General features: G+C 37.8%; 1 non-coding gene across 1 annotated transcript; it reads left to right on the top strand.

Moving 5' to 3' along the window:
* The first annotated feature begins 35,728 nt into the window (after nucleotides 1–35,728).
* LOC121210325 (small nucleolar RNA R71) lies at nucleotides 35,729–35,835 on the top strand. Its single transcript, XR_005905439.1, has one exon. It is a non-coding gene; the product is annotated as a small nucleolar RNA R71 (small nucleolar RNA).
* The last annotated feature ends 36,254 nt before the right edge of the window (nucleotides 35,836–72,089 follow it).

Here is a 72,089-nt window from a genome sequence, read left to right as displayed (position 1 = left end):
CTTTGTATTTTTCAAGCCCTTGTAGCACGATCTACCAATTCTACCCTTATTTAGAAGTAGAGTTCATGTTTAAAAATTTACCCATGATGACATGTTAGTGTTTTGATGTTTAATGGAAGAATATGAAAGATTGATGTGTGTTTAACATCTTTTACTAGGTGATTTTGCATGAAAATGCTTAAAAAGGACCAAATTGTAAAAGTGTAAAATGGGAAGTAGATTTGTGAAATAAGAGAGAAATTTGGACTGCTATAAGTGTAAAAAATTGTTCGGCTAGGTTTAAAGTGCAAATGAAATGAAAACATTTCATTTTACAAGCCTAGGGGCCAAAGTGCAAATATGTGAAAGTTTAGGGGTAAAATTGTTAATTTTCCAAAGTATAATTTTTGGTTCGATTTGAGTAATGTGCGTAATAAATAAGTTATATTTGAAATGTTAGATCAAGAAAACGAGATTCGGGCTTAGATCAGGAACGAACGAGATTATGGACTAAATCGGAATAAATAGCCGTACTTGCATTCGAGGTAAGTTCTAGTGATAAAAATATTGCAATGTCATGCTTGAATTGTAATGCTATATTGTTATCTCATAAATTGAATGATTTTTTGTAGGGATGTACACGACGAGAACTCGACAAGTAAGTACCTACGATAATGTTATCGTTGTTGTGATTAAATCTAAATTGGTATGTTAATTTGATTATGTTAAATTAAATGTTTATGATGCTATGTACGTGAGAGTGACGTACTCCATGAAATATTTGATAGTCCTCATTTTGATAATGTGTCATGTGATGATTGAATATATATTGAAAATGAAATGGAAGTTTATATGTGATGTTATGTCATGTTCTATAGCTTAATATCATGAAAATTTTAAATGCCTTATTGTTATCATGAGTAAGTGATTAGTACTATGAAAATTGAGAATGATATTATGAGCAAGCTCGACAACGATAGCAAAGAAAATCCCTTTTGAACCTTAGGAATAGTTTAGGATACAAGTGACATGTTACTAGGAACTCTGTGATCTGAACTCATTAAGTTGTGGTCTGAGTTCATGATATATCTGGCATCTGAACTTATTGAGTTGTGGTCTGAGTTCATGATGTATGTGACACATGTTTTGGCATTTGGGTACTGGTGCTGTATATTCTTCCAGTGGATAGGTAGTCTGGCATTTGTTTTGGATACCTGACAGCCGTTGTGAGCAGGCTCGTGAGTAGCTCGAAAGTAAGCAACATGTTATATGTGATATGAGGTAGCATTGGCTACATTTGAGGCACTTCGGTGCGAGGTTCTGATGTATCCGATAGTATTCCGAGTGTTCAATAGGTAGTCCAAAGAAAAGTTCAATTAGTACTCCAAAGATTATGTCAAAGAAATGACTAGGTATGATCATGTTGAAAGGGTACAGGTATGTACTCGAAACTCCTAAGTAATGAGCTTAATATTTGACGGACATATGGTAATGTTGAGATGCAAATGAATGAATTATGATTATAGGACTTTATTGTACACTATGCTATTGATATGATTACATTATGTTTAAGATACCTGATGACCTTATCGTGAATTATGTTTGAATGAATAAAGAAGTTGAATTATGTTGCAAATTATGAGTTCACAATTTACGACGTGGGAAGGTAAATGTGTTATAAGAGTTTTGAATAGAAAGTATGTAACTATACCTATGATATGCTCATGATATATGCTACGTTGTGAGTACGTTATTGATTTAAGTAAAGAAATGACAATATATGCTTGTTATTTTCATACGAGCTTACAAAGCTTTGAAGCTTACCCCCTCCTTTCCATTTCTTTAGTGTTGTCAAGTTGGTTCGAGGATGGAGATTGTCGGAGGCAGCATCACACTATCAAGCTATCACCTTTAGGGTATTGATAAACCTTAACTATTTTCGAGTGAGTGGCATGTATAGAGGCTTAGTTATTATGATATAAGTTTTTATGATTTGGCCAAAGATGTTGGCTTATATTGATTCATTGTGTATAGCCATGAGACGTGGCTTATATTTGTTATGGCTTCAAACCCCATTTATCCATGCTATGTGTTAATGCCCTGTGATGTGGTTAAACGATTATGCTTGCTTGCTAGAATTGGATAGTGTTTTAGTATGTATGCTTGATAAATGCCTTATGACCAAATCGAAGTGGTCATAATTATGGAGTAAAAGTGTTATATGGAAAAAAACCAATAATGTTTTGAATATGAAATTGGTGTAGAATGTCTCAGAGAACTATGCCGTCAAATGAATGTGAAATTATGCATTTAGATTTGGTATAATATGAGTATGTGAAACACACATATGACGATATGAAAATTCTATATTTGAGTCTTAATGGCGGATGTTTAATCATTAAATTGATGCTATATTATGTGCCTATGATGTGTTTAAGTATGTGAGGGATTAAGGGTAACCAAAGGCTTGGGAAGTAACCTAAGCAGTGACCACACGGGTAGAGACACAGCTGTGTGTCTTAGCCGTGTGGAGTACACGACATGGAGACATGGGCATGTGTCTAGGGCGCGTGAAGTTTGTAGCATTTTTGCGAGAATATACGGCCTAGCACGCGGGCGTGTGGCTTGGCCGTGTGGTTCAATTTGTTTTGTTGACGTCATAAACAGAGAGTTACATGGCCTGAGTGCACGGGCGTGCCGTGGGCTCACGGGTGTGTAACCCTGTTTCATGGAAAAAAATTTTAAGTTTTTCTAAAAGCTTCTAAAGTTTTCGGTTTAGTCCCTAACTACTTTCAATGATGTTTGAGGCCTCGAAGGCCTGTGTAAGGGACATTATGCATGTGTATTAATAATTTTAAATTGAAAGAAATTTAGTGGCCGATTTTGCATGTGAGCATATGTTTAAGTACAATAACGCCTCGCACCCTGTCCCGGTCTTGGATACGGGTAAGGGGTGCTACATATGTGGCAATCCTATTTTGTCTGGGTTAAATTTGGGTTTTAGTTTTAAGAGTTTACTATTTTTATTTCTTTTATGCTAAATTTCATTTTTAGTATTTCTTCTATTTTATTTATTATTAGAAGTTCTATCATATGCGTATGCTTGTGGAAATTATGTATTTAGAATATAATTTTTTTAAAAATAACATCATTATTTTAACCAAAAACTAAAATTATGCCTAAATTAACTATTCGTTTCTCCTATTCCTAGATTCACAACGCGAGTCCTTTCCGCCAAGAATAAATTTTAGCCCAAATTATTAATTAAGTCAATAATAACCTTCCATTAACTATTTACTACCCTTAGTTAAGAATACCCTCTCGATTTCATCTTCACTAAGAATTACCGCCTAAGATGCCCTCTCAATCTCACCTAGGCATGGAGATACTCTCTCGGTCCCACCACTTGGTACGAGTTCTACTCAATAGGATACCCTCTCGGTCTCACCTATCTAGATCTTCTACTAGGGTGCCACTTCCTTGTATATTAAGTATTCTCGAATAAAAACTCAATATTAGGTTATTATTTACTTAATCGATTAATTAACGAAACAATAAAATCATTCAAAATAAGGATAAAGCACAAAACATACTCCAATATTTATACAAACATTCAATTAATAAAACTATTGAATGCAATATAAGTGGAAGAATAAAGGGACGACATTCAATTAATAAAATTATTGAATACAATATAAGTGGAAGAATAAAGGGATGACAATGCTCAAGAATTAATTGATGAAATAGCACGATTTCAGAATATCCTCCGCTCAAAATCGACTAACTTCGAGAGATAAGCATATATTGGTCAATTAGTTAATTAGTTAGAGGACGAGAAGTAATAGCTAGTTAATTAATAGCTAACTCAAAAAACTTGAGTTTTGAAGTTCATTTGGAACACTGAAATGAAATAATCTTGTTCCTGCTTAATTGAATTGAATTTCAATTATTAAAATTGATTGTCTTTAATTTTAGTTAATTTATTTTATTTTGATTAATTGCCTTTAATTTGGTTTTTCGTAATAAAATTTTCGATTACTACTATTTAGCCTGGCTAGTATAGAGTATTAGTCTTGGGTGAATTCAACCTCCCTTGGGTACAATCCTCATTCCCGAAGTGTTTGGTTGTAACATTATTCCATATTACAATTTAACTCGTATACTTATTGACACACTACTTTATTAATTAGCTCTTTAGTTGTAGTATTTTTAGTCCAGACATTTGCACTTCTAGAGGCGGTTATTGGGGCAATTGTCCCCAAGATGACTTGAAGGGTTTGAGATGAGCACATCCGTTGCTAGCTCCTTTGCTCAACGCATGAAACCAGAGGATAAAAACATCTCTATCTAACAAACTCATTGAAGCTCATAAGACTTCCCCTATTCGCATTTCTTTACTCAAGTACTTCTTCATTGTGCCAATAAAATTATTTCTATGTTACTTTTTTAAGAATATAAGACAACGTATATGAATTAGGAAAAATATTAATAAGACCTTTGCCTAGAATTCTTAAAAAAATGTTGAAGTATATATTTCTGGAATTCATGGGTTACAATAATAAGGAATGAATAAACATATGAAATGATTAATTGATCTTTTTTTTCCATATAATTTGATAGAAAAAATAGGGAGAAGTTAATGAAGTGCATTTTCTAGTTGTGGTCAAAGAAGGATGGGCATTGTATGATGACTTCGACATCTTTTTAGGGGTGAACATCCTTTGTCATAATCGTTGGATGGTGGTGGGAGGCAATTATCGCCTCCAATTTTGCATAGAACTTGATGGTTTTTTCCTAGTCCTGGGTAGCTAATTGGTGTCGCATTTGCACCCTCTTCCATCACCATTGAGCTTATCACCATTGCACAAATCCACAACACCATGATCCTCTTCTCCACTCCCATTTTCTTCCAAGAAATATACAATTCTTTATTTAATTAAAACTTTACACTATCTTCCAATCACAAGTTTGGGTTTTATATAGATTCATGATAGTTGTGTATTTAGTAAAATGTTTAACCATAAATATAATATTTCAGCATTTTTTAAGACATTTTTTGTAAATAAAATGATGAACTCATAACAGAATTCCCAGACTCTTCCTTTCCAAAATTATACATGAAGTACTAGATAAAAAAATGACATGTTAAATATCCCTTTTTTTTATCAACTACCAATTTGTGTAATATTTCTCAATGAGAAGATAAATGAAATCTCATCGCTTTCTTTTTCTGCCAACTGTTACTATCCCCTACAACTTTAAAATCATTTATTTGAGTAAAAATGGGTGTGCAATTTTATTTGAAATAATAAATTATTCACTTTTTTTTTGTTCTTATTTCCTAAAGTATGTGGTAATCTTATTTTGTCCAGGTTAAATTTGGGTTTTAGTTTTAAGACTTTACTATTATTATTTCCTTTATGCTAAATTTAATTATTATTTCTTCTATTTTATTTGTTATTAGAAATTCTATCATATGCGTTTGCTTGTGGAAATTATGTACTTAGAATTGTAAAAATATAACATCGGTAATGTCAATATATCGTAAAGAAAAGAGAAATAAAAATAAAATACACACAGATTTTTACATGGAAACCCTTTCGGGAAAGAACCACGGGTAGAGGGGAAGAAAATTCTTTATGTCAAATTCGAATGATTACAAGAGGAGTAGACTATGTCTATTTATAGGCTTGTAAAACCATATTCTGATAAGAGTGAAGTAAGATTGAAACACCTTATTCTAATCAGTATCAAATAGATGGAGTTTAATAAGGTTTAAAATCCTTATTCTAAAATAAAATAAAAGAAGTGTAGTTCTATATGGATTTTAGTTTTTTTTTATTTGACCACTATATTTTATTTAAATAAGGATTAGGTTCACTTAATTCTAACAATTTCCACCTTGACACGAATTCTGAATGAACAAGTTATTAATCACGAATTCTTAACGAACAAGTACTACACCTCTTCCAAAAAACCCCTTAAGGGTTTAACTTCAACAATGAACACCAACCAAGTCTAAGCAATGCTCAAACTTGAATATAGGAAATGACTTACATATCTGCAAGAATTTCACAAGTACTAATTTTGCTCACAACAATATCATCACGAGTAATAATATCAAGAACAAAATGATGCCGAACATTAATGTGTTTTGTTCTCTCATGAAATATTTGATCTTTTGTAAGGAAGTTGGCACTCTGGCTGTCACAGAATACTGTATTGAATTGAAGGTCTTCATTGAGTTCACTAAAGAGTCCTTTCAACCAAATAGCTTCTTTACAAGCCTTAGTAACTGCCATGTATCAGCTTCAATGGTAGACAAAGTGATTGTAGTTTGCAAAGTGGCTTTCCAACTGATTGCACAGCGTTCGATTGTAAAGACAAAACCTGTGAGAGATCTTCTTCTATCAAGATCTCTAGCAAAATCAGCATCAACATACCCAATGACTCCATCTCTAGTTCTTGCAAACTGTAAGCAAACATCAGTAGTACCTCGTAAGTATCTTAAAATCCACTGAACTGCTTTCCAATGATCTGTATTATAACGCCCCAATTTCTTAAATCTCGAAATCCGTATTAAAATTATTTATGTGTGTTTGTGACGTGGATTTATGTCTGCCATTGTGGTTTAGTACTCTGGGAGTGTTTGGGAAGTCTTGGGCTCAAGCCTTGGCTTGAGCAAAATTTTTCTCTTAATAGAGTAAACCCTTATCTACAGCTAGTAGGCTTTTAAATTAATGTGAGGGTTGCATGGCATAAAAAGCATGCTAGTCTAGTGGCAAGTGGCGTATTAGGATTGCAATATTCTGAATTAGGGCCTAATCGGAATAGTGGTTTCATGACCACAAATCTGAGATATAAATAATTATTTTATAATTATTTTGAGGTTTATGATATGATTGCATGATTTTATGAAAATTTCGTGATGAAATTCTATGCATAAAGTGCTTAAGCTGAGATTAGGGACTAAATCGAATAATTTGCAAAACTTGCATTCTAGAAGTTTTTAGTATGAAATTACTTTAGAATATTAATGAGGAGATCTTAAATATCAATTTCGCCAATTTCTAAGTTTATGGAAAAAAATTGGACATGGATGGAATTTTTGGAAAGTTTAGTAGTAAGGGCATTTTGGTCATTTGGATATTAAATGAAATTATGTAGTATAGGAAGTTGTAGATAAAACGGAATAAAAACGAGGTATCGAGACCTCAAATTCATAAACCGAGCCATAAATATTTTATAAATATTTATGGAGTGTAAATAAGTTAGTATTAAAGTTTCGTCAAGAAATTTTAAGGTTTCGATAGTTAATTAGGTGAAAAGGACTAAATTGAACTAAGTGCAAAATTGTGAGATGTGATTAAATAGCTTAAGTATTTAAAAATATGGATTTAAAGGGCAATTTGACCCAAAGGTTAATGGCTGGACGATTTGGGTATGAAATAAGCAAGAGAACAATGTGAACAAGGGGCAAAATTGGAAATAGCAGAATAGTTAGTAATTAAATAATGATGTAATTGAAAAATCTAGACATTTCTTTATCTTTCTCAGCCAGAAACGCCGTAGCAGGTCTCCTATGCTGGTTTTTCATATTTTTGCACCATGTAAGTTCAATTTTTACTATTTCTTAGTAATTTTTATGTTTTTGTGACTTTACAATTAGGTCCAATCATCTAATTCATTAGTTTTTGATTTGATGGGTGAAATTGGAAGTTACCCTGGCTGAGTAAGGGCAGTTTATGATGAATTATTATGAAATTGAAGTTCTAATTTCATATTAAGGTTGTTTTATTAAGTCATTTTGATAGAAAATGGTATTTAGGACCTAATTGTGAAAAAAATTGTGAATTAGATGTTGGTGTTGAAATTCAGAATATCAAAGGTTGTGAAATAGTTTATAATGATAAAATAAAAGTGTTAATTGAGAGAAAATTAGTTCAATTGATGGGTGAATTGAGCAGGGACTAAATTGTAAAAATTGTAAATTTTGGGGTAAAAGTACAATTTTGAAATTTGAACAGCATAAATTGTGAAGTGAAATAGAAATCGATTTATGGACGAGTATGTCCTTTTCACCTTTGTGGTATCGAGGTAAGTTCGTATGTAAACAATACCATGCTATACATGTATTTAAATGTTATCATTACATGAATTGTACAGATATTAATGTGTATGTGATTAATAGAAATATGATAAGACAAAGCCTTAATAGACGAGGAAAAATCCCGTTTGAACCTTAGGAATAGAATAGGATACGAGTAACATGTCACTAGGAATTATGAGTCTAGATGACTAGCTCGAGAGTGAGCATTGAAATGTCATGAGATATGAGGTAGCTTTAGCTACAATTGAGGCACTTATGTGCAAAGGCTTTTCCGAGTATCCAATTAGTATTCCAAGTGTTCAACGGGCAATCCAAGGAAAGAGTTGATGATGGTCTCAATGAGGTAAGTCATTGGTGAGTATGCACTCGAGTTATGTTACGAGTTGTGCAAGTATGTATACTAATCCTATGAGAATGCCTTGATATGTGATTATCTATGATGCATAATATGTGTTCTTACCATGACGGATAAAATGGTGTTGTATTAATATTATGAACAATGACTATGAATGAGTAACTTAGCCTTGACAGATTTGATTTACTGCAGTAGTGTAACTTTGAAAATACACTAAAAATAGTGGAAAATGAGTTAGAGGCAGAATAAAATATGGGATTAAAGCTTAATGAGTCTATTTTCACATGAAAAAAATAGAGGAAGAAAAAAATTCTATATTGTGTCATATTTAAATTCTTGTGAAACAGGGTCTAAATGAATTTGAGATCCCCTGTTCTGATTTTATAAATTCACCGTAAATTGTAAAAAAATTATTAAGAGTCATACCTTACCTGCATAGATTCCTTATTGAGCCTATTTTTAAGTAAAATAAATGGCATGGTCATTGGAATTTTGTACATGGAGAAATTCGATTCGTAGTGCATAGGGGTTAGAGTAGTCATACCCTGAAATAGGGGAAACTTTAACTAATAAAATGTACTAAATTTCTTGACCAACAGTTCTAGAAAAAAAATAGTAAGTATAAATATGAGTCTAGTTTCAAGAGAAATAGACGAGAACATTATTCGAATCCTGTACTATGAGATAATTGAACTTTGGTGTAGAAGGGTTGAAACTGTCAGATAGTTAATTAGGAGCAAACTTGAGGAATAAACTGTACTAATTGGCTAAGTCAAAAATTCTGGAAATTTTATGAAAGAAAGATAAATGAGTCTAGTTTCAGGTAAAATTAACGGAACTTAATTTTGAGTTTCGTAGCTCCAGATATAAATAATTTAGTGACTGTTGCCCAGGAAGATAGCTTGTAGTGAACTTGAGAATATGTTGTAAACATTGATAAAACAAGTTAATGAGTTGCTTATTGTTTTCATATGAACTTACTAAGCGAAAGCTTATCCCCCCTTCTTTCCCATGTTTTCTAGAGTTTCCAGGTTAGCTCGGATTGGAGGCCGTCAGAGATATTATCACCCTATCGAGTTAACATTATCGGAGTAAGTAAACTCAAGTGATTTGAGTTTATGGCATGTATAGGGTTTTAATGTGAGTATGTAATATTATGATTTAGCCAAAGGAATTGGCTTGTTATTAAGGTAGTATTAGTCATGTAAATTGGCCTATGTCGGCTAATGATGTTATGGGCCCATATGATTATTCTTATGCATGTATGTTATTATCTCTTGTGATGTAGCTTACAACATGTATGCCTAGATATTGAATTGAGATTCATTGATGAGCTAGTAACTAATGCAGGATTAAGTGATTGGTAAATAGTTAATAATGCTTCATGAATGGTTTGTGATGTAATGATAGTTATGTCTAGTATGTGGTAATGATATGGGCAAATTCTATAATATTTATTGCATAAGAAAATAACTTGAGCATAACATGTTTGTAGATGTTTAAGAGCTCATTTATGCCACGTTGTATGATATTGGATAAGTATGTATCTATGCATGTGGTGTGAGAGTGACAAAAGGCTTGATAATTAGCCTATTTCTGGCCACATGGCCTAAGCACATGGGCGTGTGAAGCCGTAACGCAAGAGATTTTTCTAAGTTTTTCATGAGTTCTCAATTGGGTCCCGAACCGCCCCGAATGCATGTATTGGGCCTCGTAAGCTCGCATAAGGGACAGATTGCATGTGAAAAGAAATGCTTTTAATTATTTGAGATTTCATGGCCCTGTTTAGTATGAAAGTGTTAGTAAAAGTCAGGTAGCACCTCGAACCCCGTCCCGGCGTCGGATGCGGGCAAGGGGTGTTACAAGGATGCTCAAGGGTCTTGAGTTCGAGCCTTGTTGCATGCAAGGGTGTTTTATTTTGCAAACTACTGGGTGGATGGTTGTATGGTAGTGGGACTCTATTGCTTGGATGGTTGGAGTGTTTGAGTGGTTGAGGGATCATGTAGCCGAAAGTTAGGAGGAAAAAGGGGGATTTGGATAGTGGTCTATTTGTGGATGTTGTGGAGAGGTTTTAAGAGGAAATCAATGAGATGGGTTGGTGTGAGAGTGGTGGTGCCATATGAGGACTCTAGGGATTCGTCTTGTGGTGGTTTCCATTAGGGAAAATTGGTCATAGCCTCTTAGTGTCGAAACTGTGTAGTTTTTGCTCTCCTTTCTACTTCTTTTCTTTCGTTGGGTAGAGGTTTTGTTTTGGTAGTCGAATTTTGAGAGTGCTCATTCGGGCATTTTCGTTTTTGTGCATTTTTGGTATTTTTCTTTGGCTTCTCTGTACCCTAGCCGAATACTTCTTCCCTCCTCATCTCTATTCCTTTGGTTTTCTTCAAGCGTCCCTTCTTGCATTACTAAAACCAAACAACTTCTACTTTCCTCTCATCTTTCTTTCGTATCCATAGTGGTTGGGCAGTTCTCTTTTCTCTTTTGGTTCGATTTTCCTATCACACCTTTCAATCTAGTGGCTTGGCCTAATACTCCACCCTCTGTTCTTGTACCTTCATTCTGTTGTCGGGTTTGTGAGGAATCACTGACAAGCGGTAAGTATTTGTAAGTTCTCTTTTGTTCTCATTACCGTTACGATCTTTTGTTAATATCTCCTCTTCTCTGCCATTTGCTGCTAGGAATACAATTGTACTACTTTATCCCTGTCACTCTCTACACTTTCAGCTTTTGTGGGTGTAGGCCGAATATTCCTTCTCCTAGTTTGGGCATTAAATTTCGGTAAGTAATGGTTCAACTAGTACAAACTGTTTTATTGTTGGTGGTTGATAAGTGTGGTTTGGATTGCAGATAAACCCTAAAGGCCTGTTGATTGGTCTTTTATAACAGATTCATTGAGTAAGCCATTAATAGCTGATTTGTGCTAGTAAGGGGTAAGTATTTGGGCAAGTTATTTTGGTGGGGGGTTTTGGATAGGATGATTAGTATGCGATTAATTGGATCTTGTGAATAAATGTAGGTAGCAGTTCTTGGGGACTTCTCACATGTTTTCGTGAACAGGTGTGTAATCGCACTACTAGTAACATAGATTGGCAAAAAGCTGAAAAGCCGAAAAGAGGGCTTTCAGCACCACATGGGCGTGCGGCTGCCCGTGTGGTTGATGAGATGGTTGTGGGAGCATTCATGGGCCATTCTGGGCTGAACTGGGTCATGTGGACCCAATGGGTTTGTGGGCACCACACGAGAAAACTGCAAAAAAATATGGTAAATATTGGGCCAGGCTGTGTAAACCACACAACTAAGGCCATTTCTGGGCTATATGGGCCATATGAGCGTGTGGGCCCACATGGGCACGGAATATGGATTGTAGGCCCATTATCACTGATTGGGTATTAAGGTTGCACGGGCCGTCCAAGATGACTGCGGACCTTCTGTTGGGCCGATAAGTATACCTAGGCCCTTATTTTGGTAAGATGACTGTTTTACCCCTATATGATGTATGACTGTTTGAGCATGCCATTTTTACTATATGTACATTTATATTACGTTCCATTGTATGGGGTGGGATATATGATTTTGGAGGAAGTGTACTGAAAGGCTATAAGCCTAATACTGGCAGCTCTGCTGCAAATATAGTTTTAGTGCCGCAACCGACACGACTTGGTGTGTAGAGTTAGGTGGGTCGATTTTATCCCTACATGGTGTGTACGGTTCGTATGAGGATATTGTGTAGAGGATGGATTGGGTAGGACTCTTGTTTAAATACTGTACTGATATGTTAATGGGCTTAGGCCCAGACTATTACTATCACTGAAACGGGCTCAGGCCCAGACCGCTACTGTTAAAGAAATAGGCTAAGCCCTAACTTATACTGAAAGGGCTTAGGCCCAGATAGTGTTTATTCGGTCTATATGCTATTATAAGATTTCACACATTGAGTTTTCGTAAACTTACCCATCTGTTATCTATGCAGGAAATCCCCAGGCTTAGACGAATTGAGGCGACGGAGGACTCAGAGGTGGCCACTCGACGTAGTTTCTTTTAATATTATAGTTAAGGCTTTATTTTTTGTTTTTATTATGTAATAAGACCTCTTTAATTTTTATTTTAAATTTGGGGATTTAGTTACTTAAATTTTAATATGGTAGTAGTAGGTCTCAGATTTTCAAGAAAATATAAACAAATGTTTTTCTAAAAACACCACGATTTCACAACACATTTTGAAAGCTTTTGCAACAAAGACTGATTTAATGTTTTAATAACAAACTATTATAATTAATATTTTTCTAAAACAACTTGATTTTTCACAATAAACTAGACATCCTAAAGTTTTGTTAAGAAACTAAAGAAGTTGTTATGTAGAACAGGTTTTCACGAAATTTGTGTTTTAACATCCCAATGTGACATCACAGATTCGGCCATAACGTCTAGCTGGGTTTAGGGTGTAACATGTATCGAGATTCGCCATGTATTTGCTAACTGCACTGACTGTATATGATAAATCTGGATGTGACCAAATCATAGCATACATGAGAGGTCCCACTGCACTAGAGTATGAAGCATGTGACATGTACTTAATCTCATCATCTGATTGTGGAGACAAGGCTGATGAAAGTCTGAAATGGGCTACTAAAGGAGTACTAACAGGCTTAGCACTCTGCATATTTAACCTGCAAAGAACTTTCTCAATGTACCCCTTCAGACATAGGCACAAATTACTTGCTTTTCTATCTTTAAGAATCTCTATACCAAGTATCTTCTTTGTTGGTCCCAAATCTTTCATCGCAAATTCTTCACTTAGTTGGGCTTTGACCGTTCTTATCTCTCCTTTATCTTTTGCTGCTATCAACATGTCATCAACATAAATGAATAGATACAAAAAAGAACCATCACTGTTTTTCTTAAACACAACTATCAAAGCTACTTCTTTTGAAATAATGAGAAGTCATAAAGGAATCAAACCTCTTATACCACTGTCTTGGTGACTGTTTCAAACCATAAAGTGACTTTTTCAGCAAGCAAACATAGTCTTCTTTTTCTAAGACTGTAAAACCCTCTGGTTGTTACATGTAAATATCCTTCTCAAGTTCTCCATGCAAAAATACAGTTTTTACATCTATCTACTCAAGCTCCAAATCATGCATGGTGATCGCGATGATTTGAAGTGTGATAAGTTTTAAAATTTATTTCAAATTGACCACTCTTGAAACTAACTATTATCACGACAAAGGCAAGCACACCTTATCAAATAGTAGTATAGTTTATGGCAAGACCGGAGTGTCTAACCCAAAGGAACCAAGAGTACTAGTATTTACTTTCTTTTTATTATCTAGCCTAAAAATAAAGATTTTTTTTATCTAAACTAATTACTAAACTAAGAATGCGTAGAAAGTAAATTGGGGAAATAACTTTTGGGAAAATTGAATGATTTAGACAATACCTAAGGGAAAAATCCACCTAGACTTCACTTGTTATTGACTCTGAATCAGATGATTTATTCATTTGACTTGATCCGTAGAAATCCCTAATTTATATTATTATCCCTCTCGAGACTAACAATATCAAACCCTAGGTTGATTAATTGAAATCTCTTTCTAATTAACACCCCTAGTGTTGTATTAACTCGATCTATGGATTCCTTTATTAGGTTTCACCCTAATCCGGCAAAATTATTCCACCCTATCTCTAGGCTTGCAATCAAATCTGCTTAATTATGTTAGATCTACTTTTAGATAGGGACATTTTCTCCTCTGAATAAGCACATCAATAATTGAATCAATATCCTGGAATATGAAAGCAAGAATTAAGAACTCTTAATTAAGAACAAGTCAAATATTTATTAAACAATTCAGAAAATAATAACAAGATCCGTCTTAGGTTTCATTCCCCTTAGGTATTTAGGGGGTTTAGTTCATATTTATGAAAGAAAACATCTCAAAAGAATAATGATAACAAAACATAAAGAAAACCCAATAACTCTTGAAGGGAATTGAAGGGATATCTTCAGTCTTAAAGGTGAATCCGGCTTCTGAGATGGATCAATCAACTTCCTTCAAGTAATTCCTTGCCTCCTACTCCATGCGTCTCTGTAATCCTCCTCTGGGGTGTTTATATAGGCTTTAGAATGCCTAAGAACCCTCAAAAGTGACCTTTTCTGAATAGGACTAGATTTGGGCTTGACAGGGACATGCCCATGTGACATGCCCATGTGACATGCCCGTGTGCTATTGCTTCAAACAATGTTTGAGTCTATTGAATGGACACGGGCATGTGAACTACCCGTGTGAGGAAGTCCAGGCCATGTTAATTTCCCACGTTGACCCATTTTCTCCGTTTTTGGCCCGTTTCTCACTATTTTTACTCTCCTATTCTCACCTAAGTATAAAACATGAAATTAAAGGATTAGGAGCATTGAATTCACCAAATCTAAGGATAATTCATCTATAAATGTGCTAAGCATGGGATAAAAATATGTATAAATTATAGTTTATCAAATACCCCCACACTTAAGTGTTTGCTTGTCCTCAACCAAAATCCTCAACTTACAATCAAAATAAATTCTTCTCAACTTATAATTCTCATCAATAGTATCTCAAAATAATCTATAAGTAATCATACATTGAAAATTCAACTCGAAGAACATCAAAGTTTCAAACATTCCAAGTTGAGCATTTTATCATGAAAACATAGGTGTCTACCCTCATCTAAGTAATCATCTTCGATTTAAAACATCACAGAGTTTCACATCCTCACTAAAGATTCACTCAAATCACTCGAGGTGTTTAAGGACAAGAAATTTAGCACTCAACAATCAATATGAAAAGTTATTACCATAGGCTTGCGTGAAAATCAATTCTCCACCACTATATATTGAGATGATACATCAATCAAAGGGTCTTTAGAAGGTTGTAACATGGATTTGGTTAGGCAGTGTGGTTACAAGCTGAAAACGAAGGTTAGAATCCAGATTGCATTGAAAAATTACCTAACTAGAAAAATACTATAACTTGATAAATTACATTTCTTATTAGAAAATCCTAGAATTGAGCTTTTCTTCATGGGATAAGAAATTTAAATACTTAAGCTCAAAAAACAAAGAATTACTACTAATATGTATGCATGTTTTTTTTTAAGAACAAGTCAAATAACATAAAACTTTGCTAATTATTACAACGAAAAATAAAACATAGCTAAGTAATTAATTCAATTCAAATCTCGACAAAAAATAGGGATCAAATTAGGGGATTTCAACAACAATGGGTTATGGGTTAATATTGAGGGTAAATCAATGAATGGCTTGTTAGGCTCAAAGGTATTCACTAAGGGTTAATTATGAGGGTAGGCTTTTATAGAGTAAGTGGGTTAAACCTAAGTGCCTTTATCATCTCGACATATCAAATCAATGGTGTAGTCTTGACACACATAATCAAGCAAGTTCTAGAATAATGATTTGATATTGACGCACTCAAAGCAACAATAAAACTGAGCATGAATGAAATAATATATGCTCTAAAGGCTCAAGATTTCGCAAAATTTATGGCTTTTTGATGTTTAACCTGTGAATTTCAACTCAAGATAATACCTAAACTTGGGGAAACAACCTAAAAAATTTTAATTCTCAAGGATCAACTTTTCATGCTTGATTCCTTAATTCCTTTAAAGTTTAAATAGTCAATGCATAAATGCCTATGTTTTAATTCAAGATGTATCAATAAGAATCATAAATTAATCAAAATTTATTCTAATAGTGATATGAGTGATTCACGTGAGAATAAGACTAAATTCAGGGATTTTTTTCTGATAATGATATAAATAACCCCCTACACTTAAGGTGTACATTGTCCTAAATATACAAAGATAGTAGTATTGAACAATATAGAAATAAGAGATGTAGAGAAGTGAAACTTCCTGAATTTGTGGATGAATTCCTTGAATTGGATGTGTGGAGAATAATCGGCCAAGGCAATGATGAGAGTGGAGGAGGATACTCCGGTGGTGGTAGAGTTTCATTAGTCCATAAGTCCTGTGCCAAAAGAATATTATATCTGGTAGTAGCTATGGTCGTGGTCGAGCAGGACATGGCAATCGTGGAGAACCATTTCTAGTGGAGTTTCAATTTCCTAAGTGATAGTGAGCTTTGGAGCTCTTTATAACTACGATAAAATCACTAACTCTTTAGGAAATATAAAGAAGCATAATTACTCGTAAAGAAATAGCTGAAAACATAAATTATCTAATAATAATTATAAAACCTAAAAATGAAGTAGTATTAAAGGAAAATAAAATAAAAAGTACTTTAAGAAGATAAATAAAGATAAAAGTGAAAATAAAAATAATAAATAAAAATTCTTTAAACATCGTCATCGCCGGATGGTTCGCGAGGTGGTGGTGGCAATGAGATGTGAAGGTGCTGACAAATCTGATGTAGAGTAGTATCAATGTGATCAAAGCGCTGAAAAACTGCATCAGTAACTGGACGATGGATGGGTGGTGTCTGAGACGGTGGATCCTCATGACGTGGAGGGACAGCATCAGTAATGTCCTCTGGGTCCTCTTCCTCGGCAGACTGGACCAGGAGATACTGGAGAGGGTCAGTTCCACATCATCACTCGATCATCCTCATATGTAGCATACTTGAGATGCCCTGTGGGGACATCTGACCAATGGGAGTGAGGGAGGATGATTGTGCTGCTGTGTTGAAGAGCCCGAAGTATCGTGCCAGTTGAGTCACATATGGGCCAATGGAAATGACTCTATTCCTATACCGTTCTGTCTGATGGTGAATGGCGAGGGCGATGAAATAGGTGAGGTCGAAGACGTGCCAATTTGCCATGCTTCATAAAAAGTAGGCGTTGTGAGTGTTGACAACGCTGGTGCTCTCTCGTTGCCCTATCAGAGTGTGGACCATGATGACGTGTAAGTATCGTAAGGATGGAGGGAGAGCTGATGCCTTGGAGCGGCTAGGATCATAGGTGGCTGAGGCAGGTACGAGGGCTTGCCAGCATTTCGAAGGAGAGTAGTGGATGTGGCGATGGAGGCTGTCAAAGTCATCGTCATCCATGAACTCTCCATGTACAGTCCTGGTGCAATTCTAAACTCAAGGACACTCAGCTGGTGAACTAACCCGCTGAGACGGAACTGGACCGTTTTGAGATCATCGAACTCTATTATAACTACCTGAAGATTGAAGGTCGAGCAGAGTTTGAGTGTGAGCTCGAGGTACGTCGGCTCGATGATCTCGAAGAAGAGCCACAATGGGTCAGTCGTCAGAAAAGCTCAAGTGCAGCCCAGTCAATGTAGCGACCCACACCTTGGGGTCGGGCCCGTAGTATTTGAAAAAGTTCCTCCTGTGGTCCCGAGGGAAACTGGAGGAATGGATGCCTGATTTTTGCGATAGGACCCGACGATGATGCTGTTCCTTTCTTTTTCTTCGAGGCGGGGATAATGGTTTTCTTACCACGTGGATTTGACATGGTATCTGCAATGGAAAGACGAAGTTATAGAAATACCCTCAAGAATAGAATGGAAAGGTATGTAAGCATGTTAAAATTAAAGCAGAATACTTCATAGGCATCATAGGCAAAAGGGAAGACCAAAACGTAACTAAATCCTAATGGGATGATATATCAAGTCATTAGTAACAATAAGAACATGAGAATGATGCTAGATGGAATGCCTAGTGAATGAATGCATGTGGGATTGATAATATGTAATATGATGTGGGTAAGCATGAAATCCATGGAAACAAGAGAAAAATGGATGAATGAAGCATAATGTACTGACTAAAATGGAAAATTTCTAACAAGGAGCATAAGCATTACTATCATTAAAACCATGAATATTAAGCAAAATAGTCAAGTAACACAATAAAAAATCATAAAATTAGTAAAAGAATTGAAGAGAATAGAGAGAAAAGAGTGAACAAACACAATAGCTGTGGTTAGGATTTGATATTTGGGGAAGGAGATGATGAATAGTGGGGGGTTTATATAGATTTTGGGGCACATGGCTGTGGGGACATGCCCGTGTGTCCTAATTTTCGCCCGTGTGTATGGTGATTTTCAAATTTGGGCGGTCTAAAATTTAGGCCACGCCAGTGTTCTTTGGGCGTGTTGATGCATGCGGCCCTGTCACACGGCCGTGTTATGCTTCGTTCACTTCTCCCACGCCCGTGTTGTTTTGTCAGTCTTGACCACGGGTAGTGAGCACGGGCGTGTCGCACGCCCGTGTTGTTTTGACATATTCACCCACGGCCATGTCATACAGTCGTGGCAACTTATCGACTCCCGTGTTGGGGAAAAATTTTTCCCTATTTTCACACAGTCGTATTGCACGGTCGTGTCTCCGCCCGTGGTAGGAGCACGGCTTAAGTCACACCTGTGTGCCTGGCCGTGTGGATTTGGACTGTAACACCCCGAACCCGAGACCGTCGCCGGAGTCGAACACGAGGTGTTAACAGACTTCAAACCACTTATTAAAATTTTTCCAGACAAGCTGTCAATCTGCGTACTAGTCGCTTTAAAAATCATATCTTGATCTCTGGAACTCGAAATCCAGTTCCGTGAATTTTCCCTGAAACTAGACTCATATTCCCATCTACATATTTTTTTCTAGAATTTTTGGTATGGCCAATTAGTACAGTTTATTAGTCAAAGTCTCCCATGTTACTGGGGTCGACTACGCTGACCTTTGCGCATTACGACCTGGATATCTCCCTGTACAGAGCTTCAATACTGATGCCGTTTGTTTCTGTAGAAACTAGACTCCGAGAGAAATCTATACATATATGGTATGACTCCTAATTATCTCTGGTTAATTTATAATGAATTTCCAAAGTCGGAGCAGGGAATCCAGAAACCATTCTGGCCCTGTTCCACGAGAACCTGATTATCTCTTAACATACTGTTCATATGATCTTTTCGTTACTTCTATATGAAAATAGACTAACCGAACTTCGATTACATAATTTATTCATCAATTAATTCCACTCCTACTATTTTTAGTGATTTTTCAATCTCACGTCACTGCTGCTGCCGGCATCTGTTACGAAAGCAACTATGCCTATTTCGTGATTTCTCCTTGATCTAACTAGTAATTCATCATACATATCACCTATTATGATCATGACTAGCCATGCCAAAGGCTAATCATTGTCAAACTTCCCCCTACTACACTATTGCCATATCATGAATTTTAACACCAAAATAATCAACTATGACGTATGGCATAAAAAGGTCGAATTATCAAGATTTGCGACCTAACGTTATGAATCCAAACCCAACCGAACATTTATGCCATTTTCGCATGGCTAAAAGATTACATACCAAAGTTCAAACACAACATAATAGCCTATACATGCCGAAATGTTATCCTAAGCCAACTAAGAAGAAAGTACCAAAACTTGCTATCCGGTGTGATGACTTCGATGATGGCCCGACCACGCAAAAAGAGACGAGTCCAAGAAACCTAGTATGGGTGACAAGGAAACACCGAGTGAGTTTATAACTCAGTAAGTCATAAGCAATACACTACCATCCATTAATAACATTATTACAAGAGGAAACAAAATGGAACGAGGCTAGTTACTCCATCCATACCGAACCATACCATAGTTCCTCCGACCTATCGGTTCAATCTCATACCAAATCATGCATTCACATTCCATATACTCATCAATAGGATATTCGAGGCATTTTCATAAATCATTTTATTTTCGTTACAATCATACAACTAAACGGCCTTTCACCCATTCCACGATAAATCTTATGTACGTGACTTCAAGTATATTCGTCACATGGGTTCAAACTTACCAAGCTCAACTCCAAATATAGACATAGCACCTATTAGCCATGAGCTCAAGATACTTACCCGATCCGCTGTCCGTGATCGACTCAATAGTGTCGCACACTTAGTGTCCATAATGATTCAAGAATATTTATTAAGTCCGCACACTCAGTGCTATATAATCAACTCGCACACTTAGTGCTACATAGTCAACTCGCACACTTAGTGCTACATAGTCAACTCGCACACTTAGTGCTACATAGTCAAACTCGCACACTTAGTGCTACATAGTCAAACTCGCACACTTAGTGCTACATAGTCAATTCGCACACTTAGTGCTGCACAATTTAAACCCGCACTCTTAGCGCCAATCTCATGGTCATACTTGTTTATACCCGCACATTTAGTGCCGAGATCAACAACTCAATACATCTCACCTCTTTTCTTTTCATTCAACACTTTCATCATCACATACGTACATGCATATATATATTTATTCATTCCATTCAGCATCATTACATAGACGTTATGACCATTTGAATTAATACCAACTATATGCTTAATGACTTACTTTATGTTGGGTAAAATAATTCCGAGTCGGCTACTCGATGACCTTCGATTTCCCCTTGTTGGACGCCTCTCCTTTAGGTTCTTGAGCTTAAATAATACAAATAAGAGTATTCAATATTTAACCCAATAACATGAATTTATTTATCACATTCGGCAATCACATATCATTAAATTTTCAAACCAAAATGTCATTATATGACCACATATACACATATCCATATACTTAAGCTCAATAATTATAATGTAATATCATGTACCCACTTTAAGTATATTGCCGAATATACTTAATCATACATACACCTAACCAAAACAATTTCCTAAAATCTTTATATCATTTATACACTAAGCCGAATACTCTCACCAAGTTCACCTATATTCTTCAACAATTCCTTCATTGATCAAACACATATTCGGCTAAAGAAATGGCAATTTTAGCAACCTTCGATTTAGTACTTAACTTTTACCACATATCAAATAACTCATTTCCTTACTCATGTGACCACGTATATTCAGTCATGCATACACACATAAAATCAATTTGGAGACTCTATCAATCCAACATACATTCGGCACCTTCATCCACCATTCTACCAAGCATGTAATATTCAAACACAACCAAACTCACATTCGGCCCTAGCTCATAACAAGGTAGCCGATTCTTTTTATAGTTCAAACACTCCTCTATCATCATTCACCTAACTTTAACATGAAACAACAAAACTCACCATTTCTCATCCAAATAACATGAACAACAACCATTTCTTGAACACTTTCTCATGACCGATTGCTCATGTTACCAACAAGATTCAAGATTTGAACATGGGCTATTTAGAACTCAAGTCAATTACTAAAACATGCATGCATCTCAAGGACAACATCAAACATACCTTAGTCTAGCAAACCACCATAGCCGATTTTCTCAAGCTTTTCCCCTTCCTTTCTTTCCTCTATTCGGCCAAAGATGTTCAAGAATGAACACTTTTTTTTTTGTTTTCTTTCTTCAATTCACGGCAACAAGGGGGTATGGATGAGACCATATTGTTTTTTTTTCATCACCCTTCCTTTCATTATTTAATCACCATGCTCATTATTTTATTTTTCTTAACATACATCACTAGCATAACATGTTGGAGACATGTTTCCACCCATAGCATGGCCGGCCACTATGCTTTAGTTTGGCTAATTTGACATGCAAGGACAACACTTTCCCACTTTAATACTATTTGGTCCTTACTTATTTACCTATCATAATTTTCCAAGTCTTTCAACTAGATCCTTTCAAGCAAAATTCACATTCATAATATAAAATTAAAACATCAAATTTTTGTACAAGTACTATCACACATATAAGATATGCAAATAAAATTTTAACTAAATTTTATGACTCGGTTTTGTGGTCCCGAAACCACATTCCGACTAGGGTCGAATTAGGGCTGTCACAATTCTCCCCCACTTAAGAAATTTTCGTCCCCGAAAATCTTACCGGTAAATAGGTTTGGGTATCGTTCTTTCATCGAGCTCTCAGTTTCCCAAGTAGCTTCCTCGATCCCGTGTTTGAGCCATAACACCTTCACTAACGGAACCCTTTTGTTTCGCAACTCCTTCACTTCACGAGCTAGGATACGCATCGGTTCTTCTTCATAACTCATATCGGCTTGAATTTCAACCTCTGATGGGCTAATTATGTGCGATGGATCAGATCGATAGCGTCGAAGCATCGAAACATGAAAGACGTCGTGAATCTTTTCAAGCTCAGGGGGCAAAATTAATCGGTATGCAACTGGTCCAACTCGTTCGGATACTTCGTACGGGCCGATGAATCTCGGACTCAATTTGCCCTTACGACCAAATCTAAGCACCTTCTTCCAGGGTGAAACTTTGAGAAATACTTTGTCTCCAACCTGATATTCAATGTCTTTTCTTTTCAAATCCGCATACGACTTTTGACGATCCGAAGCGGTTTTCAAACTTTCGCGAATTACTCGAACTTTCTGTTCGGCATCCTTAATCAAATCAACCCCAAAGATTTTACTTTCACTAAGTTCAGTCCAAAATAATGGGGTACGGCACTTGCGACCGTATAAAGCCTCGTAAGGTGCCATCTTAATGCTTGATTGAAAGCTATTGTTATAAGCAAATTCAATCAAAGCCAAATATCTTTCCCATGAACCACAGAACTCTAAGACGCAACATCTCAACATATCCTCGAGTATCTGAATTGTTCGTTCAGATTGACCATCGGTTTGGGGGTGAAAAGCAGTGCTAAAATGCAGCTTGGTACCCAAAGCTTCTTGCAATTTCTTCCAAAATCGCGATGTAAATCTTGGGTCTCTATCTGACACAATAGAAATAGGTACTCCATGTAATCTCACAATCTGAGAAACGTACAATTCAGCTAGTTTATCCAATGAAAAATCTGTACGCACGGGGATAAAGTGAGCCGACTTAGTCAGTCTATCAACAACAACCCAAATCGCATCCTTCTTACTTGCTGACATATTAAACATCTCGAAACAAAGTCGGAGATGTCCCGTTTCATACCATGCCACCAAAACTGACGTTTCAGATCGTTGTACATTTTAGTACTACCCGGGTGGATAGACATTCGGCCTCTATGAGCCTCATTCAAAATCATCGAAATAAGTTCCGAATTCCTTGGAACACACAAACGACTTCTAAACCTCAAACAATCATCATCATCCATTCGAAACTCTGATTCCTTGTTCAGAACACACTCAGCCCGTTTTGCAACCAATTCATCATCAACTTTCTGGGCTTCACGAATTTGATGAATCAATGATGGTTTGGCCTTTAATTCTGCTACTAACACATTGTCGGGTAGAACAGACAAGTGCACATTCATCGCTCGTAAAGCAAACAGCAATTTCCGGCTTAAGGCGTCCACAACCACATTAGCCTTTCCCGGGTGGTAATCAATGACAAGCTCGTAATCTTTCAACAACTCAAGCCAACGTCTTTGTCGCAGATTTAAGTCTCTTTGAGTCATCAAATATTTGAGACTTTTGTGATCCGAAAATACATGGCACTTTTCGCCAAACAAGTAATGTCGCCATATTTTCAAAGCGAATACGATGGCGGCTAGTTCGAGATCATGGGTTGGATAATTTCTCTCGTGTGGCTTCAATTGTCTCGACGCATAGGCCACAACTCGGCCTTCTTGCATCAACACGCAACCCAACCCAAGTAGGGATGCGTCACTATAAATGACAAACTCTTTGCCTGATTCGGGTTGCACTAAAATTGGTGCTTCAGTCAAATGAGTTTTCAGTTGATCGAAGCCTTTCTGACATTTCTCCATCCATTCGAACTTAGTATCCTTTTGAAGTAGCTTCGTCATTGGTGTGGCTATCATCGAGAAACCTTTGACAAATCGTCGGTAATAACCGGCGAGTCCCAAAAAGCTCCGAACCTCAGTAATATTTCTCGGAGGTTTCCAGTTAAGTATGGCTGAGATTTTGTTCGGGTCAACTCGAATACCCGATGCGGATACCACATGACCCAAGAAGCTAACCTCTCTTAACCAGAACTCACACTTACTGAACTTAGCATATAACTGCTTATCCCGCAAAATTTGCAACACTAATCTCAGGTGTTCAGCATGTTCAGTCTCATCTTTTGAATAGACCAAGATGTCATCAATGAACACAACTACGAAACCGATCCAAATATGGTCTGAAGATCCGATTCATCAAATCCATAAATACCGCAGGGGCATTAGTGAGCCCAAACGGCATCACTAAGAACTCGTAGTTACCGTACCTCGTTCTGAAAGTAGTTTTGGGTACGTCCGAATCTCGAATCCGCAACTGATAATAACCCGATCTCAAATCTATCTTTGAAAACACTGATGCTCCCTTTAATTGATCAAACAAATCATCAATACGCGGTAACGGATACTTATTCTTTATCATCACTTTATTCAGTTGACGATAGTCAATGCACAACCTCATGGTTCCGTCCTTCTTTTTCACAAACAATATTGGTGCACCCCAAGGTGAGAAACTTGGTCGAGCGAAACCTCTATCCGTCAATTCTTGCAACTGAGCTTTCAACTCCTTTAACTCGGTTAGTGCCATACGATACGGAGCTATCGAAATTGGCGTAGTTCCAGGTACAAGCTCAATACCAAATTCTACTTCCCGAACAGGTGGTAAACCCGGTAATTCTTCAGGAAACACATCCGGGTATTCACAAACCACCGGCACAGATTCGGGTTTCTTTTTTAACTCTTTGTCATCAAGTACATACGCAAGGTATGCTTCGCACCCTTTTCTCACATATTTCTGGGCCAACATTGCTGATATTACAGCTGGCAACCCCTTCAAATCCGTAGACTCAACTCGGATTACCTCGTTATTTGCGCACCTCAAATCAATAGTCTTGCTTTTGCAATTTACAACCGCATCATGCGCGGTCAACCAATCCAAACCAAGAATAACGTCAAATTCATCAAACGGCAAAAGCATCAAATCGGCCGGAAGACAGGATTCTCGGATTTTTAGAGGGCATCTCTTACACACTTTATCAACAAGTACGCATTGACCCAAAGGGTTTGACACTCGAATTACGAACTCAGTAGACTCAACAGGTAGAGTCTTACTGGATGCTAAGGTTTCGCATACATATGAATGAGTAGAGCCAGGGTCAATCAATGCAATCACATTAGTATCAAAGAGAGTGAAGGTACCAGTGATGACGTCAGGGGAGGATGCCTCCTCTCGTGCGCGGATGGCATATGCTCTAGCAGGAGTACGGTTCTCGGCTCGAACAGCCGTATCAGAGGTCCCTCTCTGACTACCACCCCTACCTCCTAAAATTCTCGGTGGTCTACCTCTAGTGGTCACTCCACTAGGTCTTGCACCTTGAATCTTATTCTTCTCATCAAGCTACGTGCAATCTCTAATGAAGTGGTCCTTCGAACCGCATCCGTAACAAGCCCTGTTAATAGACTTACCCCAACATTCACCTATGTGTCGTCTTCCACATTGGGGACATTCAGGTTTCTCTAGACGATTATTGCCCACACTAGCTACCGAAGTAGCTCGGGAGTCCGTCGATGGTCTTGCTCTGATGGAAATTCCCGCAGTCGTCCTCGACTTATTAGTGTCCTCCCTGAACTTCTTTACGGCTGAGAATGGGGCTTTACCCGTCGATCTTTTACGGTAGTCTCTAGCTTCAAATTCAGCCTTCTTCTTCTCCTTTCCAAGTTCTTCCGCCTTGCAGGCTCGTTCGACTAGTGTTACGAATTCTTTTATTTCCAAAATACCCATTAGTAGCTTTAAATCCTCATTCAATCCTTCTTCGAATCTTTTGCACATAGCAACCTCATCAGCTACACACTCCCGGGCATACCTACTGAGTCTTACGAATTCATGTTCGTATTCAGATACTGTCATACGGCCTTGCTTGAGTTCCAAGAATTCCTTACGCTTTTGATCAATGAACCGTTGACTAATATATTTCTTTCGAAATTCCGTCTGAAAGAAGTCCCAAGTTACTCGTTCGTTTGGGACTATGGAAATCAGGGTCCTCCACCAATAGTAGGCTGAGTCCCGCAACAAAGATACAGCACACTTTAGAATTCATCAGGTGTGCATGACAGTTCATCGAACACCCGAACGGTGTTATCAAGCCAGAACTCGGCCCTTTCAGCATCATCAGTAACTATGGCCCTGAACTCCTCAGCCCCGCGCTTCCTAATCAAGTCTACAGGTGGCTTACTCAGCCTCATAGGATCAGTAACTGATGGCATTACTGGCTCCGGGGGTGGATTATTCAAATTCGGGAATTGCTGGACAGCCGGATTGGTTTGGGCATATTGCGCGACCCACTCATTCATCATGGTAAAGAAGGCTTGTTTAGCCCCCTCACCTTGATTATTCGCAGATGACTGAGGTTCAATAGGCGGTGTCCCTTGTGCAGGAGCAGCCGCTACACTTTCAACGTCATTCGCTAAGATTCTTTCTACACCGGGATCCATTTACTAATCAAAACATAAATTTTAACCGTCAGAAGTCATCACACAGTTAAACATTAACATTCGGCATGTATAGCTAGACTCATACGTGCTATGGTAGTCCTAGAACCGACTAAACCATAGCTCTGATACCAATCAAATGTAACACCCTGAACCCGAGACCGTTGCCGGAGTCGAACACGAGGTGTTAACAGACTTCAAACCACTTATTAAAATTTTTCCAGACAAGCTGTCAATCTGCGTACTAGTCGCTTTAAAAATCATATCTTGAGGTCTGGAACTCGAAATCCAGTTCCGTGAATTTTCCCTGAAACTAGACTCATATTCCCATCTACATATTTTTTTCTAGAATTTTTGGTCCGGCCAATTAGTACAGTTTATTAGTCAAAGTCTCCCATGTTACTGGGGTCAACTACGCTGACCTTTGCGCATTACGACCTGGATATCTCCCTGTACAGAGCTTCAATACTGATGCCGTTTGTTTCTATAGAAACTAGACTCAGAGAGGAATCTATACATATATGGTATGACTTCTAATTATCTCTGGTTAATTTATAATGAATTTCCAAAGTCGGAGCAGGGAATCCAGAAACCGTTCTGGCCCTGTTCCACGAGAACCTGATTATCTCTTAACATACTGTCCATAGATCTTTTCGTTACTTCTATATGAAAATAGACTCATCGAACTTCGATTACATAATTTATTCATCAATTAATTCCACTCCTACTATTTTTAGTGATTTTTCAATCTCACGTCACTGCTGCTGCCAGCATCTGTTACGAAAGCAACTATGCCTATTTCGTGATTTCTCCTTGATCTAACTAGTAATTCATCATACATATCACCTATTATGATCATGACTAGCCATGCCAAAGGCTAATCATTGTCAAACTTCCCCCTACTACACTATTGCCATATCATGAATTTTAACACCAAAATAATCAACCATGACGTATGGCATAAAAAGGTCGAATTATCAAGATTTGCGACCTAACGTTATGAATCCAAACCCAACCGAACATTTATGCCATTTTCGCATGGCTAAAAGATTACATACCAAAGTTCAAACACAACATAATAGCCTATACATGCCGAAATGTTCTCCTAAGCCAACTAAGAAGAAAGTACCAAAACTTGCTATCCGGTGTGATGACTTCGATGACGGCCTGACCACGCAAAAAGAGACGAGTCCAAGAAACCTAGTATGGGTGACAAGGAAACACCGAGTGAGTTTATAACTCAGTAAGTTATAAGCAATACACTACCATCCATTAATAACATTATCACAAGAGGAAACAAAATGGAACGAGGCTAGTTACTCCATCCATACCGAACCATACCATAGTTCCTCCGACCTATCGGTTCAATCTCATACCAAATCATGCATTCACATTCCATATACTCATCAATAGGATATTCGAGGCATTTTCATAAATCATTTTATTTTCGTTACAATCATACAACTAAACGGCCTTTCACCCATTCCACGATAAATCTTATGTACGTGACTTCAAGTATATTCGTCACATGGGTTCAAACTTACCAAGCTCAACTCCAAATATAGACATAGCACCTATTAGCCATGAGCTCAAGATACTTACCCGATCCGCTGTCCGTGATCGACTCAATAGTGTCGCACACTTAGTGTCCATAATGATTCAAGAATATTTATTAAGTCCGCACACTCAGTGCTATATAATCAACTCGCACACTTAGTGCTACATAGTCAACTCGCACACTTAGTGCTACATAGTCAACTCGCACACTTAGTGCTACATAGTCAAACTCGCACACTTAGTGCTACATAGTCAAACTCGCACACTTAGTGCTACATAGTCAATTCGCACACTTAGTGCTGCACAATTTAAACCCGCACTCTTAGCGCCAATCTCATGGTCATACTTGTTTATACCCGCACATTTAGTGCCGAGATCAACAACTCAATACATCTCACCTCTTTTCTTTTCATTCAACACTTTCATCATCACATACGTACATGCATATATATATTTATTCATTCCATTCAGCATCATTACATAGACGTTATGACCATTTGAATTAATACCAACTATATGCTTAATGACTTACTTTATGTTGGGTAAAATAATTCCGAGTCGGCTACTCGATGACCTTCGATTTCCCCTTGTTGGACGCCTCTCCTTTAGGTTCTTGAGCTTAAATAATACAAATAAGAGTATTCAATATTTAACCCAATAACATGAATTTATTTATCACATTCGGCAATCACATATCATTAAATTTTCAAACCAAAATGTCATTATATGACCACATATACACATATCCATATACTTAAGCTCAATAATTATAATGTAATATCATGTACCCACTTTAAGTATATTGCCGAATATACTTAATCATACATACACCTAACCAAAACAATTTCCTAAAATCTTTATATCATTTATACACTAAGCCGAATACTCTCACCAAGTTCACCTATATTCTTCAACAATTCCTTCATTGATCAAACACATATTCGGCTAAAGAAATGGCAATTTTAGCAACCTTCGATTTAGTACTTAACTTTTACCACATATCAAATAACTCATTTCCTTACTCATGTGACCACGTATATTCGGTCATGCATACACACATAAAATCAATTTGGAGACTCTATCAATCCAACATACATTCGGCACCTTCATCCACCATTCTACCAAGCATGTAATATTCAAACACAACCAAACTCACATTCGGCCCTAGCTCATAACAAGGTAGCCGATTATTTTTATAGTTCAAACACTCCTCTATCATCATTCACCTAACTTTAACATGAAACAACAAAACTCACCATTTCTCATCCAAATAACATGAACAACAACCATTTCTTGAACACTTTCTCATGACTGATTGCTCATGTTACCAACAAGATTCAAGATTTGAACATGGGCTATTTAGAACTCAAGTCAATTACTAAAACATGCATGCATCTCAAGGGCAACATCAAACATACCTTAGTCTAGCAAACCACCATAGCCGATTTTCTCAAGCTTTTCCCCTTCCTTTCTTTCCTCTATTCGGCCAAAGATGTTCAAGAATGAACACTTTTTTTTTTGTTTTCTTTCTTCAATTCACGGCAACAAGGGGGTATGGATGAGACCATATTATTTTTTTTTCATCACCCTTCCTTTCATTATTTAATCACCATGCTCATTATTTTATTTTCTTAACATACATCACTAGCATAACATGTTGGAGACATGTTTCCACCCATAGCATGGCCGGCCACTATGCTTTAGTTTGGCTAATTTGACATGCAAGGACAACACTTTCCCACTTTAATACTATTTGGTCCTTACTTATTTACCTATCATAATTTTCCAAGTCTTTCAACTAGATCCTTTCAAGCAAAATTCACATTCCTAATATAAAATTAAAACATCAAATTTTTGTACAAGTACTATCACACATATAAGATATGCAAATAAAATTTTAACTAAATTTTATGACTCGGTTTTGTGGTCCCAAAACCACATTCCGACTAGGGTCGAATTAGGGCTGTCACATGGACAATCTGTGTTCAAAGACTCAGTTAGTGAATTAGATGTTAAAAACTAAAATTAAAAGAAGTTAACACTATTATTGCTCGGGTTACCACCCGAGAAGCGCTTATTTATAGTCTAAGCTCGACTTACCTCTCTGTTGCGTGGTCATGGTGGTGTGAGGAGTTTACACTCCTCATCCCTACTATCAATTTTATCAAAATAAGGTTTTAGATGAGTACTATTTACCTTGAACGTACTAAATTTGGGATTAATTACCTCGACTGTACCGTATGGGAAAATGGTAAGTACCGTAAGAGGGATTTCTCCATTAGGTTCAAATGTGGCAATCCGAGGACCTGCTGCATCTAGTAGTACTTTGTCTCCAACCTTAAGTCGATTTGGTGAGATATTGAGCTCATCATGGTGTGGTTTTGGTTTATCGTGTGTCTTCAGTTTATGTATCCGCCATTCATCCAGTTCCTCAACTCGCAGCCATCGTTCTTCATAGATGGGTCCCTTGTTGTTACTCGAACATAGCTCATGTGTGCTATTCGAATGTGTTTCCTGCAAAGAAGTTTCCACCACATATCAGTACTAGTGGTACGATTTATACAATCACCCTCGATATTTGATGTGTAACACCCCGTACCCGAGACCGTTGCCGGAGTCGAATACGAGGTATTTACGGACTTGTTTCATTGTAAAACACAGTTCATTTTAAATTTCTAGACAAGCTGGCTAACTGTGTCACTGTCACCTTAAAAATCATATCTTGAGTTCCAAAACTAGAAGACCAGTTCTGTAAATTTTTCCTGAAACTAGACTCATATGTCCATCTACATTTTTTTTTCTAGAATTTTTGGTCTGGCCAATTAGTACAGTTTATTAGTTAAAGTCTCCCCTGTTACAGGGTTCGACTACTCTAACCTTCATGCAATACAACTTAGATATCTTCCTGTAGAGGGCTTTAATACTTATGCTGTTTGTTTCTAACGAAACTAGACTCAAAAAGAAATCTATACATATATGGAATGACTTCTAATTATCTTTAGTTAATTTATAGTGAATTTCCAAAGTCAGATCAGGGGATCCAGAAATCACTCTGGCCCTGTTCCACAAAAACTTAAATATCTCTTAAAATATGGCTCATATGATCGTTTCGTTTCTTCCATATAAAAGTAGATTCATCAAGGTTTTGTTACATAATTTATTCACTATTTAATTCCATTCCTACTATTTTTAGTGGTTTTTCAAATTCACAACACTGCTGCTGTCAGCATCTGCCTTTAAGGTAGACTTTACCTATTTCATAGTTTCCATGAATCAACTAGAACTTGCCATACATAGCACCAAAATGATCATGATTAACCATTCCAATGGCTAATCGTTACCAAACATTTCCATACCTCTCAATGAACAACATACAAAACGATTATAATGCTATGCTCAAAGTATATATAAGCCATTTTCGCATGGCTATCCAAATTTATACAAAACCAAAGGGTACATGACCAACAACAAAAAGGGGTAGTCCTATACATGCCATTTTCAGAGTTCAACCAAAATTGTACCAAAAGGGCTTTGATAGTGTGGACAACTTCGACTTCGACAATCCCGAGTCCGATAGCTGACGAACTAAAATCTATAAAACAGAGAATCAAAGAAACGGAGTAAGCATTTAATGCTTAGTAAGTTTTGTGCAATGAAATTAGGCACAATTGAAGTATAGCATTCATATGACTAAACGGATAATTTCATATGCACATATTCTCACAATCATACCTACTTCACATTTCCAACCCTTATATTCATACATAAGGAATCAACTTGACTAAAAGCCGGAAGCTTGTTAATCGATTCAGCGAATAATATTTAGAAGGAATCAATTATTTCAATGCATATACGAAACATACCTCATCGTTGGGATTTTACGAGCGTATTAATTGAAATTATTACAGCAAGATCGCTCATTCCCAAACCAAGTACCTTCGGGATTTAACCGGATATAGCTACTCGCTCAAATGCCTTCGGGACTTAGCCCGGATATAGTAGTTCGCACAAATGCCTTCAGGACTTAGCCCGGATATAGTAACTCGCACAAATGCCTTCGGGACTTAGCCCGGAATTAGTAGTTCGCACAAATGCCTTCGGGACTTAGCCCGGATATAGTAACTCGCACAAATGCCTTCGGGACTTAGCCCGGAATTACTAACTCGCAACAATTCCTTCGGGACTTAGCCCGAAATTTGTCACTAGCACAAATGCCTTTGGGACTTAGCCCGGTTATCATCCGAATATTCATGCGCATATCAGTAAATCATGACACATCTTTATTTTATTTTCATAACTAGAATTCAAACACAAGTCAATTATTAAGCATTCCCATTTTCGGCTCAATAGCCACATACAAACAGCATGATTTGGTTTGCTTTGTGACATGATCTCTATGCACATACGGCTACCCATCATACCTATAGACTAATTAACTCAACATATAATTCAAGTAGAATCATTATATCACCGTATATTAGTTATGATTATACGTCATGACTTAATCAAATCGTAAACTAAGTTTCATTACTCGATAACTTACCTCGGATGTTGTCGAACGATTTCGACGGCTATTCGATCACTTTTTCCTTCCCTTTATCGGATTTAGTTCCCATTTGCTCTTGAGCTTAATTTAACAAATAAATTGATTTAATCATTTGAACATCAAAAAGAGAAACTCAAGGTACTTAACCCATATATATTAGACATTAGAGTCACATATATATGAAATCATGAATCAACTCAACATATTAGCCCACACTCTCTTTTAGCCGATTATCTAAGCCAAGATAAAAGCATCAATATGCTTGCCTCTAACCAAATACATGCAACACCAATCTACCTCATGTGGCCGAATATGCATGTCTATGTTGAGGCCGGTTATATGCTTAATACTTCCTACAAATATGGTTACTTGTATTGAGTACATACCATTTCGTTTCAAGTTCAAAACTCGGCTAATACACATATATACACTAATAACCAAATACTAATATTTGCACTTCACCTTACTATCAATTCTCATCTACTTCCTACCATGGCCGAATGCATCAAGACACCATACCATTTCAATTTTGGTCATGGGTTAAAACAAAGAACTTAATGTCTAACTTAAAAATGCTAAAAAAAAATCCAAGAGTCATCAATCACCATCACATGTATCATTACAAAGCTTCACACTTAGCATGCAAATGACATCAACACAAGTCCACCTTAGCCGAAACTTAGCTCATCTTCATGTCTCATCACCACAACATCAACCACCAACCAAGAAGGCAACACCCATGGCCGAATATCATCTCCATCTCATAGCAAAGATTTAGACCATGGGATAGGTAGAACTCAAGCTAACAACTAAAAATATGCATGAATCTCATGGAACAACATTAACATACCTTAGCCTAGTGAACCACCATAGCCGATTTTCTCCAAGCTCTTTTCCCTCTCTTTCTTTCTTCTATTCGACCAAGTTCACAACATGAGAACTTTTTTTTCTTTTTTTTTCTTCATCATTTTCCTTTTCATTATTTTATTACCATGCTCCTTATTTTATCATTTCTAACATAAACCATTAACACAACATGTTTATGACATGTTTTACCCATCACACTTTGTCCACCCTTATTGTCATGGCCGGCCACTACTAATTAAATGGGGGAAATTGACATGCAAGTCCACCCCTTTGATTACATACACTAATAGATCCTTATAGATTAACCTATCACATTTCAAAAGTGTCACACATAAGTCCTATTAACTAAATTCACATGCAATTAACTAAATCAAAGCTTAAAACTTTCACACATTCATATTCACATATTTTAGACAATAATTATCATATTCAAATAATTTGGTGACTCGGTTTAGCGGTCCCGAAACCGCTTTCCGACTAGGGTCACTTTAGGGCTGTCACATGATGTGTTACTTGAATTGCGAGCTTGAAGAGTGATTGTTTCATCACCCACACGAAGTGTGAGTTCACCTATACCAACATCAATTATAGTTCTAGTAGATGCTAAAAAAGGCCTTCCTAAAATTAAAGGCACGTCACTATCCTTTTCTATGTCTAAAACAACAAAATCAACTGGGAATATAAATTTGTCAATTTTAACGAGTACATATTCAATAATACTCCTAGGAAATCTGATTGTTTTATCTGCTAATTGAATGCTCATCCTAGTTTGTTTGGGTTTCCCCAGACCTAGTTGTTTAAACATTTTATAAGGCATGACATTGATACTAGCCCCTAAATCAGCCAAAGCATTATTAACATCTAAGCTACCAATTAAACAAGGAATCGTAAAACTCCCTGGATCTTTCAATTTGTTGGCCAGCTTATTTTGTAGTATGGCTGAGCAAACTGCATTCAACTCCACATGCGACGCCTCATCCAACTTTCACTTATTTTCTAAAAGCTCCTTTAAGAATTTAATTGCGTTCGGCATCTACGAAAGAGCTTCAATAAACGATAAATTAATATGTAATTTTTTTAATAATTTAAGGAATTTACCGAATTGTTCGTCTGTGCGGTCTTACCAGTGTTTGTTCGCTGTGGTTTACCTCACCTTTGCTTTTACTTACCACAATTCCTTTCCTCGGTTCTGGTTCATGTTCGACTAACCCTTCCTCATCTTGAATGGTAATTGCATTGAGCTGTTCCCTTGGGTTAGATTCAGTGTTACTCGATAGGCTACCTTGTGGTCATTCAGAAATCAATTTGGCGAGTTGGCCTATCTGAGTTTCGAGCCCTTAGATCGACGCTTGTTGATTCTTAAGTGTTGTTTTGGTATTCTGAAAGCAAGTTTCCAACACCGAGATAAACTTTGTTATCATTTCCTCAAGGTTTGACTTCTTTTCCTATTGGTAAGGTGGTTGTTGAGAACTCGAAGGGTGTTGTGGCATTTGATTTCCTTAACCGCCTCACGAGAAATTGGGATGGTTCCTCCAACCTGTATTATAAGTATTACTATATGGGTTATTTTGAGGTCTAGAGTTATTGTTACCCATATATTGGACTTGTTCCTCCTCGATGCTAGGGTTGAAGGGTTGATATTCTATGTATGCTCCTCCTCCATTTGAATCACACCTTATCACTGGATGTACCTGAGTAGAACCACACAAACCGTCAATCTTTTCATTTAAGAGTTTTACTTGGTTAGATAATATAGTAACTGCATCGAGGTTGAAAACACCGACTGCTTTTGTCGGCTTTGTCCTCATAACTTCCCACTGATAGTTATTTAGTGACATCTCCTCAATAACTTCGTAAGCCGCTTCAGGTGTTTTGTTATTCAAAGTTCCTCTGGCGGCTACGTCGATGAGTTGCCTCGTTGAGGGGTTCACACAGTTTTAAAACGTCTAAACCTGTAGCCAAAGTGGTAACCCATGGTGAGGGCACCTTCTCAAAAGATCCTTGTATCTCTCTCATGCATCATAGAGTGTTTCTAAATTCATATGCACAAAAGAAGAAATGTCATTCCTCAACTTACCCGTTTTAGCCGGCGGAAAATATTTAAGTGAAAACTTTTCAGTCATTTGTTCCCAAGTAGTGATCGACCCTCGTGGTAACGAGTTCAACCACTGTTTAGCTTTGTTCCTGAATGAAAAGGGAAACAACCAAAGGCGAATGGCATCATCAGAAATGCCATTGATTTTAAAAGTGTCGTAAAACTCCAGAAAATTCGCCACGTGATTGTTTGGATCCTCATCCTGCAAACCATCGAACTGAACAAACTGTTGTATCATTTGAATTATGTTAGGTTTCGGTTCAAAATTATTTGTAGCAATAGCAGGTCTAACTATACTTGACTCAGTGCCTATTAAATTAGGTTTAGCATAATCATACATAGTGCATGGAGTAGGATTTTGATTTACTGGATCGGCAGTAATCACAGGAGGAGCGAATTTTCCTGATTTTCAGCCATTTCCTCGGTTGTGGTGTGAATGTCGTCCTCTTGCTCTTCCTCTGTGTATCTTAGGCTTCGCCTTATTTCTCTTCGGTTTCTGCGAGCTGTGCGATCGATCTCACTATCAAAGAGTAATGGTCTCGACGAGTTTCTTCTAGTCATACACTATAAAAACCTGCTAGAAGCGAATAAACAAAAATTAGAAAAGAAAATAAAAATTTAAATTGCAATAAAAATAAAATGGCTAAAGCAATAAAAATTGAGTGTTCCTAATATCTTAGTTCCTTGGCAGCGGTACAAAAAACTTGATCATGATGATTTGAAGTGTGATAAGTTTTAAAATTTATTTATAATTGACCGTTCTTGAAACTAGCTATTATCACGACAAAGGCAAGCGCACCTTATCGAATAGTAGTATAGTTTATGGAAAGACCAGAGTGTCGAACCCAAAGGAACCAAGAGTACTAGTATTTACTTTCTTTTTATTAACTAGCCTAAAAATAAAGGTTTTGTTTTATCTAAACTAATTACTAAACTAAGAATGTGCGGAAAGTAAATTGGGCAAATAACTTTTGGGAAAACTGAATTATTTGGACAATACCTAAGGGAAAAATCCACCTAGACTTCACTTGTTATTGACTCTGAATCAGACGATTTATTCATTTGACTTGATCCGTAGAAATCCCTAATTAATATTATTATCCCTCTCGAGACTAACAATATCTAACCCTAGGTTGATTAATTGAAATCTCTTTGTAATTAACACCCCTAGTGTTGCATTAACTCGATCTACGGTGTAACACCCCAAACCAAGCCCAGACGTTATGGCCAGATCTGACGTGTCACATGGACTTACGACGTAGTATGCATTCGCTGGTTTAAGTGATTGGGGTGGTCTTTGTAAAAATAGCGGTTGAATGAAAAGCCGGTTTATCAATCTTTAGGCTATCCATTTGTTGTGCTTGTTGAGTCTTGAAAACGTTCATTAATTTTGAAAACCCGCGCAGCCTAACACTAGCAGTTTCGTCATAGTATAAATATAATCAGAAAATAAAACCATAGCGGAAAAAAGAAATTTAAATAGCGGCCTTATTACAACTTAAAACCCAAAATTAAATCAGAATATAAAAATAATAAAAATAAACTAACTTAGAAAAACCAACTTTGCAGATGATGTGGCCACTCCGAATCCCTCACAGCTCCAAGCCCACTATGGTTGGGGATTTCTTGCAGAGATGAAAATAAAGGGTGAGTTCGGTAAACTTAGTGTGTAACATAACCCAACCATAGCCCAAAACAGATCAAACCTCAGAGTTAGACTTATTTGGGCCTTGGCCTAGTACAGAAATCAGAATGAAACCCATAGGCCCATAGCAGATACAAAAAAAAATATATCGTGAATGCAGAAATCCCAACCCAGAGCCATCCACAACACCCCCGTACCAGCCTTACACCATGTGGGGAGACTACTCGACCCACCCAACCGCTATACACCACAGAAATTGCAGCGAGGCTGCCAGATATTGTGACGAAGTCACCAGATACAGATATTGTGGCTAGGCCACTAGAACATATATATATATGTGGCGAAGCCACAGATTGCAGCGAGGCTGCCAGATATTGTGACGAAGTCACCAGAACAGATATATGTGGCGAGGCCACCAGATTGCAGCGAGGCCACCAGAACACTTCCTCCATCAATATAAACCCATGTCCCATGCAACAGAAATAATATGTCATGGCATACGTTGTAACACCCCAAACTCGGTCCAAACATTATGGTCGAATCCAACGTGCCACATTAAAGTTAAAAATCCATGTTTCGTTTTAGTGTTTTTAAAAATCGACTTTTGTTAAGTTAACAAAGTGAATGGAAGCTGGGCACCAGGTAGGTATCCATAACAGAGGAGGTGAGCCATGAAGACTGCTTAAGTACCAAGCTCTTCGGTTGGATCCAATCCTAGACATGCCCACAACCATTGCCACACTTGGTTATAACGAGTTGAAATTTCTTTGAGTGGATATCTTTGATAAATCAAATAATCGTGACGTTGTGTTATTTTGAAAACAAGTATCATTTTGAAAACGCGCCCTAAGTCTAGCCCATTTGAATTATTATCAACCAGTTTAAAGTTATTAAAAATAAAATAATCCCAGAAAAGAGAAGAAAAAAAAGTTAAAATGGCCTTATTACAACCTAAAAATAAGTAGTAAATAAGATAAACTAAAGAAAACCAGTCATTTATTTCAAGCCCAAAAGCGATAACTATGGCCACTCTGAATCCCCTCCGACTCCAAGTCCCCAAATCAAGGCTCACTTGCAAGGTTAGGAAGGGGGTGAGTTTGGAAACTCAGTGTGCAACAAGCCCCTTTCAGAGCCCAAAACAATATCAGCCCGCTGGGCCTAAGCCCAACTTTCAATCTCAACATATACTGGGCCGAAGCCTTTGCATTATTCATGTCACTGGGCCGAAGGCTTTTCATTATCATATCACTGGGCCGAAGCCTTTACTGTAAACGGTATAGCCCATAGGCCCAAATCAATACCACATGCATTATTAATGGATGTATGCAAGCCCATTTGGGGAGACTACTCAACCCACCAACCGCTACTCTCCACCTGTACCAACCAAGCTCTCCATGTGGGGAATAACTCAACCCACCCAACCAAACTCTCCACTGGCAGCATAGCTGCTTTATCATATAACTAGAGGCCTAGCCTCTTTTAATAACTGCGGCAAAGCCCTTTTTGATAAACTGGGGCAAAAGCCCTTTTGCACTTCCTCCATCCATGTAAAACCCAACCCATGCATAAATGAATACATCATGTGCATATCATACATATCATGCCCAATCATGTATATCAAAGTCTCATGCATTAAACTCGTAATTAAACCCTAGGGGTATAATGGTCATTTTTACCTAGGGACAAAACAGTCATTTTTCATATTATAAGGGTAATTTCATAATTTTACCAAAATACCAGGGGTTTCATGTTCATTAACCATTACCAATAACTCCAAGTGTTTAAACAATGATTTTAACGCACTTTATCAAATTCGGGTTTTTGGGCCCAAAACCCCTAATGGGCCCTACGAATGTCGATTTAGTCACCTAGGCCCATTTAGCCTATATTCCACAACGGTATTAATAGTTTTAACGTACAATTTTACAGGATTCCATTTTCTACCAAATTTACCCAAATGGCCCGGAAGCCCATTGGGTGCGATTTCAGCCCCTCGAGGCCCAACTTACCATCGTGCATAAAATCGTGCCCTTACCTGTTCCAACGATCACGATCATCGAACTTAGTGAAACTAACTAATCTATGAGCGTTCGCATGCTCACGAGTCCTTAAAATGCCAGAATTTCAGCATTTCAACTTTTCGACATATATCGATTTAAGCTACGAAAGAGGGTTCATTACACACCTGATTTGCGATATTCCTTGACGAGATCTCCCACTGAAATCTACAATTATACACCTCCATTTTTAGTATACAAATCATACTTATCAAACCCAAAATCTACCTTACCACATTCGGCCAAAGACCCCTAATGGCCATAGTTCACTTACCTTCACAGGGTCTAACGATATGATCCAAGCCTATCCAAATCGACACCCCACGCCTTGCTGCTCCTCCAACGTATCTACTCCACTATACAAACCATAAAAAGTCAAAAGAAAAAGCCCAATAAGGCTTATATCTCTAATGACCACCTCTCGAAACTATAGGGGTTTCGACTTTTGTCAACAATTACTACTGAATCGATTTAGAGTATGAATACTTACCACAATCTCCCTCCTTGAACCGTTTAAAACTTAGAAGATAAAGGGATTGGCCACCAAAATGTGAAGGGAAAAAAGAAGGTTGCTGGTCAATAAAGAATCGACACCACCAAGCTTCACAGGTTCGACTTTTTACGGCTTTTCGGCAGATGTGGAGGTCAGGAAAGAAGTAGTAGGTGAACGGAAGGGAGTAGTGGGCTGGTTTTGGAAAAAGAAAAGGAAGGAATGCTGGATGTAAGGGTGGTAGATTCGGTTAGAGAATAAGAAAGAAAAAGAAAAGACTAATCCTAAAGAAGAAAACGGCACAACCTAAGTCCCTAATGCCGAAAATACTTACCTAATACCCCTTTGCCAAAATCCCTCTCTAATCCCCTCTATTCGGCTAACTCTATCTCCCTCTCAAATCCCTAAAATCTCTCCCCTTATCCCTCCTTAATCCATACGTTTGACTGATTCAAACTCTCTCCCACAAAGTTCCATTCGGCTACAACTCCTGCATGCTCAAAGCATAAAAAATTAACATCACACTTGCCATCACAGGGAATCGAACCCAGGCTTTCCTCCTACCACTTACACGCCACCTTTTTAGCTCCTTAGTGGCGTCACTTAGCCACTTTACCAGAGGGTCTCTTGTGATACATTTTACCCACAATTTTTAATAAGACCACCTATCCAAAGCCCCTAACTTCTTAAGTCCAAAATTCAAAAATTCTACTGGGTTTTGGCCATCATATGGGCCTTCCATAAGCCCATTTACACAGTCCAATTATGAATTTCACAACTATATACTAAATTTTAAAATTTTACCAAAATCTTGTGAATCACGAAAAAATTCGAAAATCAGGATGTTACATACGTATACAAAAACAGAACATCTTGCTTTTCAGAAAAAAATAACCCTAAGGGTAAAATCGTAATTTTGCATGCATAATGGTATTTCAGTAATTATTACCTATTGCTAAGGTTTCATGCTCATTCTAACGTTTACCAAGTAATCAGAAGTACTTACCTCGTCTTTTTACCAAAGTGGGCCCGTTGGCCCATTGGCCCATTTTCAGCCCATTAAGCCCAAAAATACTGTTGTGCACGAAAATGCACACTCTGCACTCTAATCATCCAAATGCACCATATTCAATAACAACTGTCTCACGAGCGCTCGCATGCTCGCGAGTTCACAAAATACCAACGTTTCGATATTTTGACTTTTACCGATTCAGTCTAAGGGAGGGTGTCGTTTACACACCTGGTTGATGACGATTGATGACGATATCTCCCACGCGATAATCCTGTTAGGAGACTGCAGTTAATCCGCGCTCCAAACACTCTTAGCTGACGCCCAACCCAAACGAGCACGTCACAAAGCGAAAGGGATCAGCCAAGAAGGGTATGCCTACTCTCCTCATGGTTTGCTCTATTTAAAGCCAGCTCTCTATCTACTATTATGTTAGCTTCCCGATGTGGGATCCCTCCATCACCAGAGTTTAAAACCAACACCAACTCTTGTCGTCCCAACATAGAAAAATAATCAACCTTTGCGTGCCAAGTGATACGCACCAAAGTCCTTTCACATGCCAACTCACGCCGCCACTACTAGGCCATCAACTCATTTGTATCATAATTCCAACACATTAAACTTTAAAACCAAAATATATTGCAAGAGCCAAGACTTGAACCTTGGACCCTTTGTTTCCTCTATGGCGTCACTTTCTTGTCCCCTAAGTGGCGCCACCTTGCCACTACACCACACTCCTTTTTGTGTCATCTTTTACCCCTTTACTCTTAAAAGCCCAAACGCCAATTGCATCACCTTTTCATAAAATTAAAATTTCGAAGACTACCATGGATTTAACTTAAGTTTGGGCCTTCCAAAGGCCCACTAACCAACTAAAATATATATTTTAACCAACCAGAACACACACAAATTTTAAAAATCACAGAAACATAGAAAACCCAAAAATTAGGGCGTTACATATGGATTCCTTTATTAGGTTTCACCCTAATCCAGCAAAATTATTCCACCCTATCTCTAGGCTTGCAATCAACTCCGCTTAATTATGTTATATCTACTCTTAGACAATGGCTTTTTCTCCTCTGAATAAGCACATCAATACTTGAATCAATATCCTGGAATATTAAAGCAAGAATTAAGAACTCATAATTAAGAACAAGTCAAATATTTATCATATAATTCAAAAAATAATAACAAGATCCGTCTTAGGTTTCATTCCCCTTAGGTATTTAGGGGGTTTAATTCATATTTATGAAAGAAAACATCTCAAAAGAATAATGATAACAAAACATAAAGAAAACCAAGAACTCTTGAAGGGAATTGAAGGGAGATCTTCAGTCTTGAAGGTGAATCCGGCTTCTGAGATGGATCAATTGGCTTCCTTCAAGTAATTCCTTGCCTTCTACTCTGTGCATCTCTTTAATCCTCCTCTGGGGTGTTTATATAGGCTTTATAATGCCTAAGAACCCTCAAAAGTGGCCTTCTCCGAATAGGACTAGATTTGGGCTCGACAGGGACACGCCCGTGTTCTATTGCTTCAAACCGTGTTCAATTCTGTCTAATGGACATGGGCGTGTGAACTACCCGTGTGAGGAAGTCCAGGCTGTGTTGATTTCCCATGTTGACCCATTTTCTCCGTTTTTGGCCCGTTTCTCGCTCTTTTTACTCTCCTATGCTCACCTAAGTATAAAACATGAAATTAAAGGATTAGAAGCATCGAATTCACCAAATCTAAGGATAATTCATCCATAAATGTGCTAAGTATAGGGTAAAAATATGTATAAATTACAATTTATCACATGGCCACAATACCAAGCAAAAATCAAATTGAACTATGCTTCACAACTGGAGAGAACACATTTGGGAAATCCACTCTTGGAATTTGACTGTAACCCTTTGCAACAAGCCTTGCTTTATATCTGGGTTCTTCAACTCCTAGAGTCCCTTCTTTCTTTTTAAACACCCATTTACAACGAACAACTTTTTTACCTTTAAGAAGTTTTATAAGATCCCATGTTCTATTTTTGTGGAGTGATTCCATCTACTTTTGCATAGCAAACATCCACTTTTCTAAGTCTTCACAACTAACCGCCTCGGAATAATTAGATGGCTCTTGGTTTGCATCTATATCTTTAGCAACATTTAAAGCATAAGAAACTAGATCAGCCTCGGCATACTTTTTTGGAGGTTTAATTTTTCTTCTAGTTCTGTTTTTGGTGATAGAGTATTGTGGTGAAGAAGCAACTCTATTCTGAATTTTTGTACTGCCTTGAGGAGTCAACTCTATTGTAGATTCTAGATTAATCTGATGCTCCACCTACTTTTAATTTTCTTTATTGGAAGAGTCTTTAAGAGATAAGTTAGGTAACATAGCAGTTTCATAAAAATAAACATCTCTGTTAATCACAACTTTTCTATTTTCAGGACACAATAACTTGTACCCTTTTACACTAGCTTTATAACTAAGAAAAACACATTTAATGGATCTCGGTTCCAATTTTCCATTATCACATGAGCATACGCAGGACACCCAAAGATCTTTAAATCAGAATAGTCAATAGGATTACCAGACCATACCTCTTGTGAAGTATTTTTCTCAATGACAATTGATGGAGATCAGATGATCAAAAAACATGTAGTAGAGGCTGCTCCAGCCTAAAATGACTTTGGTAAGTTGGCATGTAAGATCCTGTTTTCAGTGAAATCAAAACAGTGGTTCTGGAACCACTAGTCTGAGGTTTAAATAGTTATTTTATTATTATTTTAGTGTGTACAACATGTTAATTAATCATATGAAAATTTCATTAAGAAATTAAATCATTTGAATGCTTAATTTGATATAATGGACTAAGTTGCAAAAGGTGCAAAACTAGAGTTCTATAAGCTAAAGGGATTTAATAGCTATAAAATTAAATGATTGGAGGTTTTATGTTGTAATTAAACCATAAATAGCATGAGTGGACAATTATGGACATTAAACATATGATTTTAAAGGTTAATTTATAAGGTTAATTAAGTAAATGAGTAAATAAGTTAAGTAATAATAATAATAACAAAACATCATCTCTTTGGCTCATCTTCATAACAGAAAATACAAAGGAAAAATAAGGTTTGGGAGCTTGGAAATTTTGGCTAGAAGAATCATTGCATGTAAGTAATTTTTTACTCAGTTTTTAATAATTTCTATGTTTTTGGAGTCGTAGCTTAATCTAGCTAGCCCAGGGACTAATTTGTGAAACTTTTAAAAGTATAGTGTTTTACCATTGATGAATGTGTATGTATTTTGATGTGTGATGGTATAAATGAATGGTTGTTGTTAGATAAACAACATTTGTTAAGTGATTTGAATGAAATTGTAAATTAGGGATTAAATTGATAAATTTGATAAATTGTGTAGTAAAAGTGTGAAATAATGAAATGTGTGGGTTGCTATGAGTATAGGTGAAATTCAGCTAGCATGGGTCTTGACTTAATTGAGTGAATTTTATTTTACGAGCTTAGGAACTAAATTGTAAAGAAGTTAAATGTTTAGGGGTAAAATAGTAATTTTTCCAAAATATGAATTTTGGGTTAAATTGAATAGAATGTATGTTAAATAAGTTAAATTTGAATATATTAGATCAAGAAAAGCAACGTTCGGATTTAGATCAAGGGAAAGAGAAAATAGTGGATTAATAGTTCAATTCTCTCCGAGAAAATTCGAGGTAAGTTCGTATGTTAATAAGCATTAATGCAATTGTGTTTTAAATGTTTCATTATTACATTATTGATGAATATGACTTCACGAAAATATTCGACGAAGATTAGCGACTTATGAAATCCCAGTTGAACCTTAAAAATATATAGGATACAAATGACATGTCTTTAAGGGTTATTATGTTTTGGGTGCTAGTCCGTACGTTCTACCGGTGGCTGAGTTTTCTGGCATGTGTTGTAGTTACTCATCAGCTTGTGTGAGCAGCACTGTGTAGCTACGTTTTGACCATCAGCTTTTGTGAGCAGACCCAATGATAGCTCAAGATGAGCATTTACATATGAGATATGAGATTGAGATGGTTTCGACCATGTATTGGCACTTAAGGTGTGAGATTCTCGAGTATCTAATATTATTCCAAATGGTTCAACAGTTATGTTGATGAAAAGAAAGGGTAAGAGATTGATACGTATTAGTGCAGGTATGTATGTAAACCATATAAACATTGAATCCATGAAATTTGTGAGTTTTATGATTTACTATGTGGATGAGTATATGTTAGCCTTGTGATTAAGTCGAGTTGAAGTATATTATGTTTAGATTACTTAAATTGTGAATGAATGGTAAGTTGTACTTACTAGTCATACAAGCTTACTAAGCTTAATAACTTACTTTGTTTACTTTTCTGTGTTATATAGTGACTTCAAAGCTTGCTCAGGTTGGGAGTTGTCAGAGATCTCATCACAGTATCCAACCGTCATTTTGGTACTTTTGAACTTGTGTAATTGGTTCTATGGCATGTGTAACACCCCTTACACGTATTCGACGCCAGAACAGGGTATAAGGCATTACCAGACTTATCACTCAAACTTTCATACAATTTTGGGTTATACATTTGCGTCCAAATTAAAACTTTTTGCATTTAATAATAAAGGTCCTAATACGAGCCTACGAGGCCTAAAACATGCTTTGGAACTGGTTTGTGACTAAATTGAGAACTTTAGAAAATGTTACAAAACTTAAAAAAAATTTCACTAAACAAAGGTCACACACCCATGTGGATATGGGACACGCTCGTATGGGCAGGCCATGTGGTCATACACTGTAATGCCCTAAAAATCTAGAAACCCAAAAGTCCTGAAATCTTGAATTTTCTTTGAACTTAGCAATTTCAGTTAAGTGTTAGTTACACAAAGATAGGTCTTGGTTAAGGATTGAGTTCGAATTAAGGGATAGAAAAAATTATAATTTAATTATTAAATGAATCAAGGTTGGCAAATAGTTGGGTTTTTAAATAAAGATAGGGGAAAATAGCATAAAAAAGCCTTATGGAGGAGTGGCTAAGTGACGCCACTTAGAGTGTAGGGAGGTGGTGTTAATAGCTAGCTAGGAGATCCTAGGTTCGAATCCTAGCTTAGTGTTTTTAGAAGTTTAATTTTGGCATTCTAGAAGGTTGGAAGTGGTGTGGAAATGGACTACAAGGGAAGTGTTCAAGAGAGAAATCTGAGGAAAAGATCAATGGGTTATCAAGGGGAAAAATGAAGAGATAAGAAGTAAGGAGCAAGTGGAGCCGAAATGGGAACTTGGGCTTGAGAAGTTCGACCACAAGGGTTATAAATAGGTGTCGAATGCAATGGTGTAAGGCTAATGCTAAAATATTTTTCTCACCTTGTTGCTAGAAACCCTCTTCCCTAAAAGCCGAAAACCCTTCTGTTTTCTTCCTTTTCTTTCTGTTGATTTCTCCAAAACCCGAAAACCCTTGTTCTCTTTCTTATTTTCCTTGTGTTGATTTCTTTGTTTCACTTTTGGGTTTAGTCGATTCTTCTTCCTCTCTCCCTTGGTGCCGAATAAGCAATTATTACCATTCAAATCTCTAGAGCCGAATACTCTTTGATCGAATCTAGTGGAATTAGTATCAAATCTCGGATCTTAACTCATTTCCAAATTGCTCCTTAGGTGTTGCAATATTGATCTAGGGAGTACATGATTAAGGAAAGCTATTAAGGATTGGTGTTCAAGGTAAGGTTAAGGTGAGGTTTCAGTTTTTGCGTAGAATATGGACTAAGGGAATCGCGATACGCTTACTTACCAGGTGTGTACATACACTGCATACACACTATGAATCGGCAAAAGCTGAAAAGCCGAAATGCCGAAAAGCCGAAAGTTTGGCTACGGTAGTCTTGCGAGTGCGCATACACTCGTAAGGAGGAGACCAATAGGTTTCCTAAGACCCACTGGTGATTCTGTGGACTTGGGTTGTGATTTGGCCATACGGGCCAAAACGGGCTAAATAGGCCCGATGGGCTCGATGGGCTGTTGGGCCCATAATAAGCAAAAACTAAATATTGATGCTATGTGATAGGAATTTGTATGTGAGCATGAATATGAATGTGACTGGGCCTAACAGGCCATATAAATGTGATTTGGGCCAAATGGGCCATATACAGGTGATTTGGGCCTAAAAGGGCCATATGAATATGATTGGGCTTAATGGGCCAGATACAGGTATGTGAATTTGTTTGGGCATTGTAAGGGGTTTTGGGCCTAGTATATGATAACTACATAAGACATAATTAATATATTGCGACCGTGGACAAGTCAAAGGGTTAAGGTGTGACAATGGGTATAAGCAATACTAGGATTGGATCTAGGAAGAGCTTGGTACTTAAACAGTCTTAAAGACCTACCTCCTCTTCTCTGGAATCCTACCTGGTGCATAGAATTCGTTCAGCTTAGCTCGTGGGACTTGTTAACAGGTCAAGGTAAGTGAAAACAATAATTAAGGGAAAATTACTAAAATGCCCCTAAGGGTAAAAATAACCAAAATACCCCTAGGTGTTGAATGTAATTTTTATGGATGTGACATGCATACATATGATGTTCTGCTTAGGTTGCATATGGGGTGGGAATTATGGAACAGAGTAAGTATATGATGATCGCATGGTTGCCTGACAACCATGGATCCACCGACGGCTTTTAAAGCCCAATATGTTAATGAAGGTAGTTTCGTAACCGCGCTCCATTGGTGTGTAGGCTGGGTGGGTCGATATCTATATCCCCACATGGTGTGACGGGGGACGGAACTGGTGTGTAGAGGATGGATAATTTGGATGGGATTGCATTGCATGTTTGATGATTTCTCTTTGAATGCTTGTTTTTCATCGAGGGTTGTACACACTGAGTTTGCGAAAACTCACCCCCTCTTTTATTTTATTTTCAGGTGATGCTCAGTAGAAGGTTCGATGTTTGGAGGGACTTTGGGTGGCCGGCTAGCAAGATAATTCAGACTTGGTTTTTTTTAAGTTTTTATTTCTTTTTAAGTGTGTTCAGACCAGATTGTAATAAGGTTTTCAATTACTACTTGAATTATTATTATTTTCATTGTAATTACGAGAAGTTGAACATGGATTTCTTAAATTATAGTATGTTTTCTACGTTTCCGCAACTAATTTTTTTTTAAATATCAAATAATTTAAACAAGGCTTTCGTAACTGAAAGGTTTTTTTTAGTTAATTAGGGTTTTCATTTAAGAAGGGTTTTTAATAAAAACACAGTTTTCGCTAAAACACTTCAATGTGACGTGCCGAATTCTGTCATAAAGTTCAGGCTGAGTTTGGAGTGTTACATTTTATGGTATCAGAGCTCAGGTTGCAAAACTCGGGTTGTGAATTGAGCCTTATTACTTGATTTCTTTTTGTGTTTAAAAAAAATTGAATCACAATGTTTTGGAAAAGGGGAAGTGTTGCTGAGCGGCACATCGAGTCTCCGACGTCAAACCAGGTATGTACTTTATTTTTAAGTTTGTTTAAATTGTTATACAGTAGATGGTTAGAGGGCTACTTTAGATGATAGTTAGAATGGAACTAAAGCCCGTAGGATTTGGAAACTGTAGAGGATTTTTGAAAACAACCTTCTCTTTAAATATTTTCATAAAACATCAGTGTAATTATTAAACTTACTAAAACTTCATAAAAATTTCTAATTCAGATAATACACGAATCGATGATGAGTGCTAGAAGATGTGCAAGAGGCCATGGCCGAGGTCGTAGAAATGTTAGGGCTGAATCGTCAACATCAGGCCATATGCTCGATGTTGGAGTAGAAGAGGCTCCGGCCTCACCTGTAGCTGGGAATGGACTGTACGATCGGGCCGCGGGAGAAGATGCATTGTCGCAGGCTATGCTGAGGATTTTGGAAAGGGTTGCTGGGCCTAACAATGGCACTGGAAATTGGGGGCCCATTCCAGTGCGACTTCGATCGAACGGGCTAAGATCTTTAAGGGTGTGGCTGGCGTGGCTCCTAACGTGGCGGAATATTGGTTGGAGGCCACTGAAAGGATAATGGAGGACTTGGACTGCTCACCTGAATAAAAGTTGAAAGGAGCAGTGTCACTGCTTAGGGAAGAAGCCTACCAGTGGTGGCTGACAGTGAAAGAGGGCACCCAACCGGAGCGGGTCTCTTAGGAGTTTTTCAAACTTGGGATTTTTTCAAAGCTGCATTCCAAGGGAAGTATGTGGGTGCAAGCCATGTGGATGCTAAGAAGGAGTTCCTAAACTTGACCCAATGAAACAAATTGGTGGCGGAGTATGGGGTAGAGTTTCCACGCCTTAGTAGGTATGCAAGAGTAATGGTGGCAACAGACTATGACCGTTGCGTTAGGTTTGAGGATAGACTTAGAGATAGCCTCAGGGTGTTAGTAGCTCCACAAAGGGAACAAGTTTTCTCGTAATTGGTGGAGAAAGTAAAGATAGCGGAGGAGGTAAAGTGCACTGAGCGCCTAAACCGGGAGAAAGAAAGGGGTATGAATAAGAGGGAGGCTGAGACTCCTGGTGTGGGACAAAGGCCTAGGGCCAGGGCCAGAAATAATAGGCCAGTTAGAGTAGGGCCCCCTGCTGCTAATCCAGGGGTGCCACCTTGTGCTGATTGCGGGAGAAGGCATGGAGGCGAGTGTTGGAAGAGAATGTGAGCTTGTTTCGCGTGTGGGTCTATGGAGCACAGGCTCAGGGATTGCCCTTGAACGCTAAGACGGGGTCAAGGTGGTGCTCAGCCACCAAGGGGTCGTCAGCTGCCGCCAAGGGGTCGTAGGTAGGCCTGGGGCACTAACGGCAATGAAAGTAGACGCGGAGCACCAAGCAGAAATATGGGCCATGCTGAGGTGAGACAGCCAGTCTTGCTTTATGCTGCTCGTCACCGAGAATGCCCCAGATGTGATAACGGGTACGTTTTTTATATATGAGTTACCTTACACAGCCTTGATTGATATTGGATCGACACATTCATTTGTTGCTTGCAATAAGACTGAGTTTTTGGGTGATATGTTTGAGATTATTGTTACCTGGGAAGGCTCCAGTGTCTATCGCTCCTTATCGGATGGCACCAAAGGAGTTGGTAGAACTTAAGGCACAGATTTAGGAATTGTTGGACGAAGGTTCATACGACCAAATGTGTCTCCATGGGGAGCACGGTGTTGTTCGTAAAGAAGAAGGATGGAACATTGCAAATGTGCATTGACTATCGACAGTTAAAAAGTTTGCTGTTAAAAATAAGAACCCTCTACCGAGAATCGATGATCTTTTTTATCAGTTTGAGGGAGCTTCTGTTTTCTCAAAGATTGATTTGTGTTCAGGATATCAGTAATTGAGGGTTAAGAAGGCGGCTGTTCATAAAATAGCTTTCAAAACTCGTTATGGGCACTAGGAGTTCTTGGTGATTCCATTTGGGCTAAAGAACACACTTGCCGCTTTCATGGATCTCATGAATCGAGTCTTCCAACCCTACATGGATCGATTTGTGGTAGTCTTTATAGATGACATTTTGGTGTACTCAAATGATGAGGATGAGCATGATCCACACTTAAGGATTGTGTTGCAGACTTTGATGGAGAAGCAGTTGTATGTCAAATTCAGTAAGTGTGAATTTTGGCTAAGGGAGGTTACTTTTCTAGGACATGTGGTGTCAGCCGAGGGAATTAAGGTGGATCCTCAGAAATTTGAAGCGGTGTTAGACTGGAAAACACCCAAGTCGGTATCAAAAATCTGAAGTTTTCTGGGCTTGGTAGGATACTATAGGCGGTTTCTGGAGGACTTTTCAGTAATTGCTGCACCCTTAACTAAGTTGTTGAGGAAGGGGGTACCGTTTGTTTGGACAGACAACCAGCAGGAGAGTTTTGGAAAAATTAAGAAAGTTTTAACTGAGGCCCCTGTGTTGATTCAGCCAATGCCTAGAAGGGAGTTTACGGTTTATAGTGACGCGTCGCATGTGGGTTGGGATGCGTATTGATGCAAGAAGGAAAGGTGGTTGCATATGCGTCACGGCAACTTAAGACTCACGAGGTGAATTACCCAACCCATGATTTGGAGCTAGCTGCGGTGGTGTTCACGCTTAAAATATGGAGGCATTACTTATACGGGGAGAAGTGCGTAATTTATTTGGACCACAAGAGTTTGAAGTACCTCTTTACCCAAAAAGGAGCTAAACCTTAGGCAACGTAGGTGGGTGGAGTTATTGAAGGATTATGACTGTACGATTGAATACCACCCTGGCAAAGCAAATGTGGTAGCCGACGTATTGAGTTGTAGGGCTAAGTCAGACTTGAGGGCTATGCTCGCTCGTTTAAGCTTGTTGGATGATGGTAGCTTGTTAGTGGAGCTTCAAGTAAAGCCAGTGCGGGTCGAGCAGATAAGGAGTAAGCAATTAGTGGATGGGACTTTGAGTGATCATTTTAAACAAGTGGAGAGTAGGGTAGCATCGGACTTTGGGTTAAATAGTGAAGGAGTGTTGTGTTTCCGTGGGAGAATGTGTATACCTAAGGATGGTGATCTAAGACAATCTATTCTACAAGAAGCACATAGCAGCCTCTATGCTATGTGCCCTGGTGGAAACAAGATGTATCGGAACTTGCGGGAGCTTTACTGGTGGCCTGGACTTAAGCGCGAGGTTATGGAGTTTGTAAGTAAGTGTTTGGTCTGTCAAAAGGTGAAGGCAGAACATCAGCTGCCTCCGGGATTGCTTCAGCCAGTGAAGATTCCACTCTGGAAGTGGGAGAGGATCACTATGGACTTTGTTAGTAGGCTACCCTTAACGCCTACTAAGAAAGACTCAATATGGGTCATAGTGGATCGATTAACCAAGTCTGCCAATTTCGTACCGGTTCGTACGGACTACTCATTGCAAAAGCTGGCTAGGCTGTATGTAGCGGAGATTGTAAGATTGCATGGAGTGCCGGTATCCATAATATTTGATAGGGACCCACGTTTCACTTTGCTATTTTGGAATAAGCTGCATGAGGCATTGGGTACTAGGTTGAACTTCAGTACGGCTTTCCACCCTCAAACTGATGGATAGTGTAATAGCCCAAAATTGGGTCTAGTTGGAACAAAGGTTTCGGGACCACAAAATCTGAGATAGAAATAATTATTTTATGATTATTTTGAGGTCTATGATATGATTGCATGATTGTGTGAAAATTTCGTGAAGAAATTCTATGCATAAAGTGCTCAATTTGAAGTTAGGGACTAAATTGAATAAGTTACAAAACTTGCATTCTAGAAGTTTCTAGTATGAAATTTCTTTGAAATATTAATTAGGAGGTCTTAAATAGAAATTTGACCTATTTCTAATTGATGGAAAAAAATTGGACATAGATGGAATTTTTGAAAGTTTAGTAAGGAAGGGCATTTTGGTCATTTGGTAATTAAAAGAAATAAAAAGGGAAAATAAAGCCAAAATTGACTTATCTTTCTCATGGAGGCCGAAATTAGCGTGGGGGAAGCCATGGCTAGGGTTTTCAAGCTTTCCAAGCTCAATAGTAAGTCCGTTATAACCCCGTTTTTCAAGTTCTTTACGTTTTTGGAATCCCGGTAATTTGATTAAGCTTATTCTAGCAATAATTTAAGCTAAGGTTCATATTTGGAAAAATACCCATAGGTGAAATGTGTGTTTTATAATAGAATATGAGGTTTTAAATTATGTTAGACAACTTGTGCTACTCAGTTTTGAGTGAAAACGAGTAAAAAAGGGCTTAATCGGTAAAAATACCTAATAGTCATAAGTATATATTAGAGTGAGAATTTGATGTTGCCATATAAGGAATGAAGTTTAATTCTCAAGCCTATGGGCAAAAGTGTAAATATGCAAAGTTTAGGGGTAAAATTGTAATTTTGCCAAAGTTTGAGTTAAGGACTGTTTTGAATAGTACATTAATTAAATAAGTAAAATATGATGTTTTAGATCCTGGAAAACGAGATTTGAACCTAGAATGAGAGAAAAATCAAAAATTAGAAAAGTTGGTAAAATGTCCGTTTTAGTATCGAGGTAAGTTCATATGTATAATAAGCATTAATTTATGCATGTTTCAATGTAAAATTGATATATTCATTATGATTTTCGAGGTGTTGAAAGTATGTAAGTTGGTATGATAATAATACAGCAATAATGCTGTAATTTATATTTGAAAGTTAAATTTAGTGAATTATATTAAATTAAATGATTATTGTGCCAAGTTTATGAATTGATTTAAAAATATGTCTATGGTACATGAAGTGCATTGAATTATCATACATAAATGTGATTTCTATGATTATGAATATTATGGGAAATTGTAAGTTCATATGATTTTTAATAAGGCAATGTGTAATTTAATGTTATTGCATTGATATTAAATGAGATGTAAGTTTATATGTAAGTAATACATCAATATTACTTGTATTATGATATTTTATAATAATATTGGAAATATGTTTATGGATAATTACTTGATTGGTGAAATTTTTGGAAAAGAGAGAGAAATCTCGGTTGAACCTTCTGAAAGATTGGATGATACAGATAGTATGTAGCTAGGTCACATGTATGGTGCTGAGTGCACATCATGTGTACAAGAGAGCTACAAGACATTATGATGTAGCTAGGTCGTATGGGTGATACTATGTGTACACCATGTAAACAAGAGAGCTATGGGATATATGTAGCTAGGTCGCATGTGTGGTTCCAGGTGAAGGACACCATGTAGACAAGAGAGCTACGAGATAAATTGGCTAGGTCACATGGGTGGTACTGAGTGTTCACCATGTGTACAAGAGAGCCGAACTATATGATGGGTGGAGTTATGTGTTGAAACCACCAAGTATCGAGGATTGATCCGAAGTGTTCAACGGGAGACTCTCTATGATTACTTTGTGAGTTTTGTGATGAATAAGTGCAGGAACTTGATTATGTGAATGATGTGTTCATTAAGTGACCAGGATGTGGTGAGGTTATAAACAAGTAAGTTATACATGAGGATGATTTTATGGTGACCTTGTGATCGTGGGCTTATACTTGTGATGTATGAAATGTGGTGAAAATGATTTGTGATTTGTATGTTAAAATGAGGTTAATACAAAGAAAGTGTGAAAGAGTGAATTAGCAATAAAACTGTTTTAGAGAGTAGCAGTGACGTGATTTTGAAAAATCACCAAAAATAGTATAAATTAAATCAGAGACTGAATGAGATATAAAATTAAATCTTAATGAGACTATTTTCATATAAAATAAACAGATCAAGAAAAGGAGTTCTATATTTTGATATATTTATGTTTTTGTGAGACTGGTTCAGAATGATTACGTGATCCCTTATTCTGACTTTGGAAAATCACAAAATTTTGGATAAAAATAATTATAGGCTTAAACTTATATTTTTAAAATCCCTAATGAGTCTATTTTCAAGATAAAATAACAAGAACATTATCCAAGCTCTGTACTATGAAATAATTAATTTTTAGTGAAGAGAGGTTAGAACTGTCAGAAAGTGAAACAGGGGAAATTTTAATGAATAAACTGTACTAATTGGCTAAACTAAAAATTATGAAAATTTTATGGTGGAAAGATATGTGAGTCTAATTTTAGGGGAAATTTACGGATCTTAATTTAGAGCTCTGTAGCTCGAATTATAAATAAGTAACTGACTATGACTTGTGTGAATAGTTTGATGTGAGCATTTATTAGTAAATTGTGAAATCGTACTTACAAGAATGCTATATACATTAAGGATGTGGAATGGAGAGGAGGAGGAGGAAAATAAATATATGTGGAATACATGGAAGCTATGGTATATGAAATATTGATATAATGAAATAAATGATATGTGTTTATAAGAAAACAGAAAGAGAATGATATGCATCATGACATGTATATATATATGACTAGTCTCAATGTAATGCTTGTTGGGGATGGAGTTGAATTGAAATGTTTTAGGCAAACATGTTATTTTGCGTACCTGAATTGTGGTATTTTATAAAGATATGATCTAGTTTTAAATATGAATGCTTGATGATTAAGCTGAAGATATTTTGTAAGATGATAATCTTGGTATAAATGTATAAGTGGTACTATAATAAACAAGGTAAAATGAGTATGAGAGACACATCTATGATGACATACAAATGCTATGTTTGTGGTTTAATTGAGAATATTTAATCATTAAATGAATACCATGTTATATGCTTGTGATTTTGTATAAGTGTGTAAGAGATTAAGGTTGACCAAAGCTTGGAAAATAGCCTAGGTATATTCCACACAGGCAGAGACACGACCATGTGTCTCAGCCGTGTATGGAACACAACTTTGGGACACAGGCGTGTGGAGCCTTAAAGCATGAAATTTCTAAGATATTCGTAAGTTCTCAGTTTAGTCCCGGACCCTTTCTAAAGTATGTTTCGGGCTTTGTAGACTCAAATAAGGGACAATGTGTAAGTGAATGAACGTTTTGAAATATGAATGAAATTTTATGGCCCATATTTTAGTTTAATGTTTGTATGTTTGTCCGGTAATGCCTCGTACCTTATCCGGGACTCGGGTACAGGTAAGGGGTGTTACAGACAGTCAGAAAGGGTAATCCAAGTATTGGAAGATATGTTAAGGGGATGCGTGATTGAGTTCCGAGGTAGTTGGGAGGACTATTTATCGTTATCCGAATTCGTGTACAATAATAGCTATCAAGCAAGCATTGGGATGGCTCCATACGAAGCACTGTATGGCCAAAGGTGTCGAACTCCAACATGTTGGACGGAGTTGGGCGAACGAAGGGTTTTGGGCCCTGAGTTAGTAGCCGATACTGAAGATAAGATGAAATTGATCCGAGATTAGTTGAAGGAGGCCTCGGATAGGCAGAAGTCATATGCTGACCTTAGGCATCGAGAAATAGAGTATGCAATGGGGGACTTAGTTTTTCTTAAGGTCTCTCTGTGGAAGAAGGTATTAAGGTTTGGACAAAAAGGAAAGCTAAGCCCAAGGTTCATTGGGCCATATCGGGTTATAAGGCGGATTGGGCCAGTCACTTATCAGCTAGATTTACCTCCTGAACTAAGCCAGATCCACGATGTTTTTCATGTTTCCATGCTAAGGCGGTATCGCTTGGATCCTTCACATGTCGTAGCGGTTGAAGAAATCGAGGTCAGGCCAGACCTAACTTTCGAGGAAAAGCCCATACAAATAATTGGTCGAGATGTCAAAGAGCTGAGAAGGAAGTCCGTTCCATTAGTCAAAGTGCTATGGTGGAATCACAAGGCTGAGGAGGCTACTTGGGAACCTGAGGAAGGGATGCGACGCCAATATCCTCAACTGTTTGAATCAGGTAAAATTTTGAGGACGAAATTTCTTTTAGGGTGTAGAGTTGTAACGTCCCAAAAATCTCGAAACCTAAAAGTCTCAAAATCTTAAATTTTCTTTGAACTTAGCAATTTCGGTTAAGTGTTAGTTACGCAAGGGTAGGTCTTGGTCAAGGATTGAGTTTGAATTAAGGGGTAGAAGAAACTATAATTTAATTATTAAAAGAATCATGGTTGGCAAGTAGTTGGGCTTTTAAATAAAGATAGGCGAAAATAGCATCAAAAACCCTTGTGGAGGAGTGGCTAAGTGACGCCACTTAGAGTGTAGGGAGGTGGCATTAATAGCTAGCAAGGAGGTCCAACGTTCGAATCCTAGCTTAGTTTTTTTAGAAGTTTAATTTTGACCTTCTAGAAGGTTGGAAGTGGCGTGGAAATGGACTCCAAGGGAAGTGTTCAGGAGAGAAATCTGAGGAAAAGATCAATGGGTTATCATGAAGAAAAATGAGGAGATAAGAAGTGAGGAGCAAGTGGAGCCGAAATGGGAACTTGGGCTTGAGGAGTTCGACCATAAGGGTTATAAATAAGTGCCAAATGCAAGGGCATAAGGCTAATGCTGAAATCTTTTTCTCACCTTGTTGCCAGAAACCCTCTTCCCTAAAAGCTGAAAACCTTTCTGTTTTCTTCCTTTTCTTTCTACCGATTTCTCCAAAAGCCAAAAACCCTTGTTCTCCTTTTTATTTTCCTTGTGCCGATTTCTTTGTTTCACTTTTGGGTTTAGCTGATTCTTCTTCCTCTCCCCCTTGGTGCCGAATAAGCAATTGTTGCCATTCAAATCTCTAGAGACGAATACTCTTTGACCGAATCTAGTGGAATTAGTATCGGATCTCGGATCTTAGCTCATTGTCTTGCTCCTTAGGTGTTGCGGTATTGATCTAAGGAGTATGTGATCAAGGAAAGCTATTAAGGATTGGTGTTTAAGGTAAGGTTAAGGTGAGGTTTCGATTTTTGGGTAGAATATGGATTAAACATACGATTAATGAAAGGGTGATATCATTGTAGTTGGTGACTAAAGGAATCACGGCACGCTTGCTTACCAAGTGTGTACATACACTACACACAAACTATGAATTGGCAAAAGTCGAAATGCCGAAAAGCCAATTTTCCAACCCTGGTGGCAAAGCCAATTAATAGGCAACTGGCTCTACTCTTTCGGTAACCTCATAGGGTCCTATGAAACAAGGACTCAACTTGCCTCTTCTACCAAATCTGAGTACTTTCTTCCACGGGGATACTTTTAAAAATACTTGATCACCGAATTAGAATTCGATCTCTTTCCATTTCAAATCTGCGTAGGATATCTGCCTATCCAAGGAAGCCTTTAAACAGTCACGAATCACTTTAACTTTCTCTTCAGTCTCTTTGACTAATTCAACCACGTGAATCTGACCCTCTCTGAGCTCGGTCCAATATAAGGGCATTCAACACTTTCGCCCATAGAAAGCCTCATAAGGCTCCACCTTCAAACTTGACTGATAGCTATTGTTGTAGGAAAATTAAACCAATGGCAAGTACCTTTCCCAACTACCTTGAAATTTAAGAACACAACACTGCAACATGTCTTCTAAAATCTAAATCACTCTTTCCGACTGGCCGTCGATTTACGGGTGAAATGCTGTGCTAAAACTCAACTTTGTTCCCAATGCCTCCTGTAACTTTTTCCAAAACCTCGAGGTAAATCTCAGGTCTCTATCTGAAATAATCGACATGGGCACCCCGTGTAGTCTCACAATCTCGGAAACGTACAAGTCAACCAATCTCTCAAATGAGTAGTCAGTACGCACTGGTATAAAATGTATCGACTTTGTTAGTCTATCCACAACAACCCAAAGAGCATCCTTTTTCTTCAGGGTTACCGACAAACTAGTCATAAAATCCATAGTGATCCGATCCCACTTCCACTCGGGGACCATGATAGACTAAAATAGACTCGAAGGTACTTGGTGTTCAGCCTTCACTTGCTAACACACAAGACACTTGGAAACGAACTCTGAAATATCTCTTTTCATCCCCGACCACCAATTCATTTTCTTCAGGTCGTTGTACATTTTTACACGGCATGGGTGGACGGACAAACAACCACTATGTGCCTCTCGTAGAATCTTTTGAATAAGCTCGATGTCTTTGGGTATACAGAATTTATCTTTAAGCATCAAATATCCATTGGTACCAATCTGAAAGTCTGATTCGGCCCCTGACTCGCATTGGGTTCTTTTGGTTTGCAAATCTTTGTCATTGTTCTAAGCTTCATGAATTTCCTACAGAAATATCAGCCTAGCTCTCAACTTCGCTAGAACCGAACCATCATCTAATAAAGCCAGTTGGGCATCCATTTCTCTCAACGCAAATAATAATTTTCTGCTCAAGGCATCGGTGACCATATTCACCTTTCTCGGGTGATAGTCAATTATCAGCTCATAATCCTTTATCAGCTCTAGCCACCTTCGTTGTCATAGATTCAATTCCTTTTAAGTCATCTAATACTTAAGACTTTTGTGATTGGTGAATACTTGGCATTTCTCGCCATACAAATGGTGTCTCCAAATCTTTAATGTGAACACTATAGCTACTAGTTCCAAGACATGGGTCGGGTAATTTTTCTCATGTGGCTTTAGCTGTCTTGAGGCATAGGCTATAACCTTGCCTACTTGCATAAGCACGCACCCCAAACCATTCAAGGAGGTGTCGCTATATATCACAAATTCCTTACCTGACTCCGGTTGCACTAACACTGGGGCTTCGGTCAACAGAGCCTTTAATTGCTCGAAACTCTGTTGGCGCTTTTCTATCCATTCAAACTTGACATCTTTTTGCAACAGTCTTGTCATCGGGGTAGCTATCATAGAGAATCCATTTACAAACCACCTATAGTATCCGACCAAATCCAAAAAGCTTCGGACCTCTGTCACATTTTTCGGCAGTTTCCATTCAACAATAGCTGAGATTTTTCTTGGGTCAACTCTAATCCCGTCACCCGACACAATGTGTCGTAGAAATCCAACCTCTTTAAGCCAGAATTCGCTCTTACAGAACTTGGCATATAAATGTTTGTCTCTCAGGGTCTGTAATACAGTCCTCAAATGCTTCGTGTGCTCACTTTCATCACGCGAGTAAATCAGTATGTCGTTGATAAAGACCACCATGAACATATCCAAATACAGCTAAAAAACGTGGTTCATCAAATCCATAAACACCACCGAGGTATTAGTCAAGCCAAAGGGCATGACAAGGAACTCATAATGCCCGTATCTTGTCCGAAATTCAATCTTTGGTACATCTTGCTCTTTCACCCTTAACTGGAAGTATCCTGACCTCAGGCAAATCTTGGAAAATACAGTGGCTCCCTTTAACTGATCAAATAGGTCATCGATCCTTGGCAAAGGATACTTGTTCTTCACTGTTACCTTATTGAGCTGTCTATAGTCGATACATAACCTCATCGACCCATCTTTCTTTTTCACAAAGAACACCGGAGCACCCCACAGGGAAAAGCTCGGTTTCACAAAGCCTTTATCAATTAACTCTTGTAGTTGAGCTTTCAACTCCTTTAACTCTGTAGGATCCATCCTATATGAAGTAATCGACATGGGTCCCGTACCGGGGACCAACTCGATTCCAAACTCAACTTCCCTCACTGGAGGTAATCTGGGTAATTCCTCCAAAAACACGTCTGTAAACTCACAAACCACTAGTACTGATTCAATCTTCAACTCAGACACTTGAGAATTCAACACCGAAGCAAGGTAACCTTCATATCCTTTTCTCAAATATTTTTCAGCTGTCAAAGACGATACTATTAGAAGCAAATTATTCGACTTATCTGGTCCAACCTGAAGAACAATTTCGTCTTCACATTTCAATTCAATAACTTTTCTCCCGCAGTCTACTACAACACTATGAGAAGTCAACCAATCCATCCCAAGGATTACATCAAATTCATTAAATGGCAATAACATCAAGTAAGCCGAAAAACAATGATCTCTAATTGTCAAAGGACAATTTCTACATAATTGGTCCACTAGCAAATGTCTGCCTAAAGGGTTGGACACTTTTACCACAAACTCAGCGGACTCTACTATCATGTTCATACGAGGTACCAATTCCATACAAATATAAGAGTGTGTAGACCCGGGTCAATTAAAGCAACAATAGATATTTCATGGATAGAAAAGGTACCAGTGATCACGTCGTGAGATTTTGCCTCTTCGCTGGCATGAATAGCATAAGTTCTTGTAGGCACTCCACCCTCGGACCTTACTGCAGCATCTATTGGCACACCTCTGCTAGCAGCCCCGCTTTCGGGGTTTTTTGTGGTCTACCCCTCAAAAAAGCACTGCTTGCCTTCGCTTCTTGCTTTTTCTCTCTCTCTTCCATTTCGAGATAGTCTCAGATGAAGTGATCCAGTGGCCCACATTTGAAGCACCCTCTTTCTTTATCTCGACACTCGTCGAAATTGTGTCTACCACATTGCGAACATTCTGCTCTATTCGGCTGAGCACTACCGACGCTCGCGACAGAAGTGGTCTGGGCTCTAGAAGTTGTGTTCTGCCGACTTTTGTTTCTATCCGAAAACCCTACCGAAGCATTTGATCGAGTAGTGAATTCTTTAGATTTCTTAGATGAGGATTGATGTGATTTCCCCATTTGTCTTTTTCTACCGCCTTTCTTCTCTCTTTAACCAATTCTTATGCCTTGCATGCTCTCTCAACAAGCATTACAAATTATCTTAGCTCTAAAATGCCAAAAAATACTCGGATATCCTCATTTAGACCATCCTCAAACCTTCTACACATGGCATCTTCTGAGGACATGCACTCCAGCGTGTATTTGCTGAGTTTCACAAACTCTCGTCATACTCCATCACTGTCCTACTGCCTTGCTTTAACTCTAAAAATTCCTTCCTCTTTTGCTCTATAAACCTCTGGCTAATATACTTCTTTTGGAACTATTCCTGGAAAATTATCAAGTTACTCAGGGTATTTTCTAGCCAAAACTCTGCTTTCTCCGGGTCGTCATCTATGTTAGCCCAGAATTCCTTAGCTGTAACATCCCGAAATATGGCCTAGTCAGAACAGTGGTTTCAGGACCACAAATCCGACATCAAAATATCTATTTTATGATTATAATGAAGTCTAAAATATGAGAATATGCATGTATTAAAGTTTCATGAAGAAATTCTTTGAGTAAAATGTCCAATTGGAAATTAAGGACTAAATTGAATAAATTACAAAACTTGGGTTTTAAAAGAAATTTGTATGAAATTGCTCTAGATTATTAATTAGAAGGTATCAAGGAGAAATTTTCCCAATTTCTAAGTTTTTGGACAAAAATGGGTTTGTATGGATGAAATTTTAAAGAAAAGGCTTAAGGGCGTTTTGGTCATTTGGCATTTTAATGAAATAAAATGGGAAAATAAAGGCAAAAATCAACCATTTCTTCTCCATGGATGCTGAAATTTGAAGAGTCTCCATAGCTAGGATTTTCAACATTTCCATGCTCAATAGTAAGTGCTCTCAAGCCTCATTTTTAATGTTCTTTGTATTTTTGAAATCCTGGTAGCTTACTCTCTCTATTCCTACCCATATTTCATGCTAGGGTTCATGTCTAAAATTTTACCCATGCATGAGTTACTTGTATTTTGATGTTTTATGGAGGGATATGAAAGTTGGATGTGTGTTAAACATCTTTTCCTAGGTGATTTTCATGAAAAACCCCTAAAAGGACCTTTTTGCAAAAGGTGTAAAATGTGTGGTAGAAATGAGAAATAATGGAAAAATGTGGGCTGCCATAAGAGGGAAAAATGTTCAGCTAGGCTTGGGTAAGGTAGAAATAGCATGCATTTCATTATACGAGCCTAGGGACTAAATCGTAAAAATGTGAAAGGTTAGGGGCAAAACGATCATTTGGACTGGGGGTGAAATTTAGACTCATAAAGTATAATGTGAGTTTTTAATGATTTAATTTTATTGTTATAGACCCCGAAGAACAAATTTCGGAGGTCGATCGAGGAAAACGAAAAGTTTTGGAATAACCGAAACATGATACCGAGACGAGTACCAGGTAAATTTGGATAACTTAAAGTAAACTATTAATATGTCTAATTGCATGTGTTATGAATGCATGATATTTAGTTATAATAATGGCATGAAAATCTATGAAATATATCAATAATAATGATATGATGATAAATGCACCGGTTGAGGTTAAAAGAAAGTTTGATGGATAAACCATGATCTACATGTGACTTGAGATCCTGCATGTGTTGCAGAAAGGATTTAGCCCAGTCGGGTAATCTGTTGATCTCAAATATAAAAAGGATTTAGCCCGGACAGGTGTTCCTTGAGTGATCGAGCCTCCCGAAGAATATGTGTGCATTGTGGATTTAGCCCGGACGGGTAATCCGATTAGGGTTTGAATTTAGCCTGGACTGGTAATTCAGATCCGAGCTCATTGAGGGTGTTTGTCGCTATAAGGTATTTAAACTTGACTGGTAATCCCGACATCACCTTATGATTTTATGATACAGGGGATTTAGCCTGGACTGGTAATCCCGCCACAAGATGTGAGGTTCACGGGAGTGCATACATGAGACAATCGCTCTTACAATTTGACGGTAAATGGATAATCTATCAAGATTTCCTAAAAACTCAACGGGATTAATATGATATAAATAACTGAAATGATGAACGACGAGCTCATCTAAGGCAAATTACATGATGCATTATTATTGTGACTAACTTGTTGATTGAATACATGTGATAGGGAAACTATTTCGTTTTGGTTTGTTTATTTGCTTAATATGGTTGTATGCTAATTGATCGGTAAGTTTACTTTCTAGTTATTCAGGCTTATTAAGGATGTAAATGCTTACCCCCTCTCTTTTTTATGTTTTACAGAGCTCGAGGACTCGTAAAGATTGGAAGACTGTTGGAGAGTTAACACTATCAACTAGTCCAGCTGTGGTATAAAGACCCTTTTATTTTGTTCAATGGCATGTATAAGGTTTTGATTCATTTTGTGATATGTGTCATTTCAATTTCCCATATGAAGGCTTGTAAAAGTTTACATATCTTTTTGTATTTGGCCATGGAAATTGGCTGATTTTGAAGTGGGCTATTACCTACAAATTTTATGTATGCTTATGTTTGCATGGGAGGGCTTGCCCATAATTGGCAATGAGTTACAATAATGAGCCAATCTTAAAAGTGTTAATGAGATATGGAAATCCTTATCACAAAGGAAATAACCTAGCATGTATAAAAACCGATGATATGAGGTGCACATATAATGAGGTTTATCAAGGATGTATGCAAGTGTATAATCTGGCCTTATTATGTATTAAGGTAACCTATAAGTATGATTGGTTGATAGAGGGTGACCAAAGGCTTAGAAAATAGCCTAACAAGGTCCACACGGGTAGACCCATAGGCGTGTGTCCAGGCTGTGTGTGACACTCGGATTGCCCCTATGGGCGTGTGGCATGGTCGTGCGTCCCCTGCACCTAAAATTTTAAGTCAGTGTCGAGCACAGGCTAGACACACGGGCGTGTGTCTTGGCCATGTGCCCCTAAATGCATGCTGATGTCATAAACAGAGAGTCACACAGGCTGGGGGCACGGGCGTGTCCCAAGCCACACGGGCGTGTGTGACCACACGGCCCCAACCAGACGGGCGTGTGACTCACTAAAGTAAGAAAATTTAACAAGATGCCCAAAGTTTATCGAATGTTCTCAGTTTCATCCCGAACCTCCCCGATGTATGTTTTAAGCCTCAAAGGCCTGTATAAGGGATGATATGTATGTGATGAAAAGTTTTAGTTTTGGGCAAAATTCAATGACCCAATTTTGTCTGTTTGTGAATGTTGAAGTCTGATAACGCCTCAAACCCTGTCCCGGCGTGGGATATGGGTGAGGGGTGTTACATCAGCCCCTTGCTTCTGAATCTTGTCTATCAAAGGCTTCTCTCTCCTAATCAAGTCTGCGCCTTGCGGAGCTACTGGGGCATACTGAGGAATTGGAGGAGGTGGGGGAGGTGGAGTGTTCAGATTCGCACGAACGAACTCTATGTACCAAGTGTCCATCATTCGGAGATAACCTTCTCTTGCCCCTCCGCCTTGGCCCATAGTCACGGGCTCACTCTCAGCTGGCACGGTCCCTTCAACTGGAGCCGGCACGTTACTCTCCACATCATCCGCCGTAGCTCTATCAGGATCCATTTACTATATGAAAATATAATTTATAATTGTCAAAAGTCATCACACTATCAATATACAGTTATAGCATGTATAGCTAGACTCGTACTCTCCCTAGGTTAGTCCTAGAACTGACTAAACCATAACTCTTATACTACTAAATGTAACACCCCATACCTGTAACCCACATCAGAGCGAAATACGAGGCATTACCTAACTCGATCTCATGCACCCAAACGTTCCCCAAGTCACCAAAACTTGGTCCAAACTAGAACTTTTTCAATTTATACTTTAAACTTCTTATTATGGGCCTGTGAGCCCCAAGTCGACCATTAGAAGCTATTCGGGATCAACCTGGGTCCTTAAACCATTTATAGAAAATTTGACATTGAAACAGGGCACACACCCATGTAGAAGGGTAACACGCCTGTGTGGCCATTTCAACATAGTCATGTTGATGGCCCATGTGGCTTACACGGCCTAAGCAATATAGGGACACGCTCGTGTCCTCCACCCGCGTGGAATTAATTCTAAATGCACACCTACAGGGGTTTTCAAATAGCCTGGAACACGCCCGTGTCCCTAGCCCGTGTCCTTCACAAGGCTATGACACACCTGTGTCCTAGCTCGTACGCAAAAACATGGACATTCTAATTCTGACATCAGTATCCCCAAAATGTCACACGGCCAAGGCACACACCCGTGTGCTAGGCCATGTCCCTCACATGGCTGAGACACACGGTCGTGTCTCTGCCCGTGTATTTACTATCATGCCTGCTATTTTGAATTTTTTACGTGCAGGGGACACACGACCAGACCACACAGCCTAGACACACGCCCATGTGTCTACCTGTGTAGACGATATAAGGCTATTTACCAAGCCTCTATGCCACCCTTATACAACCTACACAAAAGCAACCAAACCAATACAAGAATAACTTATTTAAACCAATCAGCCATGATAGACTACATAACAATTAAACAATTACTCATTCATGAGAGAAACTTCATTTGCATACATCAAAATGAATATTTTCTGTCATTCTAGGCTTAATACAAAATGAAGGGTTTCCAACCCAAGCCAACACATTTGGCCAGTTCTCAATGAACAAAAATAGTAAAGTCTAAGCCCTATACAAGCCATATTCAAAAATATAAATCAAACTATACTGAATGCTTCGACTGATAGTGTGATCGATATCTCTGACTTCTGTTGATCCTTGAGCTAGATAGGCGGCACTATAAGTAAATGAAAAAGGAGAGGGAGTAAGCATAAAGCTTAGTAAGTTGCACATAAACATATATACAACATAATTCTACCATTCATCAACAAGCATCATAATACACAGGTGGCATAAGCAAAACTTACTCATCAATATTCAATACACCTCATATAGCATATATTGAGCTCACATTTCATACATACCATATAGGTACCTGTACCACTCACAACACGGTTATACTTTCCTTGTTAACTTGAAATCATACTTTCACTGTTGAACCATTTGGAACATTATCGGATACTTATTTAGCCTCAGACATGGGGTTAGGTGCCGATGCCACGTCTCAAAATGGTCTTACACAAGTTCTAGCATATTTGTGCCAATGCCATGTCCCAGACATGGTCTTACACTGACACATCTCGTAGTCGATGCACGTCCCAATCATGTCTTACATTGGCTTACATCTCGAGGCCGATGCATGTCCTAAACATGTCTTACACTAGCACTCGTCTTAATGCCGATGCCATGTCCCAGACATGGTGTTACACTGGTTCTCATAATGTCGTCGATGCATGTCCCAGACATCTCTTATAGTAGCTCACACAAGTGACCCAAACGTTATGGCATGATTATCCGATTTATTTCCTAAGGTTCAATCGGGAATTCTACTATCTCTATTCTTATCACATTTTCTTATTTCTACAATCAAGCAATTTATGCTATAATAATTCCAATATAATTCAAACACATATATTATCAATGTAGTTGTATTATTTATATACAACTTACTTTGGATTACAAAATGTGGCAACTAGTCGATTTAGTCGATTTACTTAGCTTACCCCTAGTCTAGGTTCGAATTCGATATTTCTTGATATATAATAAAAAATGTACTTATTTAATCACTAATTAAAATTAGGAAATCGAAAATTCATATCTTCGGTAAAACGACCATTTTGCCCCTAAACTTTGACAAAATGACCATTTTGCCCCTAGGCTTGAAAATTGATTTTTATCAAGTTTCTTCTTATCTTGAGTCTAGCAGAACCTTTTTTACTCTTATAACAACTTCAAATTCCCACTATATCCCACATTTATCATCTATTTTACAACTTATGCAAAATAGTCCTTTTAGGTGTTTTCATGCTAACACCTTTCACAAAATTTGTTTATTAGACACCCAAGACTCATTTTCTTCCTTAAAAACTCAGCAAACATTACAAATCCTTTCATGGAAAAACCCTACACTCTTAATTATTTTGCAAAATAGTACCTCATTTGAAAGCTCATGCTTCAAGGGTCTCAAAAATGCAAAAATCATCAACAAAGGGTAAGAAAATAACTTACTTATGAGTCAACTAAGTAGCTGAAATTTCAAGCTCGCAAAAGCCCTATTTCTGCTGGTAAAATCGGTGAAGAAGGAGAGGTGAAAGAGATGATATCATCCTTTGATTATTTTATTTCTACTTTAGTCAAAAAGTCAAAAACATCAATTACCTAACATTGACAATTTTCAATTCATTATCCCCTGTGGCCGGCCACCCTATTTCTAAGGGCCAAATTGCCCTTTAAAGGCCCCTAATATTTATTCTCTAACTATTTGACACCTTTAGCTATCAATTCAGGACTTTTGTACTTTATGTAATTTAGTCTTTTTTCGCAATTGAGCTCACAAACGTTAAAATTACTTCACCAAATTTTCCATGCATTCATATAATCATGCTATAACATCAAAATAATAACGAAATAATTTATTCGACTCCGGATTTGTTGTCCCGTGACCACTTTCTGACTAGGCCCAAAATCGGTCTTTTACAATATTCACGAAGACAATTATACAATTCATATAATATCAAATGCTAAATGCATAATAAAAAGTTAAATCAATCACACACAAACTTACCTCGGTACTAAAATATGGATAATCAATTCTATTTAGTCCAAGATTTTTCTCTTTTTCTCGGTCTAAGCCCGGACTCTGTTTTCTTGATCTATAATAGAAAATTTCACTTATTTAGTTACCACATTATTCAAAACAGCCCATAAATCATATTTTGGAAAAATTACAGTTTTGCCCTTAAACTTTTACATTATTACAATTTATCCCCTAGGCTCGTAAAATGATTTTCAGCAAATTTCTTCACTACCCAAGCCTAGCCGAACCTTTATTGAGCTTATAACAGCTCACAATTTGATTATTTCACACATTTATCACCTATTTTATAAATTTTACAAAAAAGTCCTCTTTAAGTGTTTTCATGAAAATCACTTAACAAAAGTAGTTTATCTAACAACCAAGATTCATTTTATTCTATAAAAGATTCAGCAAACAACATTAATTCTCTCATGGAAAAACCCTAGACTTTCCACCATAGTGCAAAATAGTCCCCTCATTAGCTAGATTAAGCTATGAAGGTTTCAAAAACAAAATGACTTACAAGTAGAGGGTTTATTTAGCTAGAAATTTCAAGCTTCCATGGGGGTTTCCGTCTTCAATTTTTGGCTGAGAAAAAGATGGAGAAGAAGATGACCATTTCATTTTTATTTTATTTGTTGCTTTTGTCATAAAATACCAACCCATACCTTTGACTTTCTGACTTTCATTTCTTACACTTCATGTACAGCCATACACATATATAATGGCCTAATTACTCATTAAGGACATCAACTTTTAAGTTCTACAGCTATTCAACACATTTAGCTAATAGAACATAACTTTAGCATTTTATACGATTTAGTCCTTATTCATAAATTAAGCATTCAAATAGTAAAATTTCCTAACCAAATTTTTATAAAATCATATTAACATATTGTAGACCTCAAAATAATATTAAAATAAATTTTACGGCCTCGAATTTGTTGTCCTGAAACCACTATTCTAACTAGGCCGAAAATCGGGATGTTACAACTCTTCCCCCTTAAGGATTTTTGTCCCTGAAAATCTTACTGGTAAAGAGGTTTGGGTATTGTGCTTTCATGGTTTCTCGGGTTCCCACGTAGCCTCTTCAACCCCATGCCTTTTCCACAAGACTTTCACAAGAGCAATACTTTTATTTCTCAATTGTTTGACTTCTTGAGCCAAAATCTTAACCAGTTCCTCACCATAAGTCACCTCCAGTCGTATCTCATCTTCTGTCAGTGTAATCACATGTGAAGGGTCTGATCAGTATCGGCGCAACATAGATACATGGAACACATCATGGATCTTTTCCAATTCAAATGGCAAAGCCAACCGATATGCTACTAGCCCTATCTTTTCGGTAATCTCGTACGATCCAATAAAATGCGGACTTAACTTGCCTTTCCAACCAAATCTAAGAACTTTCTTCCATGGGGACACCTTTGAAAACACCTTATCACCAACTTGAAACTTAACTTCTCTTCATTTTAAATCTGCGTAGGATTTCTGCCTATCCAAAGTCGCTTTCAAGTAATCTCGAATCACCTTTACTTTCTCTTCGGTTTCTTTGACTAAGTCGACCCCATGAATTTGATCCTCTCTGAGTTCAATCCAATATAATGGTGTCTGGCACTTATGCCCATACAATCCTCATAAGGCGCCATTTTCAAGCTCAACTGAAAGCTATTATTGTAAGCAAATTTCACCAGCGGCAATTATTTTTCCCAACTGCCTTGAAATTCAAGAACACAACACCGGAGCATGTCTTCAAGTATCTGTATTAGCTTTTCTAGCTGACCATTAGTTTGTGGATGGAAAGCGGTTCTAAAATTGAACTTTTTACCTAAAGATTCTTGTAGCTTTTTCCAAAACCGCGATGTGAATCTCGAATCTCTATCCAAAATAATCAACAAAGGTATTCCATGAACTCTCACAATCTCAGAAACATACAACTTGACTAGCTTATCGAATGGGTAGTCGATACGTACCAGAATAAAATAAGCTGATTTCATTAATCGATCAACTAAGACCCAAACAACATCTTTCAACTAAGACCCAAACAACATCTTTCTTTCTTGGCGACAACGGCAATCCCGTCACAAAGTCTATAGTAATCCGATCCCATTTCAACTCGGGAATCATCACAGGCTGAAGTAAACCCGAAGGTACTTGGTGCTCAGCTTTCATTTGCTGACAAATTAAGCATTTTGAAACAAACTCTGAGATGTCTCTTTTCATACCCGGCCACCAATACAATCTATTCAAGTTATTATACATCTTGGTACCACCCGAATGAATTGACATGCAAGTACTATGTACCTCATGAAGGATTTTCCTAATAAGCTCTTCATCTCTAGGTACACAGACCCTATCCTTGAACATCAAACAACCATCGAAATCAATCCAAAAATCTGATTCAACATCTAACTCACATTGAGCCCTCTTGGTTTACAAATCACTATCACTTATTTGTGCTTTATAGATCTATTGGAGAAACATCAGTCTAGCTCTCAAATCCGCTAGTATCGAACCATCATTGGACACAGTCAACTGAGTATTCATGGTTCTCAAAGCAAATAAGGATTTCCTACTCAAGGCATCGGCAACCACATTCACCTTACCCAGGTGATAATCAATCACCAACCCATAATCTTTTATCAACTATAGCCACCTCCGTTGCCTCAAATTCAAATCTTTTTTAGTCATCAAGTACTTTAGACTCTTGTGATCAGTGAATACCCGACACTTCTCACCATCCAAGTGATGTCTCTAGATCTTTAACACAAACACAATGGCGGCTAGCTCTAGATCATGCGTCGAATAATTTTTCTCATGTGGTTTCAATTACCCTGAAGCATATAGGCTATCACTTTCCCGTCTTACATAAGCACACAACCCAATCCATTTAAGGACGCATCACAATAAACCAAAAATTCTTTTCTCGGCTCAATATTATTTGTTTTGTTAAGTAGCAGTTGTGTTTTAAGGTAAAAGAGATAACTATTTATTTTTAATTTTTTTAGTATTATTTTTCTAGACATTCTCCTTTTCCCCCATTTTTTGTTTCTTTTCTTTTTGGTTCTTCTTTTTTGTTTTAATTTTCAAAAATGGTTTTGCTTGTAGATTTTGGAGAGGTTCGCTTCCTTGTACATCAAGTTGGTATCTGGATGTCATTGATCGCAAATCAAGTGTAAGTTCTGTATCTTTTCTAATTTATTTGTGAATCCTCGATTCTACTCAGTGAAAGTCAGTATTTATTATGTGTGTTCACAAATCGGTTAGTTATGATGTTGTACCGCTATTTTTAGGCTTGGAGCTTGTCTGCTTTGGTATAATCTCAATATTATCAAGGGTGGGGGAGTGCTTTATGGGTGAAAGCACATTTTTCGAGGCTATTCTAGGGTGGTTTTGTGACCACAGAGATGGATACACAGGCGTGTTCCCCCACACGGGAGGTCCACACGGCTGTGCGCATTTAGGAATTAGGGTTTTTAGTCGATCTCCACACGGCCTTGTCCCTTGGGCACACAGGTGTGTGTATTTTTGAATTAGGGATTTAGTGATTTGGTGCGACACGACTGTGTGGCTAATTTGGGAATTTAGGGTTTCTATACGGGCGTGTGTTTTGGACACACGGTCGTGTCTGGTGGGGACACAGGCGTATGAGACCCTCACACGGCCATGTCTATCCTGTACTCTATTTTAGCACAATTAGACAGAGAGTTACATGACCTGTTCATATAGCCATGTCCCTGGCTCACACGGCCGTGTCCTCTCTCCACATGGCCCAGGCATTTCTACACGGCCAGAGTACACGGCCGTGTGGCACTAAGTCACTTATTTTGGTTCCGTGTATGTTTTGATCTGAAAACATGTTTGTATGTGTTTCGACTCTTGGCTAGGCTTTACAGAGGGTAATTAAGTCTCTGTATCTATGGCTATGTGTTTTGCTTATGTGTTATTTGTGACTATTGTGTGTGAGATGTCTGATTCTGAACATGGTTAGCTGGGTGTGTGTGCTTATATGTTCTGTCTAATTGACTGTCGATGTGTTCACTGTTTTTGTGAGATTATATGCATACATACACGTTTGTATACCGCACCACATGTACGTCGGCTTTGTTGCATACTATTGTCTGACCTTGCAGTTTAAATTACAACACGTTTGTATAGCGGATTACCGCATTGCATTATATTGCATATACGCTAGCCATGTTGCGTATTATTATCTGAGTGGCTTAGTCTACTTTCATGGTGCGTAAGGTTGGATGGGCCTTTCGAGGTCCTATTTGGTTTGTTTGGTTGGATGAGCTTAAACAACTTTTTTGGGGTGTGATCAGGGGACGGAGATGTGTGTTGGCTGGATTGGGGGGTTTTAGTACTTGACTAC

The sequence above is a fragment of the Gossypium hirsutum genome, chromosome A11 (assembly GCF_007990345.1).
Source record: "Gossypium hirsutum isolate 1008001.06 chromosome A11, Gossypium_hirsutum_v2.1, whole genome shotgun sequence".
Lineage (NCBI taxonomy): Eukaryota > Viridiplantae > Streptophyta > Magnoliopsida > Malvales > Malvaceae > Gossypium > Gossypium hirsutum.
The sequence above is the reverse complement of the archived record's forward strand: the minus strand, read 5'-3'. Positions and strand labels throughout refer to the sequence as shown.